Genomic DNA, 71,227 nt, shown 5'->3' on the forward strand with positions numbered 1-71,227 from the left:
GTGACTAGTTGAGACTGGAAAGAGGCATCACAGTGGGCTTTATGCAATGGTGAAGACAAAGGAAGGGTATGGGTTCTGAGCGGAGAATCGAGCTGAGGCTTACAATAACCACAAGATGATGATGATCTGCGTGGTGGTATCGGTGGGTACTGTGTGGAAGTAGGGTCTAAAGGTGTCTATTTCAACTATTTTGATAGGTCTCTTCGATCACACGAAGCTCTCCCTGTAGTCTCTCTGTTCAAGCTTCTTCTTCTTCTTCCTATCCATTGATCAGACCATCTAGAGATTTCCTCAGCCTCTCCCTCACTGGCGCTGATGGGGTCCCCGCAAGTTCTCCATATCTTGTTACATATAAAGCAAAACGTTGCTTCGTGCTGTGGCACTGACGAAAATTTTTAAAACTAGGAAATTGAAAACAAAGGTTTATGAAACTATCTAACCTGCTGAGAGAAAGCATGAGCCAGAACCTCTTCCTTTTTTTGAGGCAACTTCTGTCGTTTTCTTTAGAGCTGCTCGAATCCTGTCAACTTTTTGGGTTTCATCATCTCTAGACTGCAGAAGTCAAACAGAAAACATATCATTCATATGTAGAGGGCCAGGCATCCTTTAGAAACACAATATTGAAAGATGAAACTAACATACGGTGATATTAGAGGAATCACTTAGTCTGGAATCAGCTTCCTCCGTGATTAGAAATCCTCTTTGCTCTCTGTTCACACAGCCGTGATTGAACTCGAACAAGGGCTTGCATGCACTGAAGATTGAATTTTGCTCTTTTGCGGACATTATGACCTCTCACTAATGCCTGCAGCTTCACTAACCCCTTAAGTGCCCTTAGTGCTCTTCTCGCCTTTCATGTTCAAATTAAACCACACAACAATGAGCTTCATTCTCAAAGATACATAGCAATCAGTGAACAAATCAACTTCGCTATTTACCAGATAACCTCTGAAGGCCGCTTGAATAGTCGTGGCAGCATGATGGCGTCTGACAAAGATGGACGGCTTTGCAAGCCGAACAGCCTCCACGGCTGCCTGAGCAGATGCTACGGCTGCCTGAGCAGCTGCCGTAGTTGCCATGGCTACTGCAATGGCGTGTCTTTGCGGATCATCATCAGCTGCCTCAGAAACATTACTACTTGTTGCTGTAATATCAGCGATGGTGGTTGTAGTTCTCTCCTCAAAAACCTGAGAGACTTCTGGTTCTTGACTAAAAGGCTTCCTAAAAATCCATCGTCGCTTTCCCCCTCTTCTGCAATATTACACAGAGACGTAAACGAAATCATCCTATTTGGTTCTTAGTCAGTTATTACACTGTATGCAGGAAGTATAGAAAGGGAAGAACAGAAGGGTCTTTGAGATTGTACTTTTCCTCCTCCTCCTGCTGTTCGTGTTCTTCTCTTCTCCTGCTACTGCTCTTCTCTTATCGTTTTCTTTCGTTGGAGACCTGAAAGCCCTTTTCACTGCAGTCAGCCAAGAGCTTGCTCCTGCCTCCCCATGAAAAATAAAACAGCTTCTGCACCAAAATCTATGTCTGCATATAAATAAGGCAGATCCAATTCTTTTCTTTGTAGCTCCTCTGGGTCTGAGTGGTTGGTATGTTTAAATGCAACATGCATGGAAAGATCAGAATGATGAGGTAAAAACAAAATCATATTAGTCATTGCTTTTGATAACTGAAATCATGTCAGTCTGCCGCATGTGGGTTATAGGCCAGTCCTTGCATTTGGGAACAGCGGCGCCATGCATTATTATGTATGCACATAAACTATGATTTATTACTTTGCAGTAAATAATGCTCAGGACTTTGGTGTTTTCTGTGGCGTGTTTGATGCTGCTTACTGCCAGTGTTTCGAGACAAGCTTCAAAGAGAAAGCACTCTCGATAATGCAAAAAGCTGAAATGCTCACAGAAGGAAAGAGAGGGAGGTGTTTATTCTATTCTGCTTCCAGGCATCTTTGGTTTGTCATTATTTAAGTATAGTCATCTCATTAGAGATCCAAGTAACCTGAAATGCTCTCTTTCTCTGTGAGCCACTCATAAAATCATTCTAGAGTATTCAAGACATATGCATATAAAACGTTTACGTTCATTACGCATAATATGTAAAAATATATTTATAAATAAATGAAAGTGCGTAAGTTTTCGAAAATATAATACCGAAGATCGCCGACGGCGAACGAAGAACTTAATGTTGTGGAAGTGATCCAAGTGGAAGAGTTTGAGGTTACATGATAATTGCATGAGATCCCCACAAGCTTTTCAATTACAACAAAGAAACTGACAGTCAATGTGTCCTCTTCCAAATAGGAAACTTCATTTTTGATTCGTAATAATTGGAAGATACGGCAAAGTTGTGGACCAGTCAAACTTCATTGGATTCTAATCTCAGGTCAGGTGTTCTGCAGTTTATTTTTTTTTTCCCCCTTTCTCTGCTTGTCTCACTTGCTCGGATCCGAATCTGAGTCGTGCTCAGCTGATCACTCTGCATTTATATGAGCTTTGCACTCATATGTGGCCGCCAAGTAGCAGTAGGCAAGCTTTTACACTTATTTGCTATTACTAGCGAATTCATGAAAAGTGATAGAGCTCCGAGTGAAATATCAACGTACGTACAAACGAAACACAAAAGCCAATGCGTTGTACAAGAAAAACTACAGCAATGATTGAACACAGAGCCATATGTGTTTTAATTTTTAACTTTTACATGTGTTTGTAAAATTCATATAGCCAGCAGAGTCTGCCTGATTCCTTGTAATTGTTTTGAGGCCTGTCTCATGGTCAAGCGATTTGTGGCCACTTCAGCTGCACAAGACAAGCCAGTTCTAATCACTGCAGCTGCACACTCCTCTGATTTGCTCTGGCGCAACGTGAGACCACTATTAAAGTTGTCACTAGTGCCTTCACTAGGATAGCCAGTGCTTGAGCTTTGTGTTGGCCATTCAAAATCGTTAAAAGGCTTTGGATCAACTGCATTCACTAATTGATTCTCATCCATTGCCGATGCAAATTTTTCAAGGCTTAATCCTTCCTTGAACATCTCATCAGTTGGCTTTTTTGCTATGAACATCTCGAGAAGTAAAATCCCAAAGCTGTACACATCTCCCAAGGTTGAAGCTTTGCCACCTAGGCCATATTCTGAAACAAAATTACAAGGACGTTAGAAAATTTGTACGGGTATTAGGTTATTGTTTTTCGACAAATAATAAGGATGGTAGTTTCCTCTACGTGCCTGGGGGAATGTAGCCGATGGTACCCTTCAGTCCTAGGGTGACGGACTCTAATAAATCCTGGGAAAGAAGCCTTGCCAGGCCAAAATCTCCTACATGGCCCACCATATTTTCATCTAACAAGACATTACCAGGTTTTAGATCGCAATGGACTACTGGTGGGTTACAGTCATGGTGTAAGTAGTCCATTGCGTTAGCAATGTCTATAGCAATATTCAATCTCTGCAAGAAGCTCAAGGAGGACCCTGATTCTTCGTCCACTGGATACAGCCATGTGTCCAAATTACCGTTGGTCATGAATTGCATAACCAAGGCTTTGAAGTCATCACCTTTATAATCAATACTAGAGCAAGAAGTGACGAGCTTCACGAGGTTCCTGTGCCTAACGTTCTTCAAGGCTTCACACTCTGCACTGAAACTTTGAGAAGCCTTGCTTTGTTTCAAGTCGAGCACTTTCACGGCGAGAGTAGTTTCACATTGGTCGATGCTGAACACACCCTTGTAGACAAAGCCAAATCCACCACATTTCCTATCAAGTTTTCGGATGCGAAATTTTTTGTGGCAGCTCGAATATCAGAGAACGATATATTTTGAGGAGCTCCCTTGAGAGGAGAAATCGACAAACTTGTTTTATCATTCTTCTTTTCCTTCTTTCGGAACCATTTCACCCACACTAAGCAGATGGAAATGCAAAAATAGAAGCAACTGTTACTGCAAGTATGAGAGGGAGTAAGAATCTGTGCCTTTTACCTTTGACACATGCAATGATTCTTAATCTTTCCGCAACTTCTTTGTTAGGACTGCAAAGGTTGCTGTTTTCTAGGAGAGTAACCTGGGTAAGGTTGGTAAAAACACCTTCCACGGGAACTTCCCCTTCCAAATGGTTGAAAGACAAATTCAACTTCACCATATACCGAAGCTTTTCCAAAGTTGAAGGGATGGGACCTGAGAGGTTGTTTGAAGATAAATCCAACATTTCCAATGACGTTAGATTCCCCAAAGTACTTGGTACTGGACCACTAAATTTGTTTCTTGCCATTGAAGCATCCGCAAGCTTGTGCAGCCATCTATTTCTTCGGGAATATATCCGGTCATTAGATTATTAGACATGTCCAAGAACTGAAGTTGCTCCATGGAGCTCACTTTAGAAGGGAGGAACCCATGCAGGGTATTCCCAGCTAAGGACAATGTGGTTAAACTAGAAAGCCTAAAAATACCCTCTGGTATGGTCCCATGAAGGTTATTCATTTGAAGGTTCAAATAGTTCAACCTTTCGCATTGTCCAATGCTGGAGGGAATTCTGCCAAACAACTTGTTATTATGCAATGCAAGCATTGATAGTTGAGTGAAATTCCCAACATGTCTGGGATTTCTCCTGAAAACTTGTTTTTGTATGCAAGAAGTTGCACCAGTTTATTCAATGCTCCTATGTCTCTTGGTATCTCCCCAGTGAAATGATTATTTTCAAAAGATAGGGACACGAGGTTTTGAAATTTTCCTATACCTTGAGGGATACTTCCACTGAAAAAGTTATTAGATACACAAAATTGTTCTAGAGTGGTTGAAAGATTTGCTATAGATCTTGGAAGCTCCCCTGCTAACTGATTAGAGTCGATCATCAGAATTTTCAACTTTGGGCTATGTATAAGGAATCAAAGAAATCAGAATTATTTGATGTTCTGGAAGAGAGATGGTTGTTGCTGAAATTAGCCAGGTGAGATTTCTCATGTTGCTGAACAGGGGAAGGTATCCATGGAATTGATTGTGAGAAAGATCGAGGTCTTGGATATGTGAAGCATTGGATATGGAATCAGGAATCACACCACCAAACATATTGTCAGCCAAATAGAGACTTCGGAGATTAGGGAGAGAATCGCCAATATCTTGTGGTAATTTTCCTGAAAAGTGATTTTGTGTTACAGATAAAAAGGTTAACGAAGAGATGTTGAAGATAGTAATGGGAAAGTCCCCAGAGAAATAGTTCTGAGAGAGTTGAAGATGAGAAAGATTACGAAGATTTCCTAAATCACTGGGAATCTCCCCAGAAAGATGGTTTCTTGCCAAGGAAAGGTTTTTGAGAGAAGAAAGTTTCCAAATTCAGGAGGGATTTGACCAGTGAAATTATTCGAAGAGAAGTCCAGAACTTGAAGCTGGTTTAGAAGGGATAATTGCCAAGGAAGGGTACCAATGAGATTGTTGGCAGCTAAATTGATGGTATTAAGAAAGAGATTCGAGAGCTCCAAAGGAAGACGGCCCTGGAATGCATTACTGGAAAGATCAAGTGATTGTAAATGAGTAAGATTGGAGAGGGAAGAGGGTAGATTACCAGAAAGGCCTAATCCTGGTAGACTGAGAGATTGAACTCTGTTAGTGTTTCTGGTGCAGGAGAGTCCATACCAAGAGCAGATGGAGGAATTAGAATTCCAGCCAGAGAGAGAATCTCTTTGGATCAGTGACTTGGGATTTGAATGAAAGGAGGGCATCTTTGTCATCACAGAGGATGCCTTGAAAGTGAAGTTGGAGAAACAGCAGGACGAAAGCGAGAAGCCTATATAATGTCATGAGTACAACAAGAAGCTAAGTTGCAGATTCTGCATGGCCCATCAATGGCGGCGAGAATGCAGATATTTATACATGAAACAAGAATCTATTTTGTCAGGGAAATTGTACAAGTTGGGATATGTAATAATCAATGGTACAGTAAAAGTTGGAAACTTGGAATAGAAAATGCAAGTCTGCGACTTGGTGGCTGCATCAGCGACGATGCAGACTATTACGCCAGTCAAGACTCACGAGATATACGGTTAGGTCTCTACGTATATATACATTATACAGTAGTTATGCTGTGGAAAAAGCTGTATTTGTTTTCATAGCTTAGATGAGACGTTTGACCTGATACATAACACGCACAAGTGTTTGACTTTAGTATTTGTTCAATGACAATTAATAAGGGGCAGAAAGTGTACGTTTCCTGCGAAGAAAAAGCAAACAAGCGCAAGCATCTTTTTTCTGGAAAGTTCTGCCCTCTGACAAAAATTTACCCTTATCTTCAACAAGGTGATTATATATTTTTAAATTTATTTTTATTAAATACTTCTAATAAGTATAAAATCGTTATTAATGATAATATTTTTAAAAATAAAAAATAATAATTATATTTTAAAAGATTAAAAATATTTTATATTCATTAAATTTAATTCTTCAAAAAATATTTTATATTTTTTAACAGAAAAATATAATATTTATACTCTTCCATCCATTTATAAAAGAAAAAGAGTGTATTTTATTATTTTTTTAGATTAAATATTCTTTTATTTTTATTAGGTATAGACGTGAAAACTTATTAAATTTTTAATTTTAAAATAAAATTAATAAATTTAAAATTATTCTTGAAATGAAAGATACTAAAAATTATTTATAAATAGAATCAGGATCAGTTTGTAATAAATTAATAATATCAATGAAAAGTCTATGAAATCATTTTCTAAATGTAAACTGCTTGTATCTTGGCATTTTTTTTCTTACAAAACTTAATATGAAAATATTTTGAAATAGATTGAAATCAATTATGGTCCAATCAGGAATGGGTTCTAAGTAAGATACGGCCAATGTATTTTTCTTTTAAATAATAACTATGTTAAAAATATTTTTTTCATTTGTTAACTACTCAGAACCAGAGGAATTCTCAAAATTTAATATCTAATTATAATAATTATAGGTATCATGGCTTTTTGTGGTTTTGTGGTTGCCCTGTGGTTAATTAATGTATTATTGTTTAAGTGGATGTTTTGTTTTTAGTTTATCAAAAATTCATTTATTAAAAGTCAATTTAATAAAAATTAAGTATTGTAATCAGATTTATGTTTAGCTATATTTTTTTAAAAAATAATTTTTAAAAGTGAAAGTTGTTTGAAAAGTAATTAATTCAACCCAACTTTTATCATTGGAAAGCAATTATTGAAAATTTTTTTTAATTACTAAAATTTAATATATGGTCAGGTATAAATGTAAACATTTCTCTCAAATAAATTTAAAATTTAATTTGTCACATTGTGATTGAAGAATTAATATTTTTTATTAGACTCAACTCCATTAATAAGACTAAATAAAAATTGTTTAAGAGTCAAGAGCAATCAATTTTAGAAATTAACTTCTGTTAAATAGATTTTTTAAAATAAAAAAAATATCTAGACTTTTCCTAAACGCGAGTTGACGAGTAAAAAGACAGTATTCAACGGTGTCAATAACTTTCTAAGTTCATAATCAAAGGAACTTTCCGAGAGGAGGCTGTACATGGAAAGTGATCGAATTTAAAAACCCATAATCAAATTCAATATAAATACTTATAATTAGAAACAATGCAGTTTACATTTTGTTTGACATGGAAGATTCAAGTCGAGGAAGCTGAAAATGAGTGTACGTGGACTTGTAAGCAATGACAGAACGTTGTAGAAAAAAAAACATCATTAATAACGTAGAATTTGGGTTAAATACTCGGTCAAATTGGTTGCCTTTGGCAAGGGATTTCATCATAGAATTAGAATCCACGCCATAAGCTCAAAATAAAAATACTTTTCAGTTGAATCAGCACGGGGATCCCGGTGTTATGGAACTGGTCCGCCAGCGAATATAATAATAAGTATAATTCTCAAATTACTAGTAATCAAATATTAATTTAAGGTAAGATTAAGCATACCAATAAAGCTCAATAATGAATTTATAAATTTATTTTTTATGAAAATTATAAATTTTAAAAATGCTCTTATATACTTAATAATAATTTACTCCCTCCATCTTAGATATATATATATATATAAAAGATATTTTTAACTGAATTGCATAAATTAATAAAAGTTAGTTATCTATTTAAAATCACAATAATATTTTGAGTTTGCCCCTAATTATTGTAAATAAAAAATATTTTTTTCCAAGTAAATTAACGAGTACTTATATTTTTTCCTTTTCAATGTAATAAGGGTCTAATAGTTCATTTATTAAAAAATATGCTAATAACCTCTTATATTTAAAAATAAAAAAGATTTTAAAAAATTTTTATATATAAGGATAGAGGGAGTACATTACAATATCATTTTAATTTTCTCTCTACTTGAAGGGTAATATTAAAAAAATATCATTCATGAAACTTTATTTTTTTTTAAATTGTCTTATATTTTGAGACAATAGAATAATTTTAAATTATTTTTTTATAATTTGAGACGAAGGCACTAAATATTTATTGTCACTTGACTCAGCCTCTACAAGATAATTACATTAAGCTATGTTTGTATATATGTGGATTTGAATTTAGATTTGAATTTAAACTAAATTCATTATTTGAGTAATTAAAAATGTTGAATTTGGACTTGACCCAAAATCCAAATTAAAATTCTACCTCAATCTTTTTAAACTTATTTCAAATTTCAATGCAAGCTTCTCTCTTCTTTTGCATTTGTTGTATTACTTCACTACTTCTTAACTTTGACGTCGTTGTTTTTGGTCGACATCCCTTGAGATTGGGCCGTTGCTGCGACACAAGACTAGAATGCTAGTGCTAACCAGGATTGGAGGACGATCAATTTTGATCAAGATAGCATAAATGACACCAACCAAGATAGGACCTCTGGTTATGACCAGGACCAAATAGCCAACGTCGATTGGGACCAGAGGTCGAAGCCAACTACGACTAATCGATGGCTATGATCATGATCAGATGGCTGACATTGACTAAGATAAGAAGGCTGAAGCTGACTAAGACTAGAGGGCGAAAGTCAACCTAAGCTTGATCACCAATTGTGACTAGGATTGAAGGGCTATCTTTGATTGGTATTGGAAGGGGCTAGAGTTGATCGGGAATGGATTGCCTGCACGACCAGCTTTAACCAGGACCAAACTACTAATGTTAGCCAGGACTAAACCGCCGATATTGGTTAGAACCACATGTAACATCCCAATTTAAATTTTAATAGTTAATGTGGGTTAATAAAAATTTTGAAAAATATTTAGAGTTAAAAAAATTAGTAAAAAATATTATTAAATCTAGAATATAATTCTAAATTAAAATTTTAAAAAATTAAAAAAATTAAATTAATTAATTAATTAAAAAATATATTATTAAATTATTATTATTATTATAAAAAAGAAAAGGTCTGAATAAAAAAAAAAGGGAAGAAGAAGTGAACTTTCAGCGCTCTCCCGGTGCAATGATTATGTTTATATAAATAATAAAAGAAAAAAAATAAGAGAGAGGAAAGAAGAAATAATAAAAAGTATGGGACCCACATTCATTTTAAAAAACCATCGTTCTCTTCTCTTTTTCCTTCATTTCCTTCCTCTTTCGTGTGCGATCAGAGAAAGCGTCTGTGAGCGTGAGTCGTCGGTGCGGAAGATCTGAATTTTTAAGGTAAGAGTTTTTAATAGGATATTTAGGGTGTAATTTCAAGCTTTTCAAGATTAAGTATGTGTTCTAAAAAAATTTTTAGTATATCCTCCTCTTTGGTTTCTGAGTTTGTGGTAGTAGAAAATTAAGATTTGGAAGAGGGATGGATGAATTTATTAATAAATATAGTTTTTAAGGTTGTTAGTAGTATAATAAATGTTTAAAGTATAAATTTGTTGATGATCTTTAAATTTGTGACTTATAAATCAAATTCTAGACAGATTTTTATTAAATCTGAAAATATATGTTAATTTATTGAGGTTTAGATATTTATTTGGGATGAGAAATGATTATTATGGCTATAGGATTATGATTCTAAGCTTGAGAATCAATTTTCAATTTTACGTATTTTAGGTGCGAATTTATGAAATAAAAAGAAATTTTGATAATAGAAATTACTTTAGAAGTTGATTTTAGATTATTAATGTTTATTGATGAGTAAAAGAGGAGTTAAAAATTTTACTTAATAATATTAATTCTAGATTGTATTAAGATTGAGATTAGGAATTATGTTATATTTTTAATTCTATTATTAAAATTATTTTATTAGTTTTAAAAATTGAAACTAATATTTATAATAATATGTTAATTGTAGATTGTATTATTGGTGAAAATTGTGGTGGGAGAGAAATTGTAAGAAATAATTTATTGAAAAAGCCATGAGGTAACCATGCTTTTAATTTGTGATTAGTGTTATTTCATGTTAATTGGGTGATTATTGAGAAAATTATAAATTTTATAATATTGTATAATTGTGTAATATTGTTATGGCTTTTGTTGATTATTGTGAGAGGTGTTGGGAGATTTGCTTTATTGTTGTATTTATGTGCCACATGGTACGTCCCTATTGGAGCTCATAGGTGGCTTGTAAGGGCTCGGGCTAATTTACCTTTGGTCGGGTATTTAACATCGAGTGAGGGTTACAGCTCGAGGTTAATAGAGGGATATAAGATGGTTATTATGTGTATTGTAATATTTCTTATATTTGTTGAAATTATATTATTTTTTGTTCCCACTTAGTAAGCACATACTTAACTGTTTACACAACTATCATAAATTGGCTTTGGTTACTGGGACTTTTGAGTCTCATTATGTGGATAACAATTTTTAGGAGAAAAGCCACGAGTGACACGTGAAGGAGTCCCAGAGGCTTAGTGGCATAGATCTACTGTCTCTTTTGGGTATTTAATTTATGATTTATAATGTGTTATATTATCAATATTAGGGCTTTTTGTTTATTGACAATTATATGAATATATAAATGTAATCATGCCTTTCAAACATTTTTTTTTGGTACACTTTGGATGACTGTAATTTTAATATTTGGTTTACTTTGGATTGGTTAAAATGTGCATGATTATGATGCCAAATAACTGGCTTGTTTTGAAAATTGACTAAATTATTTATTTTATTTGTTGGAAGTATAAGATGGACAAATGTGATTTAATTTACTTGTTGGGAGCATAAGGATGAATAAATGTGATTTGCCTAATGGCATGTGGGAGGTAAAAATTTATCTGAAATGTTGTATTGTGCGAGTTGAAGCCAATTATAAAATATTTTATATTGAAATTATTGATATAAAAAATGTGTTGGGTAGCTGTAACCCAACTATGGTTGAGTTAAATTATTTAAAAAAAATTTGGTATATTACACCACATGGCAGGTGTTGATCAAGACTAGATGGCTGGATTTGATAAGGACTTGACCATCGTCATAGTTTGGGATTGATCTATGATCACTGTCTTTGATTCATTCGCCTTTGTCGTCCAATGCTAAACATTGTTGTTAACAAGGAATGAGCTAGTGTCATCATTGAGGTCCAATTTGCTATCCTCCAATTGCTATAATTGTCCCATGCTAATTCATAAGCAATGATTAGGATTAAGCCGTTAATGTTGACTGGGACTAAGCTGTTGATTGTCGTTCAATACTAGATCACTGATGTTGTTTAAGTCTAAATAGTTGGAGTCGACCAAGACTAGATTGCCACCCTTAATTTGGACCAGACTATCGACATCATTCAAGTTGTCTTTAAGTTTAAATATAGAATTTAAAATTTAAAATTTTATTTAAGATTCAAACAAATGATTTTAATATTATAATTTAAAATTTTTTATACCATCCAAATAGAGAATTTAGAATTTGTGAATTTTAAATTTGAGATTTCAAATCCAAACTTTCAACCCAAATTTAATCATCTAAATGCAACCTTATATTATGAATGCTTATTTAATATCTAACAACTATTAATCCTTTTAAACCTACTAAATTAATACTTATATACTTAATATCTTTTTTGATTGCACACACATGTCTTCCTATTTAAGACAATTATGTTTGAGGGGTTTGCTGTGTTATGAAGGACTAGTTATTTATGCTAGACTTGACCTCCCGTTGATAATATCTAATATCTAACTACTACTACTGTTTTTTTAATGGAGAAAGAATTCATTAATTATTAATCCTTCTAAACCTACTAAATTTAAACTTATATGCTTAATATCTTTTTTTATTTATTGCGCACAAATGTCTTTCCATTTAAGATAATCATGTTTGAGAAGTTTGTTATATTATAAGAAACTAACTCTTTTTACTAGACTTGATCTTTTATGGGTAATGATTAATATCTAATTATTGCCACTATTACTTCTTTTTTTCTTTTAGTGGAGAAAGAATTCATTAATTAAATTAATTGTACAAGGGATGAGGACACATGGTTTACAAAAAGGGAATGGATTTGGTGATGTGAAATTTATAAAGTGGCTGGGAAGTGAGGTAATATTTACATTGTGATTTATACAATGGTTAGAAAGAGAGGGGTGCATCAAAAGACTTATAATTTGCAAAGCACAGAAAATACTTTTATATACCTTTTAAAATCTTTTTTCCCCCAATTGCCTCTAGCCTTCTACAAAACACCCAATATTTTTTATAACTGGAATAATAGATGAAAATATTTTAAAAAGATTTTAAAAGGTATATAAAAATATTTTTTATAAAAAAAAATTTGGGTGCTTTACAGATTATAAGTCTAATGATGTACCTTTGTCTTTCCAACCATTAGATAGAACATAAGGTGAAGATCACCCCACTTCCCAATCACTGTACAGAATTTACTACACCAAACCCATTCTCTTAAAAAAGACCACATGATACCATGTAACATTACAATATTTTTTTTATCTTTAGACAACAATTTTGATTGCAACACTTTAAAAGTGTTGCCTAATTTGGATATAAGTAATATTTTTGTGCATTGCTATTGACCCTACTTTAAGTAATAAATATTTGGCAATGCTTAAAAATTATTTCTTGAAATAGAATAGGTAATAATTTTTAAGTGTTGTAATATCATTTTTAAAAGCATAAAAACCTATTGCCTATAGTGGAACTTTTATTGTAATATTTTGAAATTATTCTCTATTCTAATAGGCAACAAAAAAAGAAATGTTGCCTATAAATCTTCTTTTTGGTAACATTTAAAAACTATTGCCAATTATTTTTCTAGTAATAATTTATTTTCAGTTTTTGATAACTTATCTAGATCCTTTTTTTGTTTTATTTATTTTATTTTATTAGTTTCTGATTTATTAATTAGAAAAATTTAAAATTTAGTATAACAATTATCTATATATAAATAATATTTTGCATTATAATAACTAAAAGTAATTTTGTAAAAGTAGTTAAAGTTATCTCATCACTTCAAGTGGATTAGGTTTTAAATCTTAAGTGAAAAAGAAAATATTAAATTTTGACTATTTAATATTTTTGCAATAATTTTTAAATGTTGCCTATACCTTATATAGAAAGTAGGCAAAAACCATTGCTTATTTCAGCACCTCAAAACCATTGTTTAATGTCTTACTAATGGTTTTATGATTTGTGGCCTAAAATATGAAAAATCATTACTTTAGACTATTAAGTAATGGGGGCAAACTGGAAACCCAAAAACCCTTGACTATACCTAAATGCAATGGTTTTGTAGCTTATTGTAATAGTTCGTAACTGTTGCCATAGTTAAAAAATGTTGTAGTGTAACATGAGAAAATGTTGAAACTTTGCGAGATCATGATGCATGTGATGAATGTAAAGTGATGCAACTGAAAATCAATATTCAAATTCAATATACTTATAAACAAATAAAACTGAATTGTTTAGACTAAGGGAAACAAATGGTCTTTTAGAGAACGCGTTGCCAATCTAACTACTTCCAACCAAGTAGGGCCATTAAAACGAAAGTCGTAACTGGCCAGGGGTTGCTAATTATGTTGAATAACCTGTACATCTAATTTGGCCAGGGGTTCATCAAGTCAACGTATAGTTTGGTGTGGAATTGGTCTACTTTTGACAAATATTAATCAAATATACAAATTCAAAGCCCAACAAAAGGCATGGAGGAATGAGTCAGCAGGGTTATTGAAGTCGTGATCTTGATGGATCGAGATATATATGTATGTATTGGGAGTCCATAAATAGCATTCATTGTCGAAGGCCAGCAGTGTGGATATAACATCCTTCAAGTAAAAGCAATGAAGAGGAGGAACATGTCGTCCTCACTTCCTGCTATTCTGGCCATAATGTTCTTGACACTCATCGTCTTCTGCAACCACCTGGTTTCCGCAAATCTCAAACTTGGTACGTAGTCAAATATGACAAATATATGTAGTTAAATAACAGTGAAGAACTGATAGTGTGATGATTGATGAATGAATATGAATGATTATGGTGCAGGACGAAAGCTTGCACAAGTTCCAGATCCAGTAACGTACCCTGCTTACCCAGGTGGAGGAGGATACAGTACTCCAACACCGCCATAGCCATGCTTCGCTCCTTCATTAAGCCTCGCAGATTACTCTTTCATTTATCCCTAATTAAACATTATACTCTTGTATTCCAGTAATAATGGCATCCCTGTGATCCGTTTGCGCTTGTACTCATGAACGTTATATATATATATATATATATATATAATGATATATATATAATGATGCTTTTAAATGCAATACAAATTAACCTTGACCTAATGGTTTGACCATATTGACCATTAACTTTTGATTTTAACTATTAAATACTTAGTTGACATGCCACATGAAAGTCTATGTGCGGAAGTGGAGCTCATTTTTTTTTTTTTAATTCTCTTTTCACCCTCCTTCCTTCCTCCATTAAATGAAACCAATCTATGCCTGAAGCAGTTAAACATATTAATCTATTGTTTGAAACAATCAAACAAATCAACAACAATAAAATAAACCTAGAAAAAAATGAGATTTGATTTTGCTACAAACCAAGAACAATCAAATAAACCAAAAAAAAAAAAAATGAGATTTGACTTTGCCGGAAACCAAGAATCATAAAGATTTGCGGTTAGCCAGAGCCGTTGCTTCTCAGCGACAAACTCGAGGAGCCTGAAATTTCAAAGCAAAAAGTTGCTTCATGGTGAAGAACACCAATATGAAATTGAAATCGAATCTAAAATTGATTTTCACCAATAGCTTGACTAAACTTCTCGAGTTTTTCATCAAATTTTTTTGTCCATTTTATTAATCACTAAAAAATTAAAATACACACAGTAATAACTGAACAAATAAAAAAAACAGTTAAAAACCTACAAATACAACTTAACACACAAAAACTCACCAAGAAAAAAAAAACAAACAATAACCAGTTCAAACACAAAAACCAAAAAAAAAAAACCAAAATCAAGTGTTCAAGGGCTCGATCCTATTTTCCTGCTTCTTTTTCTTTTCTGAAATGTTTTTTAAAAAAAGCACAGGTTCAAAAATTTTCCCAAAAAAAAAAAACTAGATCGAGCGGGAAAATCATCTAGAAAAAGCCCATCCATATTATACGAAAAATCATGCCAAAAACAAAAAAACCCAGATCGAATGGAAAATCATCTAGAAAAACCCATATTCAATGGGAAAGAACAAGAACCTGGAGCACGAACTTGGAGCTCGTAAAGACAAGCTCGAACCCGGAAGCGAGAATCACACGTGAGGATGATTTCCCAAGATCATCTTTCGTGCAATCCAGAAGCTTCTTGCAATCTTCATAACCTCGATGGCAAGCTTGGTTTTATATCTTTTGGCCTTTTACTTTGTCATCATTCCACTTATGAACACCATCGAGAACTGAGTCAAATCTGATCCCTCTCCTTGTTCGTCGAAACCTATCCCAAGATAGCAATCTGATCCCTCTCCTTGTTCGTCGAAACCTATCCCAAGATAGCAATCTGATTCTTCTCCCTCTCCATCAAAACCGATACTAAGAAATCCAAATCAAACCATCAAAACCCTTCCCCTTCCTCTGTCCCTCTCCCACCCTCTCTGAAACCCTCGAAATCACAGGCAACCACGACCAAGCAGACGACTTTGCTTCCTAATGTTGGGCTTGTTAATCTTGAGGATGGTGATCGGACACCAAGGTTTGCTGAGAAGAAGTCGAAGAGTAGGGGTGAAAGATAAAGAATTTCCAGCTAAGAAAATGATTTAACCCAAAAAAACGAGGTGGAAGTACCACACATACATAATTAGCCTACCAAGGGAGTGTGACACTCAAGTCTTAATGGAATTATTTTATTTTAATAAATTTTTATAAATATTTTATATTTTTTAATGAGTGAAGTTTTATCTTTCTTTATTTACTGTTTTTCTAGAGATTTAGTAGCATATGTACAACGAAGTGATCACCGCTTCATAAAAATAAAATAAAATGATATAGACAGGGACTTAGGGAGTATGACACTTAAGTTTTAATGAGACTATTTTATTTAATAAAATCTCAACAAATTTCAAAGTATAAAGGAAATCACATGAATGCGATATTTAATGATCTTTTGACAAAACTTTAAACTTATAAATTTACAATTTATTTTTTAAATTTTACAACTTCCTCTATTTTCATTCACAACTTAATTTCCTAATTTAATTTAAGAACACAAATTATTTTTATAAAAAACAGAAAGTTTTAACATTATAATATTATTTGTTCAGTCCAGGAATTTGCATATTGCTCTCTTGAATTTGCAACTTTATCTAGTGCATATAATTTGCAACTCTATATTTCAATTTTATTTATGAATATAATCTCAACGTTTATTTTTTTTCTCATGACCAAATATTCCGTCAATTCCAAAAATTTGCAATTCCATTTGCCTTATAGTTTACAACTTGAGTTCCAAATATTTTTTAGAAATTCATAAAGAAAATTAATATTGAGATTTTGTGTTCATAAATAGAAGTGGGATATATAGCTGCAAATCAAGATGACAAAGTTGCAAATACCAATAGCTAACAAAATAACATTATAAAGTTCAATGTTGAAATTTCTAGTTTGTAAATAAAATTTGGATCGAACTCAACTTGCAAACTAAGGTGAGTAGGATTATAAACTATGGAGAGTAAGTTGAAAATTCTTGGAATTGAATAAGTAATTGATCATGAGAAAAATGAATTTTTAGATTGTGTTCATAAATAAAATTGGAATATAGAATTATAAATTATAGTAGATGAAGTTGTAAATCTAAGAGAGTAAGTTGTAAGAAATTGAATAAATAATATCATGAAATTCAATGTTAAAATTTTGTATTTTTTTATTAACATAATTGTTTTCTCAAATTAAATTGGGAAACTGAGTTGTGAATCAAAATAGAGGGATTTGCAAATTTTAAAAAATAGATTATAAATTTGTAAATTTAAAATTTTGTCAAAAAATCAATTAAGGACCCTATAGACTTTCTTTACATTTTGAAATTGACAAGCATAAAATAGTCCCTTTGGACTTAAGTGTCTTTCTCCGTGATGTTATAGGGTTCATTAATATGTAACCATTAATGTTTAGAATTTCATATATGCAAGGTTTGTTATCTTCACTGGTAAATCACAACCAAATTCTAAGTTAGCGATTCAGCATTGGATAGTCCTAATTCTACGGATTAACTAAGCATAAAAAATTTCAAAAAGAAAGAATGTATTGATGTTTCAATTTCATCATGGTGAATTGATGACAGCGCGATGAACGTGAAATTGGGAGTTTAAGGCCCTATTTGTTTTTTTTTTGTTTTTTTTTAAATTATTTGGTAATAAAGTTTTTAAAATTATTTTAAAAAAATAAAATAAAAATTTGTTTGGTTATATTAATTTAAAAACAGTTTTAAAATTTAAAAATAAAATGATGGTGATGATTATAGGGGGTTAATAATGGTGATCTATGATAAAAATTGATCAACATAATTATAATTTTCAATAATTAAATATAGTGTATTTCAAAAATAAGAAAAATAAAATGAAAAAAACTTTAAAGTTGTTTTTATTTTTTTGTTTTTAAAAATAAAAAAATATAAAAAGTTTTGCAAAAAAGTAAATAGAAAACGCTTACCCAAACAAGTTTTTACTTTTTCTGTTTAATCAAATAAAAAATAGTTTTTAAAAATAAAAAACAAACAGGTTCTAAATATCAGTTAATCTAATTACTTAAAACATCGAACGTGCAAGTGTGCGATTTAATACCCCCAGGCTGCTGCTTCAATAATCAATGCTTTCTTAGTAATTGTTCTTCACAAAACAATAAAACTGAGGCCATAGACTTTGAATCTCAAAGATAACCATAGGATTTTCAAGCTTCTTTACTTTAATTTATTCGGATGTGAAGATGCAAAGAGATTAAAATAAAAAGTATTTTTTATTAATAAAATATAAAGTACAGAGTTGTGTTGATTATAGCTTAAAAACTAAAAATAAACCTAAGCTTAAATTGAGAATATAAGATAAATAATTTTAAAAGGAAAATAAGTTTTGGTGTATTATTTCTTTGGTAATGATAGTGATGATGATGGTGTCCTTGATGGTTTGTTTGAACTCCTTTCAAAAGCACTCGTTTGAGGCTGTTATGCCTGAAAAATTTGGAGGCAGTGTGTAAAATATCTTTGATTACTTAGCACAACCTCGTGAGATTTGTGGTACATTAGATAATGCTCTCATGCTCACTCAACAATCTCCTCTATCCAATTACTCTGAGTCTTAAGAGTCACATTGAGTAAGTGTGTGGTATAACTCTTTCTGATAATGAATCAAGCTTTTATTGTTATTTGGACTTGTCATTTCAATTTCCCTCCCTTTCTGTGATTTTAGACTCAAAGAGTAATCAATGGCAAAAGAAAGATAATGATTATTCATTATTGAATTAAAATTTAAAAATATATATTCTTATATATATATATATATATATTGAGAAAATCCTTACAAACATTTTAATTATTCTAAAGTCTCACTAAAGTACAACGATAATTTAAGTCAAATTCAAAAAAAAAATTTAGGACAAGGTTTAGTAAAATAAAGTTTTTTGTGATGTTCGAGGCTGAAATAGGCTAAAAAAGAATTCCCTTAAAAAAATCTTAAATATCATTCTCCTATTTCAATATTTCAATATTTGAAAAATTAGACCAAATCACCCAATTCGACTAATTGGACCAATGACCTTATTGTGCTTAAGGAAATTTGAACAATTTTTATTGGGATAATCTAATATAAGGCCTTAAAAAAATAATTGCTCTTAAGGTTCAATAGATTCTAAAAATGTTTTGTAAGCCTAAAAGTCTCATTTGTAATTGATTTTGAAGGCCAAAAGACTAAATTAGCCTTGATCAGGAAAACAAAACACATCATGTGAGAATCTGCTTCATGAGCTCACAAAAATTTTCTCCATCATTTAATCTCCTCTTGATCTTGCCAGATCTCAGTCTGGAAAGTTTCTTCATGTACTTTTACAGTTGCCATGGGTTATGATTCCCGGACAGATGATTACAAGGTTTTAAGGATGTGGACGACGACGGAATATGGTGATTGACGCGATATAAATGGTGTGGAGGAGTATTCTTGGAGCACTACTTCTTGGACACGACTATTCGTTCACAGCTTCTTCTTGGACTCATACAATCACAGCCTATTATAACAAAAATAGGGGTTACTATTTTGGGAACAACTTGACGATGGATGATAGAGTAAAGCCATAATTTAGTGAGGCTTCATGGATTGCGTTAATTAGAAGCCAATTCAAGCTTTGTTGGGCGAAAAATGCAGTTTGCCTTCTTTGCTTTCTAGACTCTGGTTCGCAGCATTTTGAGCAAAGAGAGGCAATGAGATCAAGTACAGGCCGTAACAATACGAGTCAATTTTTTTTTTTTTTTTACCGGCAACAATACGAGTCTAATTAGTCACAGTAAAATGTCCATGTATTCACAAGAGCCTGCAAAAGTTTATGCTTGAATAGAAAAAAAAAAACAAGTTAATCAAAGAAAATTAACAACATAAAGTCCATAAATAACAAAAAAATTCCAATTATTTACAACAAAAAATCCATGCAAGTAATGCATTTTTGAAAATAATATCTATAAATTTTGTATAAAAGTATAAATTAGTTTATGCAAAATTTATACAAAATGTAATTGGCTATGATCACATGTTCTGACTACAGGAAAATGACATTGCCATGAAAAATTGGATTACATGTTGTGCAAACAGTGATGTTGTCGTGTTAAAATTAAATATTTAGTTGTAAACTCTGAAAATTTACTATGACTTGGTATTTGATACGATCTAGTTTGTTTTTTGAACTTTAAGTTGATAATGAATGTTTTGAAGTGGATTATCTATTGAACTTTAAGTTGATAGTAGATGTTTTGAGGTGGATTATTTATAGTAAAATCATGATGATTTTCTTATTCATATTGGATATTTACATATAAATTGAAAAATTCATGACCTATCTATTATCATGCTAATGCCTTATCAGAAACATTAGATTATGTATTGTGAAAATATAAACGTTGGCTTATTTATATTAAATGTTCAGTTGTAGAAAATAAAATGTTGGGTTTTTATATGTAGATGTTTTCTTAAATTAACTTGTTTGTTGCAAATTCATATAAGAGATAGATTATTTTGATAATCGTTTCCCTAGTTTGAACCTTGCTAACACGAACTTGTCAATTTCAAACCTTTACTTGTAAATATATAGACTTTTTCTTGTTAATATAAATCTAGACTTGTCAATATGTGAACTTGTAACTGGCATAATCTGAGTAATTATAACAGAACATCTGTAAATAAAATGATAAGGTCTATATATTAATAATATCAGATCTATACTTTATATATTACTATGTAGTTTATTAGTTCAAGAATAATTTACAATTTACGCGAGTGAAATTTACAACAAAATATTCATAAATAACATTAAAATGTTCATATATTAACAATACAATGTTGCTAATAGTATGGATTAGTAGGACTAGATTATACAAATTATTGTGGTGAAATTTATAATAGAACATTTGTAAATGACATGACAAATTTTATATATTAATAATACAAAGTTTGTCTATATGAAATTTTTGAACATATGAATAAATTAAGTGCAAAATTTGTATAACATAATAAATTTCATAAATAATAACATGCTTTCGTTGAATTAACAAGAGCATGCACATCAAATCTAACAAATTTCATGTTGTTACTGGATTTTCTACTAAAAAAAGTACCAACATAAAATTTAAAATCACATTCTACTGTTCGAGAGGAAACCTTGTGTACCCTTGAAAAAAAGTTTTCAATTTTTTCATTTCACTAACTGCAGAAAGCCATTCAAATAGAATTTCCATGGTCACATAGTCACATCTGCAAGCATCTTCAATCATTTGACTACATCTCCAACCTTGTCAAAAGGGTGTTGCATGAGGTGGCTTCAACTACAGCATCCAATTTCATTACATCATGTAAATAATTCCAAGTAAGCTGAGTCTTTTGTTTCCCGTGTAGCTTGGTTATGTGATTGTGTGCAGGTGGCAAAGCATGGTAGTGGTGGAAAATAGCAGGGGATGAAGCTGATTAGAATTTCACTCATTTTCAGGTACCAAATTTTTTGTTACAATAACAAAACCAATTCATGAATCAAGTTTAAGTTATAATATAGAATAGATAACCAAGCTTAATGCTCAATGTTGATAAATTCCACGAGGATCAAGCCTTCGTGTCACAAGGTCTCATAATCATAGACTAGAAAAAATGGAAGAGTCAGAGAGAAAGTGAGCAGGAGGTAACTTACCAATGAAGGTACGGTGGATGATATAGCCGCAACAAATGTTAATGATGACCTTTTTACAAGGCAACTCCGAGGATATTCATAATGAATTTGGACGGATATGTGACAGCGCAAGCAGCAGTAACTTGATAGGCAACACATGCACGACTTTGGCTAAGACATCAACCCATAAAAGGATGCAGCACGAAATGGAGACTTGATGGCTAGAGTCGCAACAACTTGAACAACGCCTTCCAGAATGGCTGGAGAGATGGGAACTAAACATCTGGAATGGCTGGAGGCTCGAAATGAAGAGTGAAGTTGAACTGGAGTCGACCTCTCTCTATAGCATACCCCACTGACTCTCTGATAGCACGTTCTTCTCCTCCTCCTTTCACGCTCGGCGATTTCTATTTTTTAGAACAAGGGTACTTTAGTCATTTGATGTTCACAATTAAATTATAGTTCAATCCTTTGGACTTGTAGGAAAAAAAAAAATCAGATTTAATTGAGCCTTGTATGTAATTTAGTTGCTTCAGAGTGCCTCGATTGAGATTCTTAACTTTTATTTTCACGAAGATTGGCACCCTAGGTCATGATTTTTTTTCGTGAAATTACATCTCAGCGCCAACGTGGGTCACCAGCTTTAGCTTTCTCAAAACCAATACCAATACTACGAATATGGCATGCCAACTTCCAAATCATACAGAGGCCACGCGGCCTTATTCATGATGTGGACTTGTACTGTATGTGGCTTCGCTTCACTGTTTGAGCTTGTCCATAATATGCTTCCCTTTCACTGATTTTTTATTATATTTCTCTGCTATTTATCTGTATCTTTTAAAAAGTTTGATCTCCTCAATTTAACTTAAATATGCCTTAAAACATTGCCCTATATTTAATAGTTTGTAAATTTAATAATATTCGGTTTTTACGGTCCGACCGTTAAGGGAGAAATCCTATCAAAATTGAAATAAACCCTTCGTATCTATCGGAAGTTACTCAACCCCCAGATATTCGAGAGAGACTATTCCGGAAACAAGCTGTAAAGTCCAGTCTAGAACTTTCGCACTTTCTCTAAAATCCTTCGGATCCTTCTCCACTCTTCGCCTTCTTCTCGCTTCTTCTTTCTATAAATTCGAATTCTCATCTTTCTTTCTCTCATCAGACTGAGAACCCTAGCAATTCAATCTTCATTGAATCGCTTCTCAATGGCTGCTCAATCAGTGTCTTTGTCATCTTGTTCACCTCTTGTATCCCACAGGGCAGGGCCGTCTTTCATTAAGCCCCTTTTGGCAAACTTCCCTTCGACAGCGAAGAAGCCTTTGCCTCGCTTGGGAACGGTGAGGGTTCAGGCCTCTCATGATAACAAAGACACTTCTGTGGACGTTCACTTTAACAAGGACAATCAAGGTCAACAACAAACCTCTGTGGAGAGGAGGCCTCGCAGAATGGCCATGGATATTTCTCCCTTTGGTACGTCTCTTTCTCCTTCCTTAATTGTTCATGTCTTGTTTTGTTTCGAAGTTTATTCTCATGTATGCCGTAGCGCTGGTGCATCCTTCCACAGAAACTTCGCCTCATTTGTTGTAGAATGGTTTGGATATTTAAGTACCTATGATCCTTGTCCACCGTGATTATAAACTATAAATTGTTCAATCGCTCGAAGTAATACATTGATAAGATTATTCTCTGATAAGGGTGCCATTCTTCCACTCGTGTGGAACTTCAAATGAATTGCTGACACTGACTGCTACTGTTACCCTGCCCCCTTTGCTCTACTATTTTTTGTTGCAATTTTATTTAGTTTAAAAAATATTGCTTCGCTCAAGCCATGAGTTTCCTTAGAAACCAAGTTTGGAATCAATAAAGAAAAGAAGAATGGAAAGAATATATAATACGAGTTAAAAAGTTGTTGATTTTTTGCTATGCTATTGTCTGTTAAATTCCTATGGACGCGTTTACCTTTAACTTGAGAATCAAGTAGCGCCCACTTTAGTCTGATTTTTCATTATCTATTCTTGGGGTACTCTTAAGTGGATAAAATGATCAATCGGAGATGCGTGAGTTCTCTGGGTGAAATAATAGAAAAACTTAACTATGTCAATTTGAATCCTCCCAAACATAAAACCTAATTCAGAAAACGAACTAAAATTTTTTAACTTTTCCGGAGAACCTAACTAAAGCCATTAGTTCTCACTGTTTTAACTGAAAACTGAAGCTTTTTGTTTTTCCGATCCTTGCTTTCTAAATTAAGTCGAATTGTTGTGCAGAGCATCTTATTGGTTTTGGTTCTTGACCCACGACAGGTTTATTGGATCCATGGTCACCCATGAGAAGCATGCGCCAGATGATGGACACTATGGACAGAATATTCGAAGACGCCATGACAATCCCAGGAAGAAGCAGGGGAGGTGAAGTACGATCCCCATGGGACATCAAAGAGGAAGAAAACGAGATCAAGATGAGGTTCGACATGCCTGGTCTTTCCAAGGAGGATGTTAAGGTTTCAGTGGAAGACGATGTTCTTGTCATCAAAGGTGGTCATAAAAAGGAAGAAGGAGGAGATGATTCCTGGTCCTCCCGGAGTTATAGCTCCTACGATACTCGCCTCCAGCTTCCTGATAACTGCGAGAAGGACAAGGTTAAGGCAGAGTTGAAGGATGGTGTGCTTTACATTACCGTCCCTAAGACCAAAGTTGAACGCAAGGTCATCGACGTGCAAATTGAGTGAGATCTAAATCTGTAGTATTTTGCAGTGTTTTTGAGTGTGTGTGTGTGTCCCCCCCCCCCCCCTTCAATTTCCAATATGCATGTCATGTAATATAATGATATAACATTGTCTCTTTCTTAAAAACTCCTAGTCAACTACGCTGGAAGAGGTCAAGCTTAGCTTATGCAAGAAGTGTTATAGAGCAACAATCATAATCATTAAAAATCGAAGGATGCCGTATCGAATGAATGACAGGCATAAATTCATAATCATCAACGATCGAAGGATGCCGTATCAAGTGGGACGACATTTTCCTGAGCTCAACATTGTCTTTGCTCTTTAGAACATCAAAATGATGATAAATTTTCATGAGATGTGAATAACTATCCTATTTTTCAACTGTTTTTTCTCTTTTTGCCAAGGAGCAATTACCATTCATCTCTTGAATCTTGATGGCTGAAAACTTCGACACGGATAAATTGCATGTGAAAGTAGCTAGTACAAATCTATGAAAGCCGACCTTATCTGAACTCCTTATTTATAGTTTATGGAAATTTTTTGTCTGTTTTTTCCTTCCTTCCTTCCCTTGTTTTTCCATTTAAATTACATCAACGGCCATGGAAGCTTAGAGGGTACAACCCAAAATTACAGATAAAAAGGAAGAGGAAATTAACAAAAAGGTTAAAAGAGGAAAAGAAAGTATATTATATGGGGTTCATTTAAGGCCTCGAAGTTACTCGTTTCTTTCATATGTGGAGTGCATTTTAGGCTGCAGTTATTTGGCAGACCAAAAGTACTGTCATACACTTGGGATAGTACATCCTCAAGGATATCTACTTTGACACAAGGATTTCAAGCTGCTTCCATGTTATAGCAAGTTCGAACGTCAATTCCCTGTCTCTAGGAAGAAACATTTGGAGGGGGGCTAGACTAAGAGCCAGGCAAGTAATACGATCTTCCAGCTCTCAATTCATAGTCGGTTCTCTGTTATTGTATTGTTCAGAGTTTGTGGCCGAGTTTTTAATTTTAAACATCCATTTAACGAAGAAGTAAGTCTGCATGTAATGGAAATAGCGGAGTTTAATATAACTGGGTTCCGAATTTGCCATTTTCTTTTTCTTCTGAGCATTTTATTCAGCCAGTTAGAAGATATAAAACGCAACTCAGAACGAAACGAGAAGGATAAAACAGAGCAGCAGGTATAGCGTATTAATTGGGACATGAAATGAAAATTCTCCCTTCCCATCATCTGTTATCGTTAAAAACAACAACGCACAACTACATATGAAAACCGCCAGTACAAAACGAGTGGCAAAATGAAAATCGACCTTAGCTTCCTATTTATCATAGAGTTTATGCTAAGGCTTACGTTTTCCTTATCCTTCTTTCTTTTCCTCCTTTTAACTACAACGACGACCATGTCAGCTCGGGAGAACAGACCAAAATCACAGAAACAGAGAAAGGAAGAAAGAAAAGAAAACGTTAAGCAGCAAGAAGAGAAAACACAAGAAAAGACATATTTATACATGTTACTCGTTCACTTCAGGAATGGAGTCCAGTTTGGGCTTCCAATTGCTTGGCAGGTTAAAAGTCTTATCATGCACCTGGGACAGTACATCCTGTAAGGAGATCTGCTTGGACACTAGCATTTCTAGTTGTTTCTTTGTTATAACAACTTTGACCCTCTTACCCCCACTAGTCGGCTCTCTGTTTCCGGTGGAAGAAACACTCGGAGGAGGACGAGACGGAGAGCTAAGCAAGTAATACAATCGACCAGCTCTCAATTCATAGTCTCGACAAAGATGCTCTGACTCCGACGCTTCCTTAGATGCCCCAAGATGAAACTCCGGAAAGTTGTTCAACACTTCCTTGACGAGAACTGGTGAGCTAAACTCCAGTATCTTCCCATCCAACTTCGCTACCCTTACTACTTTACTCTGCTTCGCCAACGCACCCACTATGGCTAGTCCTGAGTTGAATTCACAACGACCACAACAATTACCCATTTTTGAGTAATTAGATAGACAGGGTTAAGGGCAGAAAATGGACTGGCATAAGATGTGTTTATTGAGTGTGAGAGAAACAGAGAAAGCAGGGGAAACAGAGGAAGGCTGAGTTTTGAAGGGAGAGCGAGAGAGGTATGTAAGGAAACGAGAGCGTTGAATAATTTAAGAGGGGTTTGTTTTCGTGTGGAGTGCAGTAGAAAGCAGTCATTTCATTGTGTAGAAAGAGGAAGGGAATGAAACACACACACATATAAAGAAACAAATTTGTGGGGTTGGGGTATGAAAAAAGAACTGAAAGATTTGTCAACACGCATGCTACAGGGTTGGCTAGTGGAAGCAGCGCAACTGCAATAGCTTATAAATCTAAACGTATAGTTGTATCGTCATAGGCATCTTTTGAACTTCGTTGTGGGACATGTGTCTTTGTTTCGAAGGGTAGGCTCTGAGGCGTATCTTTTGGGCCACACAACCTTGTTCCATTTTCTGGGACGTAGGGAATATCAGCTTCCTCTTGGTAAATGTTAGAGAGATATTTTTGTACCTTGCTTCCTTTCATGTATGAAATATCTTGTGGATTTTATTTTAAGGTTTGTCTGATGCATATGATATGGTTCTGGCGAATTGTGGTATCTAATCTGAGGTGCGACTTCCATTTATGATTTTTCATATACTTTTGTCAGTTTAGAACATATTAGTTAGGCATTGTCAAGTGTCAACTGCTATTTGGTTGGTTCCACACAAAGTTTATGCTTGCATGTCATCAAGTTAATAGTGGAATAGATGGATCATAAATTTAAAGGAAAATAATTATAACAAGACTCTTCCAAATTTCCAATCTGCAAATATAAACGAGTGTAATTCCTAGCACTGCAATATTTGGAGTGTCATTAGGAAAAATCAAGATCAAAATATTGTAACAAGTCAGATATTTCAATCCTTTTCTTCTCCTGAGATTCAACCTATCGTAAAGTGTACGTATGATAGATTTATATGGACAGAAAAAAATAAAATAAATAAACAAAGACGTTTCACTATCGTTCACTGGTAAATGGTCATATAGTAATAGTTAATAAACCAAGAAGCAAGTCTATTTGCTTCCAAATGCTTTAAGGTAAGACTTGGGGTCCAAGCTAAGAATGCAATTATCACACTTGGAAAAAAAGATCAGACAAGGATCTTCAAAATCCACAAAGGCTCCTTTTGGTTATATGTTTAATCATCTTGTTGACCTATAGGTCGTCTTTTTCTATATATATATATATATATATATATAAATTTCACATCAAAACGGACCTAACCCTCAACTAGTTTTAAAGTACTGATTTATACTTGTGGCCCGGATTAAATTTCAATACTCTATGGGGTTTAGAATGCTTGTCTGCTTTTCCACAATGAACTAGGTGCAAGAACAGTTTTTTAAATCTTCCATAGTCATCTAGTGAGTGTCCCAATTAACTTACGTCCTTTTTTTAGTTCTAAGTAAAAATGATTTAATGAGTCATAAATAAAGCTATCAACTTTGGATTTAAGAGTCATCTGGGAAAAAACTTTGCAAAGGAGTTAAATGTTATACTATCTGAGAATGAAAAGGCATAGAGACTGGAGAGAATCATTTAAAAAGTAAAAAAAGAAAAAAAAAAAAAGAAAAGGATAACATGTTTGAAATTGATGATAAGAGAAAAGGAAAAAACATATTTACTCAGTTACAGTTATAAGGACAATGTGTAGTGAAAGGGGGCCAGACATGTCCATTAAAATAAGTAACAGTTGTGCCTGTCTGAGTCAAAACACAACAGCCTCTTTTGTTTTGATGTGAGGAAAAAAGAACAATAGAAATGGAGAATTTGGATTTGGTACAGAAGTTTTAAATTTACTGCACCAAACTTAGATGCTTCTCCAACTTAGCATCGACTATTGTACAGGATATTAAATTGTTATTAAAAAAGTCTGAAGGGCTAAAGGCCTTTGTGAGGAACAATTCAACAAGGTAGCTTCTGTTATATTTCCTTGCTGTCGTTTGCAGAGACAGGGTCATTAGATTAGAGTGACATTTGATTACAATGCTAATGGCCCAAATGAAAAAATCTCTTTACAGTGGCTTGCCATTTGCTAACTGACGGGCTGGGGTAGGCTTATCACTATCAATTGGGATGTTTTGGAAAAACATTTCCCAAAAACAAATCTCGGTTGTATCAGAGCCTAACTACAACAAACATCGAATGATATAAAACGACAAAGAAAAAAAAAAAGGAATATGCAGATTAAAAGCTCTTTGGTCTTGTTACGGAAGTTAGACAAGCCATCTGCTTTTTCTTCCCAAAATCACATATATTTCTCAAAGAGTAAATTACAATATAAGAGAATTTTTATCCAACCAACCGGTATAATTTCTAGTAAAAGGAGTTATATCTATTTAAATATCCGGTTTTAGGTTCAGGTTCGTGTGCATACAAAACATATCTTTGAAAGGGTCACTTTTGATAAAACTTGACAATGTTCGAATTTAATGCAGTCAAATAGCCATATAAAATCACAAAAATTCTCCTTTTTACATAAGCCTTGTCTAGATTTCTCCTGAAACAAAAAGAAATCATTCAAATATTTTTAAAGAGAAAATTATTACTTCTTTCATTACATGAGGAGAGTTACCACACAACTGCCTTCGCCACCTAACATGTGCTTCTTTTAGTTTCATCAAAGTAACACAACTAACCTCTATATTTTTGTTTCATATTCGTAAAATTCATACGATTTTAAAATAGAGATAGATCTAAATAAAAATAAAACGTTCCTGAAAATTTTTGTGGGTTAAAATGGATTTTTTCTTGTATTTTCTTTCCAAGAACTCTAGGCACTCTATAATAATAAGTGATTTTTTTAATTATTTTTTAGATAAAGCAAAAATTCTCCTCAATTCTCAATCCATTAACTCTACCATTTTTTTTGTTAATATGGCATGTCATTTGGTGCTAGTTTATTCCTAATCTCTTTTTTTAAAAGTGTTGGACACTTTAAAATTTTGTTAAAATAAAATTTAATAAATATTATTAAAATATTTAATATTTATTAAAAATCATCTTTTAAAAAATTAAAATTGATTAAGTCTCTTAAATTTTTTAAGTCATTTTTGTAGTTTTTTTAATCAACTAACAGTTGAAATAATGAATATTTAAAATTGAAGTGTCACTTATTTTCAGTTGATATTTTCATGTAGTACAATATGCTTTCAATGTTGAAGGAGAAAAATGAGTTGCAAATTCAACAAAACAATATTAATTTTATTCATTTATTTGGACATTAATTCCCTCATTTTTAATATAAAGTTGAAAAATATTAAAATCTTAAATTTAGGTGGTGCAATATTTTGGAGAAAGCCTGTTAATTGATTAAAAAAATTACAAAGAATGACCTAAGATGTTTAAAGGACTTAATCATTATTAATTTTCTTATAAGATCATTTTTTATAATTTATTTACAAATATTATTTTTATTATTATTAGAGTTAAAGTACATTTTATCACCTGCACTTTTTTCAAGAAATACTAGGTACTCTATATTAATAAATGATGCATTTTTTTCTTAAATTATTTCTAGAAGGGCAAAAATCCTCTCATTAGTGGATTGTTAATGAAGGGGAATTTTTCTCCTTCAGAAAGCTCTTTAAAAAAAATACTTTATTTATTAATACATAATGTTCAATACTTGTCGAAACAAAGTATAAGATAAAAAAGCACTTTAATTTGTTTTTTTTTTTTTTCGTGGTGGAATGAAGTTCTTTGAATTGAACAATTTCTCAGACCCAAAAGAAGGTATAAAGCAGCTTTGATTTGTGGATAATGGATTGATGCTTGTTGGCCCAAACGAAAAGGATCAAGGCACGAGGCTCTATTTATAGTATGGGCCCATCATATTCATATCCAACACAACCGAATCATCCACTTCCATTTAGATTGTAATTTGGGTCTAACAACGCAAACCCTGCTTTCATAACATTCAAGTGAAAAAAATAATAAGTTAAATTTTCCAAAGATATTATTGTCAGCGTGGCGACATGATGCACGACACAAGTTGTTCATATCGATGATTGTGCTTCACCGTCTAAACAAAGAAAAAGATCTAAATCCCACACCTTGGCTTTTTTGGAATGCTCCAGTCACCATCTTTTCATTTATTTCGTATTTTCTTAATATTTGTTGATGCTGTGTTGAATGTGTTTCTCACATATAAATATAATGATGTTTAGGCAGAAAAGAAAACATTAGTCCCCACGATTGAATCAAACTGTAGTAAACTTTATCATAGGAATTGAGACATGCAGTACTCATTTGTCTCTTTTCATCTCTAAAAAGTAGTTCCCAACACCGTCCCTATACGCATTATTGCTTCTGCCACATTCCCCATACTTCAATATATTAGATTTCCTTCGATTATACTTCCAAGTTTATCATTTTGGATTTCTAAAATAAGGGAAAACAAGATAGCACTTCAAATTTTACTAATAAACCACCATTTATAGCATAGAAATATTAGACCTGTATCAATAACACGGACAAAAGTCGCAAAACAATTGATGATTATCGAATCACGCATTGAATTTAAGACCCTATTTATCAGATATTGATTCTAGTAAATAAGGCTATAACTATTTAAATATAAAGTTTTGAGTTTGAGTTTATTTAAATTCAGAAAATATTTTTGAAAAATTTATTTCTGATTAAATTTAACAATGTAAAAAAAAAATCTAAGACCCTTCCTCAGGACTCCTAAGTTCCAACCACAAAATTTAAGAAGAAAAATTTATTATGTGAATAGATGTCTCAACAAAGCTTTAGTTTATTTCATAGAGACCCATTCCATCCATCTTCGTGTATTTTTTGACCATACACAGAATCTTACCTATTTTGTTCCTTCTTCTTCCCTCCCCTCTCTCTTTCGACATTGTTTTCCCTTGACAAATTGTCCAACTATTTTATGTTTCTTTTTTCTTTTTTAAATCCATGTTAAGATCATTGTACGATGATGTTTTTGCCCCCTCTCCGTCGGCATCTATTTATTCAAAGAAAATCGAACTGAATATCTGAGAACCTCTAAAAAGAGACAAAGACACGGACACATAACTAACTAGTGTGAGTAAGCAACAACTAGATTGCCCCCACGTTCTCGTGTTTTATAACATGGAAGATTCAGATTTAAGATTACGATGAACATGTCGGTCGCAAAAGCCGGAAACGGGGTGGTCAATGGATTTAAGATTTTTTTTTTTTTTTGGGGGTCCAAAGAAACGTCCCGAATTGTGTCTAAATCAATGTTGGACACGCTAAAGCATACCAAATTTCCATATAATAATGGAATGGAAAACGAAGTGAAAATATTTGATGAATTAAAAAATTAATAATTGATGCAACAGAGGAAGGAAGGCAGAAAGTTGAATACAGCGAGGCACCTACATTTGGACCCATTCATACTTTGGAAAGTTTTGATATGGGCTCTGATAAAAAAGGCAACGCGGATAATCAAGATTTTCCTTCATTTTTTAATTCATTTTTCAATTATTTTCATTTATGTTTTCCTTACTTGCTCTTGTCCTTTTGCCTTCTTGCAAAGTTGCTCTTCTGCATCGTGCTACGCGTAAATAATTGGGTTTTTAATGATATTTATTTTTTCTGTTAACCCTTTTCTTTCTCTTTCTCTGTTTCACTGCTTTTCGCCTCTTATATTTTTTTCCCCCTACCCTTTACTGTTGATTATCAGGTTTTCTAGTCAAGGGAATCTTTTTTGCAGAATCTGGGGAATTATCAAAACTGAAATCGAGTGGTTTTCTTTGGCAGAAAAGACCTAGATGCACAAGAGCAAGATTGCATGTTGATGGCAGATAGAGAAACCTTGTGGGGTTGATTTGGATTGGTCCCTTCCCTATTCATATGCCTTAGAGCCAACCAAAAGCTTCTGACTTTCCATTTGTTACTCTTGTTGCTCTGTGTTTTCTGGATCCTATCAGGTTGTTTCCAGGGTTCTGTGAATCGAAACCACATGTCACAGCAGAGGCAAACTAGGATGATGAGTTCAAGCAATGCAAAAGGAGCTGGCGACACCACGTACACCAAGATCTTCGTGGGAGGGTTGGCTTGGGAGACTAAGAGAGACTCTCTGAAACGCTATTTTGAGCAGTTTGGAGAGATCTCAGAGGCTGTTGTTATCACTGACAGAAACACCGGAGCATCAAAAGGCTATGGCTTTGTAAGCCTATTGGCTATTATAACTTTCTCTGCCTCTTTATGATCATCTTTCATTCAATTTTTCCGCGTGTTTCTGTTGCTCTTTCAGGTGACTTTTAAGGAGCCTGACTCTGCAATAAGAGCTTGTCAGAATCCCTACCCTTTGATTGATGGAAGGAGGGCTAATTGTAATCTTGCAGCTCTTGGTGCACGGAAATTCAACCCATCTACCACAGGTTCACTTCACTTGTTGCTTTCTCTTTCAATTATATATAGTTCTGTGATATTGACATGTTTTCTTCTACAGCAAAACATGTTTATTAATGGCTGATAAGCTTGCTTCTCCAATCTCAAAAGTTGCAGGAGCTGAGAAATTCAACAACAATTCATGGGCCATGGTGCCAATCCCATTTCAAGGCACCTCTTCATATTACAACCAGCACGTGCCTCATCACACTTTTCCCTTTCCACCACCCTACAGGTATACACAATTTATACATGCCATTCAAAGTTCAAGCTGTTATTTTTCCCGAAGTTGTCTGCTCCTTACTATATCTGTATACTTTGTATCAACTTTTTCTTCAACATTATTCAGGTATCCTGGTTATCCTCCCTCACAAGAAATCTATGCAATGGTTAGTTAGCTCCAAATACATAAATAGTTAAAAATTTATCTTATCCCCTGAATTGCCAAAGCTAATCTCAATCCACAGGCGTCCTTTCCATCCCCCATTCTTGAATCACTTGACAGCCTGCTGATCTGATTTCTTTTTTTTGTGCAGAACTACTACAACGTTTATGGAGGGCAACAGCTTCCATTTCGATGGCGTCCGGCAATGTACCAACCATATTATGGGCTAAGTAATTCAATGCGATTGCCAGCAGAAGCAATGGGGAAAAAGACACAGTACTCTGATATGCCACCCCAGGAAATGTTGGCAGTTGTTGGAGTGCCACCACCAGAACCTATCTCAGTTTCTCCTTCAATACCCACCTCTGGTTCTGTATCTGGTTAATGAAGTCCCCTTCTGTTTGTTGTCATGATTATGTTTTGCCTAATCTGCATGAATGAAATGATGATGCAGGATTAGTCACCGGCACAGCACCAGTTTCTGGTTCTGCAGCAGCCGCCAAAATAGGAGCCTCCCCTGAACACAAGTCTTCAGCTTAGACCAGTGAGAACAGGTTCCATCAAATCATATAGCTTGAGACGCGCTTTTTTTCATCTTTTCTCTCCATTGCCTTGATATTTTCTTGTTTTAAGAATCTGGATTCGCAGGGATCATTCTTCAATTTTATATTTTCTCGTATAGGATTAGCTTACTGTTAGGTTACACCGTTACAGTTCGAAAAATATTGCATCTTTTACCTTTTTTTGGGTTCCTATATCTGTTTTGCATTTTATAGGTTACTTATTCTAGATCCAATTTTGAGTTTAGTAATTTTCTGTATCCAACAATTACGTCAGGACTGAAAATAATATATTTCTATTAACAGTTTGGGCCATTTTTGCTATGGGTTTATCAGAGCTCAATTTTCTTGTGTTTGATTTTAAAGTTTTAGTTTTTTTTCCCCTATAGAATCGCAGTATTTATAAACTAATTATTGAAAATTATCTTAATTGTACATTCTTGTTCTGTTAAAATAAAATAAATTCTAATATGGGCAGTTGAAATTCACATTTGAACGATTCATAGGCCCAAAAACAAAATGAACAATACATACGACACGACTGTATGATACTTATTTCTTGAATCCTATTTTAAATTTCAGAGATTATGGTTGAAATAGTGAATACTAGAGAATTTCGTTTCTTTGATCAATTTTTTTTAAAAAAAAAAAACAGCATAAAATGGTGGCTTGTTTGGCAACCGGTTGTAGGAACAACTTTCTATTCTCCAAAAAAAGAAAATCTATTTGGTAAAACCAAAAAAATATTATTCTAGAAAAAAAATAAAATCTTTTAGGTATTTTAGGATCATTATTCTAAAAAATAACAATAAGAGAGTGTGAAAACACATATTTTCATTGTTTTTTTTCCTTATAGCATGTTTTACAGAAAATTAGTTCTCAAAAAAGTTTCAAACAAGCCTCTATATTGCCCGAATTTGGTTATAAAAATTTTGATTAGCACCTTATAGTTTATATGTGTAAATAATATTGATTTTATCCCAGATCTGTATGTTTTTTTTAAAGATTTGTGCATTACATATTTATATGTAATTTAAACATTGCTACGGAAGGTTTAAAGAATCTAGATAATGTTAGGCAGCATTTGAAATGGTGGGCTTGCATCTGGATTTAAATTTTAGATTATATGTTTGGAAGATTAAAAAATTCTCAAATGCAAAAAAGAGATAAACCAAGATTCAAAATGAAAATAAAAAATAAAAAATAATGAGCTTATTTTTATTTTTGAATCGATAAGAGATAAATAGATATATTAATAGTAAAAATGCAAGGAGAATAAAATACTTAAAGTGATTAGAAATTTAAATGATTAGGATATAAAAAAATTTTAAAATTATAAAAAATAATTTAAAATAAATTTAAATTCATAAATTTTTGTGTTTCTAAATGAGGAATTTGGTTCAAATCTAAATCCTTATTAATTCAAATACACCATTAATATATGTTGTAATTTTATCTAAAAAGATTTATTATAACTCAGTTTTGATTTTTGAAATGATATTTTAAAATTTTTAAATAAAGAAATACAAGTTTGCAAGGTAATTAGTTTAGATTTGATACAAGATTGAAGGAGAGAAAATTCAAGGGTGGCATTATCAAAGAATCATATATTGATTATAATAGAACCGGAAAACTCGAATTAAACATGGAAAATAAATGGAAGAAGACATGTTTAGTGGTTTTTACTTTTTATTGATGGAAGATGAAATGATAAGAAAAATGTTGACATGTAAAAGAGACTAAATTAGAAAGGGTACATGATACAAGATGACATTGAAATAGCTGAACAACCAAATAAGTTTACATGAAAGGGATTGTTCAAGTAAGACCAACTTTCATTATGGTGCTAACTACTTGTCAACTCAATATCGAGTTCAACTAATCCACACCCTTTTTGGGCAATGAAGAAACAAGAATCCCATATTCCCATTACTAACAACACTGTTGTGCAATCATGTAAACACCAAAATTGGACCATTTTAAAAAAGCAAATACTCCATCCATTTTTAATTCATAAGACACTTGTTAATAGATTATGTATATTGATAAACTAATTAAATATATTTTACAATTTTATTTTTTAAAAAACACAAATATAAATTTTAAAAAATAATCTCTATTTGAAAAATTCTTAGATAGATTAGGTATATTACATTATTTTTTATCTGTCCAATCAGAATATCCCAATTTATGTAAATAAAATCTTATGTGATATGATTTCAATTAATTTTATTCTCATAACAAAATTTATATTTAATTTTTTATCTTTTTTCTGACTCTACTATCATTGATATCATAATTAATTTATATTTAATATTGTCTAAATGTCATATTTTTATTGAATAGACTATAAATAATATGACGCATTCAATCTACTTAAGAATTTATCTTGTCCAAGAATATAATCTTATTTGTAAACCATTAGAGAGAGAGAGAGAGAGAGAGTAATAAAAGAAGAGAAATATTGAAAGAAGTATAATTAATTAAACTTTATTTTTCTTAAATTGTTTTAGATTTTAAGACACGGAATCACTTTTAAAAATGTCATATGAACTAAAACGAAAGAAGTGCAACAAAATAACGCCACAGACAAATAAATTAACCATTATCCCAAAATAATCTTCTTTTTAGTAAAGTAGTTTGAAACTGCAATCCACTTGACACAACTCCCCTAATAAAGTTTTGGCCGTCCAATTAGAAACTAAGTTTGGTTTGTTGAGAATGCAATAAACTTGATAATTATAAATCCAGACCTTAATAATACTCTTAACCCCAATTATTACGCACTTACTTGTTATTACCCTCTCTCTACCATCCTTTTCTACGTATTATTCAATCTGTAATTTTGTTGAGTAGCGATGCTACAAATACTTGAATGCGAAGCGCAGCACTGCAACCACGTCAGATTTGGATTCATTACTCACTCACTTTTTCAACGATTTTTTTTAATATTAATAACAATAATAATAACAACAATATTAATAGCACAGCGACAAATGTTAGAGGCAGATGATCATAACCTGCTACCTACCTGTCCCCTCTCTACACGCTTCCTCACCTTCCATTTTCAAATATTAAACTCCTCCACCTCTCCCACTCTGTTATTTCTTATATCACATTTTTCAAAATACAAAGTAGAAATACATTAAAGTCTCAAATAAAAAAATTTAATTATTATAAGGTTCTGTAATAATTGAATTAAAGAGATTGATAATTGATTGTATTGTAAATCTCTTTAATTCAGTTGTCAATAAATATTATAATAATTACTTTTTTTATGTGGGAGTTAAATGTAATTCTCTCAAAATATAATGATAACATTTTTATCCTTGTCAATTCTTTTAACGTATCATACCAATATCTTGTATGAATTTAAGAGATTTAAATTGCATTAATCAATCTTGATTAAGCTGACTAAAATTATTCAATAGCTTTTGCATAAAATTTTAGTTCAAATGCGCGAATGAAACAATATTCAAATTAACGGCTATACCAATTATACCAATTGGAAGTCCACTTCTACACCCTAAACCCAATCCCAAAGGCTATCCCTTATCATATAACCTTGACTTTAATTTGTTGACTTTGTACGCCGCTCTCTTCATTAAAATAATCCTAACACTTCTTTCCTTTTATCATTTCAATATTCTCCACTAATATTATCTTTGGATTTATGATTAACAAATGTACACTTTAGTCCATAAATTAGTCAAGTTTAAAGGAAAAAAAAAAATCTGCGTCACAGACTCACTTCAACCGTTAAATTAAAGGTTACTTCTTTCAAGAAAAAAACTAATATTTTCGAAGACACTATACCGCGTTTATTTGGACCTAACATTCAGTAAGATGCCAGAAATTCAGAATTTCGTGGCGTCCTCTAATTTATCAATCGCTCGGCAGGTCAACTCATCATCATTCATCAACTTTCAATTCAATTTCCTTTTAATTTCGGATAAGATTGACTCGAGGACAGCAAAGTGTTGCTTAGCATCTAAATGAAGCTTCCCCAAGTGTCAATACCGTGTTTTTAGAACCAGAACTGTACTTTTCCCCCTGATTTAGACATGCACATGCCAAAGCCAAAACGTTTCGTTTGGATTCGCTATTAATCCATAATACCACCCCAGTACTAGCAACGCAGGAATCTTCCCCATTCAGCATCTTACTAATCCAAACAAGTTTCAGAGATCTGATACATATATACCAAGCATGTTATTCATTCAAAATCCAAATGAGGTGGCTTCCTCATTTTAAGTAAAACCAGTTTCACTACACGAGTACCAACGCATTAGTGAAGCAAACAAGTTCTGAGAGGCAATGCAATAACTATAGATGGAAACAGGGGAACCCCTCCCACCATCTGAGACACTCACTCATCCACGTTTTGATCAGCTCAATCAATAGCTAACTGATACTATATAATATGTACTAAGAAATTTTTTATGAGGACGATGGTTTGGTGATAGGGTCGTACAAAATAGGACAAATTTTTAAGGCTGACTCGATCTAAAAAGAATAAACAGAGATCAGGATCAGATCATTTACCTTGTGCAGACTAGATCGATTAAAACTAGATTTCACAAGCAGCCATTACCAATACCACATTACCACAAGTCACCAAAGGTTAAGCTATGCTATGGGCAAATAGGGAGCAAGCCACTGCTTCAAATGTGGCATAGAAGAGCAAAAGAAATGTCCACGCAATTCTTTTAGACAACGATGTGCACAAAGTTTAGCTCAGGAGGACCAAAGGTTTGTTACAGCTACCAAGTTTCTTACAAGAAATTTCAGATGCTAGAAACATCCAACCATTGCTCAATACATTGTGCATCATAACTTAATCCATCTAGATTCTCGAAGTGCTGTCCAACTCTACAAGCTAAACAAATAACCCATAACCCCACGAAGGTACGGTAGATACCTTACTGCAAGACTCCAAGGACAAAAGTATCAACAGAACACCAGCAGTCCCTTAGGATATATCTCTTTCTACGTATATATAGATGTAAATACTTCTCTCAGCAGCAATCAACCCCAGCATTAAGGATGACTCAGTGCATATGAGGACGAGGTGTGCGTGACCGGACAGGTGTCTTCGATGGACTTACCCTGCATGAAAAAAAAAAAATTGCAGAGATAAAATAAAAGATGCTTTCTCTCTTTCTTTTTTAATAAAAAATAATACAACAGTTGAAATCAAAGAGAAATATGTCAATCTGACCTTATAGGCAACGATCCCAAAATTACACCACTACAGTTCAGAGCTGCAATTGCACTTTCAGCCTGCAATATTGAGGCAAAGAACTTGAGACAACTACAAAGGAAAGGGGAAAATCAAAACTATAGTAACCCAAAATTAACCAAGAGGATAATTATGAATTTAGACATAAGCACACATTAATAAATAAAAAGCATTATGGTTTTAAAATTTCAAGATATTTTAACCAACTGAATTCTCCTTGCACTACTAAATTTCATGTTACTATTTTAACCAGTCCAGGACCACAGGCATATAACTAAACCAATGTTTCAAATGCATCGCTAAATATGAGAAACCCAAATTTGAAGCTAAGTAACGCAAGAAACACCTTAATGTGTGACAGCTATATTGAATTTTATTAAAAAAAAAAAATCGGGGATAAAAAGACGTTGTAACAAAATGTGTTAAACTGAAACAACCCAAATGTACAAGCAAGTAAAGGCAAGCTCTAGTAATGCTCAAAGCACATGACTTAATGCTCAAAGCACATGAGTAAGTATCGGCCCCATCAAGGCACGGTTATATAGATGATATTAGGGTAGGAGGGAAAAGCATATTTGAATTGCAAATCTCAGTTCTATGAAAATCAATCCCTACAAATAGAATAAAAAATAAAGAACTACATTAAGTTCAAATTAAGCTCAAGTAAGCTTTTTTAGAAGACCCAATTCAAATTAAGCTGAAACCAAGAACAGTTAATCATAAAAGGATACAAAATAACGCAATTGAACCAAGAGTTATCACCACTAGATTCTTTAATTCGAATTTGTACATTATCAACGAAGCCCAATTTTCACTGTGCTTTCAATGCCAAAAATAAACTTCCACCTTACTAGAAATTTGCAAATGGACAAAGCATTGCCAAGGCATCATACTAAAACGCACTATATATTAACACTAATTAATCATCAAGCATCAACAACTGAATTCATCTATTTGGATTCCAAGTTAGAAGGGCATGGTTTGTTATCAGATCAAAATCCATCAACTGCCTCAACCTTCCTCCTCAAGTTGTTCTCATTACACCTTATGTGCCTGCCGCACTATGTCCAGCACATTCCACATTATTAACGTTTCTCTCCCATCTGCTCCTTATGGCAAGTAATTAACAAGGTAATCAAAAAAATAAATTCCCATACAATGCCCAGGTTACAGTGATCACCATGTAGTCAAACTCCATGAAATCAGATGCAAAATGAACGATTTATCAGGTTAGAAAAAACAAACAAACAAACAATTTTTAGTTTGTAGGAAAAACTTATCATCAGAACTCAGGCTCACAGATTGGCTCCAATAACCAAATGATATTCCTTGATCAACATGGTTCATAATAGTTCGACTAGAAAATAAAATTACATGCAAGCAAATAAACATGACGGCATTTGGCTGCAACACAACTAAGGAACTCAGGTTAGATGTTTGGAACCCAAAAGAATTCAAGAAAGACACTATATTACTTAGATATAACTCAAGAAATGCGGTGCATAGGGAAAGAACACAAAAAAACAGAATAAAATGCACAGAAACAACCTTAAAAATTGGAGTAGCAAGGAAATCTCCCAAACAACTCTTAACACTGTCCAACCCCTCCTACTCTAATGATCCCCCAACAATTTCTTCTGGGCACTTGCTCTCACCCTGCCACCTGGCCCAGGAGGATATGCAACCTGATTCATGCTAAGCCAGCATCAACCCTTAACTTCCTCAAGTGCAAGAACTTTCATCATTTCTAAGGCAATCCCTCACATTAAGGGTTATGTCAGAAAAAAACTATGCAATCTAAAACTTCCAACCCTTCTACCTTGGTGGTCCTATCTTTTATATCAGTATTTGTGATGTATCAAACTGGATCATCAAATGAACTATAGAGATCCATAGTATAATAATTTGTGCCATCGAGATGCCGTGCTATGAGGATTTATTTGGGCTGTTTTCTCTTCTTCAGGAAAGAGAAGGGCTGTCATGAAGCTTCTTTCATAGTCAATGAAGAGTTAATATTTCCCATGAGGCACCAAAATACTACCCAAAGAAAAAAAACAAGAAGAAGAAGAAGAAAAGAAACAAAACAAATACCAGCAAGATGCAATAAAAGAAACAATCTAGCGAACATTGAGATGTTAATTTAAACAAGTGAGAAGAATAGTTTTCCTATTCTGTTTTCAAATGGGGAGGCTGACGGGGAGCTGATATCAGTAGTATAAACCAGAACAGCTATGAACAACAAAAATCTGATGTTTTTGGATAAGAATGCCATGAAGCGAGAGACTTATAACAGGACTTCAGTGCACCATAGTTGATTCAGCTGAACAATAAAGATCATGAGTTGGCGAGCAATTACCATCATGAACTCAACAAACGCAATTCGAGTTGAATGATGATAATCACCAAGAAGCCTCAAGCGATGGACCTAGATAAACAAAATCATAGAAAAGGTCTCATAAAAAAAGTCAGTTAAAAAACAAAGAAGCTATCTTGTTTCCATGAGAAGCTACAAACCTCTCCGCAGAGAGATTCAAAGAAGTGTTTGACATCTGCCTGAGCAACCTGCACCAAGGACAATGAAGAGAAAAAAGCAAGTCATGGACCAAGAATTTGATGCAAAAAGAACCAATCAAGGGATCCAGTAGTAGTCCTTTGCAAAATTCTATCCCAAGACTAAACCCAAAACTACCTTTTTGTCAATATTTGTGCAATAAATGGTTCTTGAACACATCTCCCGTTCATCTTCAGACTGAGAAATATAGCAACATTAGAAAGCCAAGACAGGGAAAACTCCATTAGCCCACACCGGTCAATCATACTCCCAAGTGACTATCAGAAAAGTGCTATAGAATAATAGAAGTACACATGCTAAGAAATGATAAAACCATTACCCTGGGCAAAAATGTTGGATTAACTGGTGCAATGGCAGTTTTTGAAGGCAGCACTCTCACTGGATAATATCCAAGCATAGTGCCAGATAGATTCAAAGCAGCCCTAGCACCTTCTGCAGGCACAACACCATACAATGAAATTCTAAGTCTACATCATATGTAGCGACCAAATTGGGGATGTTACCTTCATCTGTGAACTCAATGAAGGCAAAACGAAGAATGGAATTTGGATCCCCACATACTCGACAATCAACAACCTTTGTCCCAGACAAAAGGAGTCAATTCAGTAATGTTGCCAATTATTTTAAAAGAAGAAAAACACACAGTAAGCTAAACAGAAGCATTTATACCTGGCCACAGTTAAGAAAGAGAGCTGCCAGCTGCTCTTCAGTAACCTAGATGCCATCAGAGAAAAATGATCCTAAAAATGAGTGCACAGAGAAAACAGAGCAAGCTAGTTGGAATCAGAATTCAAAAGCCAGATATGATCTGTACCTGCTGATCAATATCAGACACATAAACAGTCCTTCTTATCATCTCTTCTCTTTTTTCCACATCCATTTTATGATTCACTCTTCGCTTGCCCTGATTATAGCCGTTCTTCCTCTGCAACAAGTTACAATTATATCAAGTAAAGTGATACTTTCAGGCAAAAATGAAATGTGTATGCCAGTAACATGATGCTGGGAAGTGGGAAAAAGTAGGGCAGTACTGTGAACAGTACTCAACAAATTCAAGAAAACACTTATCCTTAATTTAACCTTAAAAGTAAAATCTCTCAGGAATAGAAATTTGCTTCGTTTGGCTATGAAAATAAACTAAAACAAATGAGAAATATTCATACCCTTCTGTTAATTTGACCATTGGCATTGCCATAGTTAGCCTGTAATAGAAAATTGTTAGTGTAGCCAAATCCTCCACCACCACCTAAGATCCCATGATTCTTAGTAAGCGATGGGGGCACAAATTCTTCAGCCATAGGGTTCAACTTCGATAATAGTTCTGCCAAATCCCTCATATCCCGCTTGAAACTTTCACCATTGTCGTCTTCACCATTTCTCACCCCATTAGAAATCTGGTTAATGCCATAGCCACCATTGTTCATCACCATCTGTTGAGTCTGGACCCCATTTTCTTCAAATCCATTTCGAATCTGAGCCATCTGAGCCTTATAGTTGTTATTGGGGACTGATATGGTAGTCGAAACGATGTCTTTGTTGCTGAAGACAGCGTTCAGATTCTGATCACCATTGACGGGCTGAACATTAGTTTCTATACCATTTCCCATGGAACCAGGTTTGAGCTTCGATTTCTCCAGTTCATTAGGTACAGTTGAGTCAGAGGATACTACACGGTTTTCCAAATTGTCACCGGAAGAGCCGATTATGGCCCCAACATTCTCAGCAACAGCCATAACCGAAGAGATACTTGCAGGAAATAAAATTTTTTTTTTTTTGGGCGAAAACTCCTATAAAATTGATCAGAAAATCATCGTCAAGTGAATCAGTAAGTAGGGTCAAAACAGAAACGCAGACAAATACCCAAAACCCAAATTTCGAAAAGGAAGACATACCTGGTCTTATCTAAAAGATTTACAGTGACGCGAGATCAAACTGATCCTGAAGATCGTCTGCACACTTTAGAAACCGAATAAAAATATGTAATACAAAATGCAAAAAAAGGCGTGCAAATTGATGAGGAATGAGTAAAATAAAGGAAAAGTTTTTATCGTACTAGTTTAGTGAAGAAGACGATGATTATTCTAGAGAGCGAGGGCAGAGAGAAAAAGGAAAAGGGTATTCTTCGGATCGTCCGTTGCAGCTGCACTGCCTTTTTGGACCTTCCTCAGGACGTCCCTATTTGACGATGAACGTAGCGAAAGGCAATAACAAGTAAAAGACCCAATTTCCATCGACCCATTCTTTCAACAATTTCCGCAAATGCCCATACTTACCATACATGCATTCATTACACACCCACACATCATCCATGTAGAATCCATTCAAAATTAAGATACATTAATTTAATGATGATGAAAACGCAGGATTTTGTATTAAATGAAGTTACATGCGTGCATTTCAGGAAGGCCGATTTTAATATTTTAAATTTTATTTTTTTAAAAAAAATCTTAGATATACTGATTGTGGTAGCCTGGAAGGTATTAAATCTTAACACTTGTCAGAAAGGCTTGATCGAAAAATGGAAATTATATATGTGTGTTAAAATTGTGATTATGTTAATTAAAATAAAACTCTTTTAATAAATGAAGGTAAGTATAATTAAGATTTAAACATGGCCATGAATGATTGGCCAAAAAATGAAATATATGGTCATGAATGTATGGATATAACTGGGAACCGAACGGGGCAACTTGAGCCATTTTCTATGGGTGTTTTTTTACCCTTGCCACTTGGAAACGTTCAAACGTAAGCTCATTTTGACAAAGACTGCATATTGCACAAGGGTTTTTTAGGTTGTCACGTTGTTTATGAAAACTTTTTTTTTTTTTTACCAACAGAAAACAATTATTATGTTTTTCGAAGCCACAGAAAACAATTATTAAATTAGTAAATGTTGGGGAATTTATTGTATCGGCAATAAAATAATTTAAGGCAGAATTGTATTTATGTGACTACGAGTTCGTATATGCCTGTTTAAAATTTATGTTTATCTATACTCATTTCGTTTAAAAAATATAAGATATTTTTAAGGGGATTGAATATTCAAAAATATAAAATATTTTTAATTTTTTAAAGAATAATTATTACCTTTTTTTCAAGAGTATCTTATTGAACAAATCACTTTATATTTTTTTTGAAGTAAAACACCTTATTTAATAAATATGAAAAAATGAGATTAGTTTAATAATAAATAATTATTTTACTGAAAAATAAAATTTAATAAAAAATATTTTAAATTTTTAAATGGAGGGAGTATGCTGTTTTTAAAACGTGAAATGGCCAGTTGATGGAGACAGTCATGACCATTACTATTAATAAAGAATATAATTGAGGATGGCTTTCCAATACCGTCACCATTTGTCCAAAAAGAAAAATACTGTCACCATTGAATTTAGATGTAGTCATTATTATGATATTAAAAACTGGATTTGTTATTAAAAGCACAGATTGAAGAGTTAATAGTTAAAATAGTAGTTAAATCATAATTAAATTAAATTAATCATAATTAAATCTATCAATGTACTAATTTAATGATTTACTGGTTCAACTAAGAGGGTTGGTCCAAATTTCAATATCACAAGTCATTATAATTATAATTATTATAATTATTTTTTTATTTTAAGTTATTTCTAATATATTTTATCAGTCAAAGGAGATTTTAAAATTCATTAATTTTATTTAAAAATTGAATAAGTTTTAAATTTTTTGTATTACTCATAAGTTTTTAACTTTATTCCCGGGGAAATTGTGTGATAAAAATTTAAAAATGTAATCCTTTGTCTTTTGTTGTTCCTTTGATTATAAACAAAAAAAATTAAAAATATAACTTATAAATAAAACAAAAATTCTCATCTCTTTACTATATAAATAGGATTAGAGAGGAAGAAGTATTTAATAGAAAATCGTAGACACTTTATTGGCAGGTCATTGTTTTTTATTAACAAGCTTTGCACGAGGGGGCAGTAATTTAAATACCGATCATGCGCCCTGCCTCCCCAACGCGTTGATAAAGGGATCAATATCACATCTAAGGACTTAAATATTTAAAATTTAAAAATATTATCAAATCTAACAAGAGCTTTGTTAAATTTTGATAAACTTTCTCAAAATTCAACCATAACTTTGGTCATTTCTTTGTTAAAAATGTTTTTATATTAAAATTTGCGAAATATAAACTTTTAGAAGCAATTTCCTGAAAAAGGAAAGGCCATTGGTAGGAGAAATTGGCAACAAAATCACAAAAAATTAATAATCACATTAATAGTTTGAAGATCTTCCTGCAGCAGTTCCCAATTTAAGTTTTTGTTCGCAGAAAAATGATACGCTGGTTAATGATTCGGGGCCTCTGCGTGAGTAACTTTCAAAAACACATTTAAACCGTTTTTAAAATATGCTTTTACTAAATTTAATAAATAGTTGCATTTTTAAATGTGCTTTTATTAGATGTAAATTGAAAAATAAACACACACTTGCTCTACCTACCAAGTACCAACATGACACCATGAATTTTCCTATATTATTTTGTATTCCCTCAAGCCAAAAACAAAATTAATGTTCTCTCATATCTCAACCCGTAATATAAACTGCATGGTCTAAGGACTATGAAATATCGCTAGCAATGTAAATATATCTTTTTAATTTAACCTACAAAACAAACATAAAGCGTATAATGTCCCATAATTCATCTACTAGGAGAAGGAGGGGACGTATTTTAGAATTTTACTATTTTTACATCGATTCTATACTTTTTTTTTAATTTAGTAATCGACCTCTGTTTTTACTGTATACCAACCATCATCTCAAATCAAATCATGCTTCTTTCCACCCCACCAATTAATTCCGTTGAAACATAATCTTTCAAAACAAGCCCCAATTAGTTAGGTTATATAATACTAAATGGGTGAACAGATTTATTATTATTTTTTACAATTTCTATAATTTGTTATTTTAGAAAAATTTAAAAAAACATTAAATTGAGCCGATTCAGATTTCACATTTCCTCAGCAAAAGTGAGAAGAATGGGTTTTCCCATGAGAGGAAAGCCAACTCCTAAGCCAAGCTAGAGAAAGGGATGAGCTAAGGTACAACGTGGTCCTCGAACTCTGCTTTTGTTGGGCTCTGCGAGTCGTCTGAGGCTTGTTGTGGACACGGCCTCTTATGGTTGTCTCTGTCTCTTTCCATAATTAAACCAACCTCGCACAAACCCATTTCCCTAACAAATGAAATCACCGGTGCTGTATCTCCTACTCTAATGTAGGAGATACAGCAGAGAGGGCACAAGCCCAAATAATAAAACGGGCCCACCGACCTGATTTTAGGTGCTGCTTGGTGATGTCTCAGCCATGACCTCCGGTGGTGGACCCCAACACCTGCTAATTGCTATCCAAAATATATCATGCATTTACCTTTACAAATTATAATTATAAATAAATAGACTGCTTGTCGAGGATTCAAAGTATTGGAATAAATACACAACCATTATTACCAATTCAATAGGTTTAAATGGTACAGACCCAAAACTCGTATTGTTAAGAGGTGTGGGGGTTATAATTTTATTACGAAAAAAATTAATGTTTCATCATTTTTTTAGGTTGAGAAAATAGGACATATTTTAATTATCTCTCCAAATCCCCTCACTTTCATTTAACCAAATAAGTTAAGGGGAGGGATTTCTCCTCCTTTTCTAAACCCCTCGGAGATTTCGAGGCATGAGACCTTCTTACCCCCCGCGCGCGCGCGCGCGCTCGAGAGAGAGAGAGAGAGAGAGAGAGAGAGAGAGAGAGTTAGCAGTTCAAATGTAAATTCATAATTGATATAGGTAGTGGCAAGAAAATAGAAATGGAAGTGGAAAGAATCTGTATCCGCTCCAACGTGTCTGCTTTGTATTTTGACCAAACTCTGTGTCCTCATTTTATTAATTAATAATCTCCAAGGCAATAGAATTGCATATTTTACTAGAATGGACATACATGGAATAAAGAATAATAAAAAAATCGAGACAAAAGACAAAATATTACAAACTGTACAACGCACTCCAGGCAACTTTTTTCTTTTTTCCCTTATGGGTTTAAGCATGCATTGTTCACCTGACATCAATTTAGACCCTTGTCGTGAAATTAAAAGGCACACAACAGACAAGGCAGTGTTGGGATAATTTTGGTTCCAGATTTGATTTGACCTCATGATTCTCCTCATGCACTGCTCTAGGTGTTTAGGTCAAAATATGTGCCTCTTCATTTTTATTTTAAATATTGGAGGATGAAGATGTAAATTTGGAAGGCAAATGGCCATGGAAGCGTTGTTAAAATAGGATTTGATTTCTACCCTACAAGGCCTCCACCATGAGTCTAAACTATTTGGATAAGATTTCGATGATATAGATTAGTAAGTCGCACTTCTAAAAATTATAAAATATAAATAATCAAATCAAATAGGACGGTTCAGATTTGCGGTATTCTCTTGATTAGCGGAGAAAAGCCCCCTCTGATAAAATAAGAAGCAAGAGCCATCCATGAATCATTTCACTTTCTGTTGTGGGTGGGCGGGGGAACAAATTCTGTAAAACAACGCAAATAAAGGCGACCGTGGCTGGGTCTCACGATCTCAGTCACCCAAAATGGTTGGGGGCCATGCTACCATCCACCGCAGTCATAAAGCCGCTCATCAGCTCCAGTTAATACGTCCCTCAGCATCACTCTCACCAGTTAAATTTCCGCACTCCACAGTAGTCATCAAGCCGCCTAGATCCTATAGACCCCACAAACATGTTTCCTGAGTTTTGGTGCATACATTAACATCTCTCCAGATTCAACACATCCTTCATCTGAGGGGGGAAGAAAAAGGGGGTGGGAGAAGGAGGAGCAGAACAATCTAACCCAAAGAGCAGAGCACCGCACTATATTTCAAGGGCAGGCTACATAAAAGCTTTCAAGGTTATGAATATGTGACCTGATCGTCTTTGCAGGGCCCCAGTGGATTGATAGACTGATACTTGGCCGCAGTTTCATTTTTCTTTATTCAACAATTACGGTGTCAATCTTACTTTTCAGCGTTTCCGAAGATATCCGTGCGTTCAGATTTCACAGTAATTTCCTCCAACAACAGAAAGGGGGAAGGCCAATCGTTCATAAATAACCCCTCCAACAAGGTAAACATGAATCTGACAGCCACACTAGTACATCAATTGTCTCAAATAAGGCAAACATAAATCTCTAGAATGATTGTATGCTCATCAAACAGCCAAACTGATCTATGACAATTGACCACAACACAATTCCAGTGCTTTTTTTTTAAGGGACTAAACTCGAGTGCATCGTTAATTTCCAACAAAACAACTTAATCCAACTGCATCATCTAAACCTCGGTCCGCATTGCAACAAAATAACTAGCACTAGATATGATCCTGCTGCATCGGTGAGTTAATCAACCACTGGCTGACCGAGCCTGCAAAAAGTCACATGCTCCCTTCATAAGAAAAACGTTTGAAATAATGAAATACATGCAAAAGCAATAACTAAAGCGTCAATGAACAACTAACATTCATGGCCAACATATTCAATCGTCTTGAATTCCCTCTAACAGTGAGCTATTAGTTCAGAACAGAAAAGGAGGCCTAGAAAATAGCAGGCTTCATCTCTGATCTATCCTCTTATGAAAGCCAAAATTCACATATTCAGATTTATCTTTTACATGAGCCCCACAGTTGCATCACATTCCATACTTGAATAAAAGATTATAAACATGTGCGCTCTATTCTACAAATATTCAAATACCTGGCGTGGTGATCCAGATTGTGATCGAGACCGAGACCGTGACAGTGACCTAGGCCTAAATAATTAGAAGAATAGATCAACCACATCATAAAGTTTGATTTACAAGGCGCCACACGTAACAACCATAACTTGTATGCATTGTATACTGTACCTAGATTTGATTGGTGATGCTGATCTAGACCTAGATGGTGACCTAGAAACAGATCGCTCCAATGACCTGCTGCAGGATAAAAAGGAAAAAATTACAATAAGACAATCAACATCTGTATCACAATAGTGAGGAACAACAAAATGTGATAACTTTACCTTCTAATCCTTTTAGGACTTCTGCTTCTTCCAGGGCTTCTGCTCCGGCTTCTACTGCGGCTCCTTGCGGGACTGGCCTCATATTTCTTCACCTGCATAAAAAAGACAATTGCTTCTGTTAAAAGTTTTAACTTCATTCTAGCTATGAATGAAAACATCACACAAGCTACATGATAATTTGGATGCACAAGCACCATAAACAAATGAGAAATCATTCATATATAAGTAGAAATGTTACCCGAATAAAAGCTCTTGCCCAAGGATTTCTAAATTCAGTGTCATCAAGTTTACGAATCTGTGAAGCAGAGGGTTAGGAAGACAAATAACAGCACTCAGGGCAGCACTGAACCAAATACTATTTAATTATACATTCACTTACAGCATATTTCATGTCGTCATAATTAGTGTAGTCAACAATGCCAAATGTACCTACAAGAAAAACAACATTAAGAGTGTCAGATATACAGCACATATTATAGAATTGAATCATAACGAACTTGAATGACACAGAGAACTAAAAAAAAAAACCAATGACAACTCAATATAAAAACAAGCCATACCATAAAAAGTTAGATTTCTATTCAGGCATTTTGTTAAGATTCAGAGACATAAGAAGGGACTTTGTACTGTGCTGTTAAAAAAGCATTGAACAGCATCTTAAGTTTCATGAACTACCATTTTATAATGACCAGATAGTCGCAGAATGAATTAGCACACATACAAATTTACTCCAGCCAGTATACTAATCACTTTTGCCAACAAACTAACAGGGACTGCCAAGAATAAGAGACAAACAAGGAAAGGAAAAGGAATGTGGAGAATGACATCGTACAAACACAAATTACTATGAAGTTGTACCTTCACTATCACGTGAAACCTCAGCAAAACATACATCACCAGCTTTCCGCATATGATCCTGAAAAATGGTGTTCAACAAATAGGTAATAAGGTGATAGAAATTTGAATTTTAACTTCAGATGAGTTTGCTTGCCAAAAGACAAGTGATAAGTTTGAGAATGCAAATACCTTTAAATCCTGCCAAGATGCAGATGATGGGAGTCCACGAACAATAACTGTGATCAAACAAAAAACAGAAAACTTTTACTCCAAAGAAGGACCTTCAACCATTACACCACTTAGTGTTTTATATAAAAACAGGTATAATTGCTGTTAGACATGAAATTAAAAGGCAAAGAAAATGCATGCCAAACAATTTCTTTGAAACTGAAATACTAAATGACATGCAGAGACAATAATTTCAAAATGTTAAGCATTAAGGGGTATATTATTTCAGCAACTCCCAAATGACAGCTCTTTTTTGAAAATTGCATGACAAGTATATAACAAATTAGCATGGCACACCTCGATATTCAGAATGACGTGAGATGCCAAAACGGCTCCCACCACTGCCACCATGACCACGCCGATCACTTGATGATGGCCCCCTACCACCATGCGCAAGCTCCACCTAGAACACAAATAGATGAGAAACACATCAAGGCAAAGTACTGACCTGGAAGAGAAAGCATAGGAACAGCTCAATACCCTTAACCGACAACCATCAAAATTGTAGCCATCACGACCACGAATTGCATCTTCTGCATCTCGAGCATTGTCAAACTAGCAACCCAGCAACAAGATGATAAGAAAATGAAGATTAAAATATACATTCCGTTAATAAAGTAAAAGAGCCAAGGGAAGGCAGATACCTCAACAAAACAATAACATGGAGGTCGAGGTGGAATCTTCAACTCAATATCCAATATACGGCCATACTGTAGAAAGAATACAATGTTGACAAAACTACTTTAGTGCAGCTATCATACAAACATTTATACATAATAACAATAACAAGAATGGTTGCAGATCCATCAAAGGGAAATAAATTTATTCTCAATTTACACAAAGCAAATTAATCCCAACCCCATTCAATTAAAACAACACTGAGCAAGAAAGAAAAAAATTACATGAAATTACTAGAGAAATCAACAAGTCACAAGTTATAGTAGCATTAAGATACGTTCCAACTTCCAATTGATGAGCAAGTTGGAGAAGAAATAAAATAAAAGGAATATAATGAACATGCTCTCAAATTATATACAAGGAAAATACACATCAAACCTTGTAGAATAGATCCTCAATTTCTGACTCTCTTATATCTGAGGGCAGGTTGCCAACATAGATGGTGCGAGAAAAGCGACCACTCATATCTGATAAAATAATTTCTCCAATTCCTCTACAAGCAAGAATCGGAAACTCATAAACAAAGGGAATATAACTCACTTTCTTTAGTCATGCCTGATAATGAAATGCCTACTTATTATGATCATTACTCTAATGATTACACAAATGTAAAGGAATCCAAAACTATGAAGCAAACCAAGAGAGCAATCCTCGAGGTGAGCCGTGCTCCACAAGCTCCATTGCTCATTTGCTCCAAAGATGCTCCAAAGCTATAACAATATTGAAATAAAATTTGATCTCCCCATCCTTTCCAGAATATTAGCAGGTATAGATCTTCTGAGAGTGAGCAAGAATCTCCAATTTTTTAAAAAAATAACCAAAACTCCACCCTGAATCTCCCACTCCCTCTCTATATCCCTATGTTTGATTGCAAAGCTCATATTGGTCCAAGCGCTTGTCATCTAACATAAACAAAGCATTGGTGTCATGGGATAAGGTAATATTGACATATACTGAAGCAATTACCTTACTCAGCTCTCTTTTAACAACATTTAAAAATTAACCCACGGAAAAAGGTAATACAACCCCTACTTTGATTAGACTTTGTTAATGCAACAGAATTGTCCGGGGAAGTAGTAAGACTGCATTTCTTTCTCTAGCGTCCCTAACTGATACATTTATATAACACATCACATGCTATTAAGGTCAACAATTAGCCAAATCTACATGGAGATTCCGATTTTGATTATCTGTTGCAGCTCCGCAAAAGCCACAAATTACAAAGGAATGTCATTTGATTTAGCCATATCAAAAACATAGATTTCTGTAGATGACAGGCAACCAGATTGCTCAACCTCTACGAATTCGAAGAAATGCAAATATATAGCAGATTATTTGGAGGTTGCTCGGACAAGCGACCATATACCCGTCGCCTTTTTTCTTTATTGAACAAAAACACACTTCAAATATGGTGCAGGCAACGAAGAACTGACAACGAGTTTTAAGGCCTACGAACTACCACATGAAAGTCACAGCCTTCAGCAACTGCCAACAATAACCAATCTTTCGGACACAAATTCCACGTTAATAATTATAAAGGAGAATAACAATTCGAAACTGCCAATTCCCTTAACCCTAAGGCGACAATGGGTCATAAAAAATCAGACAAAGACGCAAGATTACGGACGAAGTGAAATAACTAGAAGAAAGCTATACCAAAGATGAAAGATTGAGTAGTTGGCCAACGAACCGAACACGTTCCTCCCCGTAGCGAACTCCGGCGGAAGATAACGTTCCCGAAGAGGACCAAGCAGAGGCAGCAAGGGTTAGGCACTCGCTAGGGTTCAACCTTCACAGTACGCGATATGGGCCTCAACTTGCTTCAAACACCTCCCAAGCCCTACCCGACGCCTTTTGCTCCAAAAATGTCCTACCCCACGTCTGGCCGCCTTTTATCCTACGCCACAACGCGACCATGAGTCCCGACAACTTTTTAGTTTTTTGCGGCAAGACCAAGAGGCCGGACAATATATGATTTTTTTTTTTAACATAATACAAATTTTAATCCTTCATAAAAATTATCAATTTAATTCTTTAAATTTAATTTTTATTATTTCAATCATTAATATTTTTTTCGGTGATCATATTAGTTTTTAAAGTTTTATGAAATAAATTAGCCGTAAGGAAAAACTAACATGTAAAAGTTAGACTGCGTGTGTGGAATATACACATGGATAAATTACTACGCATAACTGAAAACTTGATGTCCTCTTTATCGATGTGTAATTAATTTTATCTTCTAATTCTTAATTTTCCATTCTAATTTTGAATTAGGGATTTTAAAAAGTTTCGGACGCTGTACAACTTGTGTGAGAGCTTGAGAAGGTGAATTGAGGTGAGATTGTTGCATGCCACGGTGACAAAAAACTGAGGCGAGTGAACAAAAATTTAAGGCAACTCCTGGATGATATATTCCAAACACGTTGAGTTATTGCTAAACCTGGGGTGTAACTAATGTATTGGGCAAATTATCTTCCTTTTGTGAAAAAGATCCTCAAATTGAAGATCAACTTTGGAATCCTATTCAGCTTACTCTGGGAGGTCTTGAAATTTCTCACTTATTCAATGGCTCAAGTAGATGCAACTCTTCTCTGCCTTGATCACTTTTGTGAAACTTTTGGACAAACAAATGGAGAAAGAAGTTGAAAACGGCAACTCTATAAGCTTTTAGTTTGACAATTGGTCATATGAATGTTCTCCTTATTGAATTGGTTAATGAGTGGGAAGGTCTTGTGGATAAAGATGAGAAAGTTTCAAATTATATAGATCATGGTAGTAATTATGATATCTAAAAGTTTCACTCATGGTTCCAACCAAATATAGCAACTTACTTGACCATGCTTGCCCGCCCAGTGAGGAGAGAAAAGAGAATAAAAACTTTTTAAAACTATATATCAATAATTGTTTTGCTTTTAAATCTACTTATTTTTTTCCATTTGTAGGTATAAGAAGGAATACAGATAGTATATCGAAAATGATTTGAAGATGGCTAATAATGGAGAAAATCAAGTCCTTTTATGTGGTTGTTTGCTCATGGAAGAATCCACATTACGAATTGAGGCAGAGGAGAGGTATTGTGTAATGTCCACTTTGACATTACCAAAATTCATCACACAATCACAACAAACAAACGTAACTCACATTATCTATATAAGAGTTAAAACTAATAATTTTTTAAAATTAATTTTTTAAAATTTAGGATCCCATAAAAACCCTTCAAATTTATAATTTGAGCTCAAACTTAATGATTTATAAAGGTATTGAAAGTATATAAAAGTTTTATGAAGCAAAATACTTCAAAACAGGGTCAAAAAATGTTATTTTTGAGTATTTTGGTTCATGCGCCACGTCTTGTGGTCCATGCGCAGCGGCATGTGGCACGGAAAGGCAAGTTTGCTACCTATATCGTGCGCCGCGATGCACGTGTCCATGATAGCAATGCTGTCATGACAACTTTTCTAGATGAATTTTGAATGTGCGTCATTTTTGCATCCGATGTTCGATTTGATTGATTCAAGAGCCCACATGAAGCTTATTAAATAAGCTAACTAATAATATAAGTTTCAGTATGATCTGACACCGTATGAGAATTTTAGACATTCAGATGTAAAAGTCAGTTTTTAAAGCGATTTTCAAACATCAAAATACCCAAAACTCAAAACTCATACTATTAACCCATTTCGAGACTTGAACCAAGTCCAATGGACTAAAATACACTTGATTGAACACTCAAACATACAAAAACATACCAAACACAATATTTAGCCACTTAATGCCCATTTCATCTAATATGGCCAAAATACAAAATCAACACCATATACACTATTTGACCTTTATTGTCATATAATACACTACATATACATTATCACCATATAGATAAAATATTTCCTGCACTTGTATTAATATTTTAGCCCATCACCACAAAAATTGTCACATATTCACATTATATACAATATTGGGTTAAAATACATAATAACATAGTATGAAGCAAGTGCAACCAATCAAAATGATATACATTTCTAATTGACAATATATAATATCATATAACAAGTTTATGTACACCACTCAAATTAAAATTAGGCATTACTATTCGTGATGTAGCAAATTTGCTAATCCTTGCCTAATTCTTTCTCTTGCTCAGTCTCAACGGTAGAACCTATAAAATGATAACCACAGGGGGAGATAAAAATTTTAATAACTAAGATAATCTACATTATTGACTAACATGTCAAGTTATAAACAAGCATTAAAATGAATAAAATAACTACACCATATAAAATCACCACAAGTTACATGCATGATCCCTAACTATCCGATCTTCCAATACTCTCAACTGAATCGATATGTTATTTTACAGAACCAAACCACATGTACGATCCCCAAGCTCACCATCCATAGTGGGACTATCCGGTCAAGGTGTCCTAAACTACTTTTGAACTACTAGTTCCCCTAATTACGCCGCATCCTATGAATGCTAAGGAATATGTTCTCTAACTCTACACTCTTTTAGGTACTAAAGAGAATAAGTCTCTAACACCACACTCATTTTCGAGCACTGAGGAGAGTAAGTACTGCACCTAGTGTCCCGAGGTGCCAGTAATGTTATATGGACTTAATTTTCACTAACTCTACCAAGGTGATCTCTCACCCTCTAATATGCCACATTTCACTATATATCTCCACTTGACCATGCATAAAACACTTTCTAAACTAATATAATGAATATTATTACTTACTTTAAAAACTTGACATTTTACAAATCAATACTCCACTCATTTTCTAAAATAGTTAACTTTTACAAATTCATACATATATACATAATAAATCATGCAAGAACAACTTAAGAATAACTTATACAAGGTAATAAATAATGTAAATTATCTAGTTACCTCAACCTTTTTGTTACTAAAAGGGTTACTCATAGTATTAAATCTCTTATTGTATTAAGGCAAATCTCCCCACACTATAATCTACATCAACAAGTACTATATCTTAATTCTCAATTAACACAAGTACTATTAGCTACTAATAACCTCCCGATTCTCCCATTTCTTACTCATATTCTCAACAAAGAGGCTTGTTAAGATTACAATTTGTTCACGTAATCCCTTCAAGCCTCCCCCTAACTCTATTACAACATAACACTTAATATCTCAACTAATCACACTTCAAAACCGCATGCTCAAGTTAGAGCTTGATCCAACTTTCACCAAAACAATAAAGTAGCTTCATATTACCACATATTCAAGATTAATAGACTTAAATCAAACCTTTAGAGTTAATAGAACTTTCAAAACATAGATTCATGACTTAATCCATTCAAAGCAAATTCTCCCACTTTCAAATCCTATGAAAAATGAGATGAAAAGGTAGAGGAGAAGGGTAGGAAACTTACTCAAGAGTTTAAAGGCTCAATTTATCTTCAAAATCCTCCCAAAATGATGCCTTAGCAGTGCCCAAAGCTCACCCCTTCATGTTATAGGTTTCTCACCATAAAAACTGTCATTTTCTAATGATTTTCAAAAATTTAAGTTGCCCGTTGTGTCGTGCGCCCTAGCGCACGCCACACAAGCCATGGCTTACAACACGACGAGCAAAATGTCAGTTTTATTTCCCCGATGCCTCGTAACTTGATCTAACTTCTATCCTAACTCAATTTAGAGTCAAATATGACCCAAAAAGCAAATTAGCAACCCAAAAACATAATTAAATAAATTAATTATATTTTTTAACTAATTTATCCCTTAATTAGTCAATTTTTCTAAATTTAAAGTTTTTGAATATTACATATTGTAACCAAAGGGAATTGCCCTTTTGGGTGTGAGGCTATTGAAGATTTAATGCATCTTATTCGGGACTATTTGAATGCCTTGTATAGATGGAAGGTAATGGTCAAAGAAGAGAACTATAACACCTTTATTATCTTGAATGGGGTGGGATTGGCTAAAATAAAATCTTAATCATGAAGCGGGTGCAACTTTTATTAAGAAAGTAGACTAGGCATCCCTCTTTGGTTACATTTGTTGGAATCTTCAAGCTGATAGATGTAAAAAAGTGTTTAATATAACAAATGTAATTGAATACCAATCTGTGAGCTCTAGTATCTTTAGAACTTGTACGGATCTAGATCTATATAAGCTCATACCTTTGTTGATTTACAAGAGGCAGTGCACCAAAGGTAGAGCTATAGGTAGAAGTGTTGTTGCCAGACTCGAAGTAGATAGGTCGGTGCTGTCGAATGGTAGTAATGGATGTGGTGGAAGCATCTAGGACCCTTAAAGTAATTGGGTCAAAGAATTCAACTGCAAACTTATTATTGTTCTACTTGTCACTGTGTAACTGCTTGCTATCATTCATTTTTTGCTTATTTGTTAGGATATTGGTTTGCGTGATGTTGATATTTTCTGTGATTGCACTAATGCTATTAGCCCAATTGCCAAAGGCTATGCGGAATCACGCCCTTTTAAAATGTAATTAAACATGTTCATTTTTTGTTTCACAGGAATTGAAGTCTATTTATCTATCATATTTGTAGAGACTTCAATACTTATGCTGATTATTTTATTAAGATTGCTCATAAGTTTGATATTAGTTTTTATACCTTTGATTATCCCTCACTTTTATCCCATAAGATGGTGGACGATGAGAGTGTTCCTGAAAGATAATTTTTTTGTATGTAATCTTTTTTATTTTTAATATAAGCCTTTTAGTTAAAAAAAGGGGGTGTCTTCCTTCTTGAGTTAGGAGAAGACATGATGATGTGTTAGGAAGGATACTTGCAAGCGACAAAGATAAAGGATGCTGGGTTGCAGAAAGTATCACCGACAGCAGCAAACGGAAGGAGAATGTAGAGATGTCACTCTTCCTTTTGTTTGCACGCTGCTTTTAATTTCCTTTTCATTTTCCTAATATGTTTTTTCCTAATTATCCAAGCAAGCATTTTTTTTCCACACTATTAATCTCCATGGCTATCACCTCATCATTCCATTAGCACGTCAACATAAACTTAACAATGTTAATTTTTGTTAGGAGATTAAGGCTACTTGGATAAATTATGAAACATTAAGAATTTAAATGATAAAAATTAAACTTGAGAGACTAAATTAATAACTCCCCTAAACAGTTGCATTATCCCAAATTAAAATTATTATTTTTAATAAGATACTTCTTATGGTCCTATTTGTAAATCACTTTCAATATATTTTAATAGAACCAAGTAAAATATTAAACATCATCAACTCTATCTTAAAATTTAATAATTTTTCACCTTTACCCTTAATAAGAATAAAAAGAATTATTTTTAATAATTTTTCTAGCATTTAATATGGGCATAAAGGCAAAAATGAACTTAAAAAATAACTAATTGCATATAAATAGGATTAAAATTAATCTTCTCTTTCTACCCTATAAATAAAACTAGATGAGTAATTGATTGATGAAATGAAATTGTTAATTTTAATATTTAATGATGAAATATCATATACTCTTATGACGAGTTCACTTCAATTTTTTTTCTGGCCAAAATAGTTCACTTCAATTTGGTCACTTGAACATGTAGGGTCTATTTGTACTAGATTAAAAAAATGAGTTATTGCTAGATAACTTTGAGATTTTATAAAAGATGTTTATTTTATAGAGATTTGATAAAAAGCATCGGTTGCAATAATAAAAATAATAATTATATTTACTTAGTTATTTTTAAATTTTATAATATTTTCATAAATTTCTATTTGTAAAAATAATTTCTTAGTTTTTAAATTTTTATGATACAATCATAAATCTTCGCATTGTTTTAACACATGGCCACGGTCCATGAAAAACCTCAAGTCATATGAGAGTACATAACATGTTTACCCTTAGGTCAATAAAAAAAAAACTATCTTTTTACCCTTAGCGAGTAGCTCAAAAAGCATTTAGTCAGGATCATTGCTAGATACCTAAATGGTACATAAATCATTATATTAATTTCATTCTTATAAAATATCTACAAAATTTGGTCAAACAAAATAAAATATATATAAAATAAATCTCTTTTTATTAAAATCTCTAAATTATTTAAAAAATAACTTGTTTTTAATCTCATTTCAAAGATGAACATGAAAATAATAGATCTTGGTTACCAAGTTTTGAGCCAAAAAAAAAAAAACAGGGCAATTCAGCAAATGGGAAAAAAATCAAAATAAAAGGAAAATAAAAGAAAACTTAGAGCATCCATGGCTAGCTAGCTGCTATCGAAGAAAAAAAATAGAAATTACAAGAGATGATGAGCAACAAATACGAAGATTAGACACTAGAGATTGAACAAGAAATGTAATATCCTGAATTCTTCATCCTAAGTTTAGAGGTTAATCAAGGATGAAGAGGAAATTAAAGTGGGATTAGAGATTCGAATGATTAATTAGTATTTTAACTTGTTTTGTGTTGTATGAATAGATATAAGTGATAGGAATGCGTTTTGTGTTGAACCAAGTGCGCGTGGTGAAAATAAATTTTACTGTGCCATACGCCACAGCACATGGACCAGAAATTCACTTTATAAATTGTGAAATTTTAAAAATTTTAAATGAAAGAATTTGAGAAACACACAAAACAGAGAGAGGAGAAGAGCTGAGGAGCTAGGTTAAGTCATTTTGGAGCGGTGGAAGTGATTCGAATCAGTAACTTGCCAAGTAAGCTACGTATAAGCAGTATAACTCTTACCTTCCACTCTACACAAATTTTTTTAAAAATAAGTTATAGGAAAATTAAATCTGTGGCATTTGAGGAGTTTGATTATTGCCCAATAGTAATAAAAAGATTCTTGAAAATTAAATTAGAGTTTTGTGATTGATTTAGAGCTGAACGATAGAGCTTTAAAACCATAGGCTCAATTTTGGCCTTTAGAGAGAGAAAATTAGGGCAAAATTATTTTGAGTAAAATATGACCAATCGAGATAATATAGAGTAGTAATTGGGTAGTTATGGATTTAAAATGGATAAATGAAAAAGAATATATGGATGAATATAGCCCTAAATAGTAAAAATAAGTTTTTGGTCAAAATGAACTAAGTGACTAAAATGTGCAAATATGTTCAGATTGACATAGTAGACGCGTGAGTAGAGAAAGGAAGCTTGTGATAAGCTTGTGGGATAGCGAAAATCTACGGGTAACCTTTCTAATGATAGAAGGGTTGAGATAACCGAATAATTTTCTTTACTTGATTGTTTATTGTAACTGTATGCTATGTAATATATGAAATGATTTCAAATTGAGCATGTTTTATAGTATTGAGTGATTGTTGTGTGTGAAACGGCTTTTGATTGAAATAAGTATGGAAATGTATTTTGTAATGAAATATATTATATTTTATGTATGAGAAAGTGTTAAATGGTAAAAAGGGAACCTTAAAATGGTTTGAGAAAGTATGATCTGAGAAGCGAGAGTCTACTCGAGTGTAGGAGATGATAAAAACTATATGGTAAGGTTTCCTTAATACCCTGTAAGGGTGCGGTGTTGGAAACAATTTTCCTTAATGCCTTAAAAGGTGTGATATTGGAGAAGATCTTTTTAATGCCTATTAAGGTATAGTGTTAGAGATGAGAGACTCCTTAGTGTCCTTGTGATATGGGTTGGAATCAACGACACCCCATTGTGTGTATTGGGGAAAAATCATAATTTGTATTATGCGTTAGAACATCTTTGACCGGGTAATTCTACTACTGCAGGTGAGCTCAAAACTAATGAAAGTGTATATTAGTCTGAAATGAGCCTATGGTTTCGTGTCAGGGTTATTTGGAGGCTTGGTTGGTAGAGATCATGCTAGTATTTTATGCAATGTGATGAAAACTTGAAAATGAAATGAGATATGTGATGTGAATACTACTTTATGAGATTTTAATGATATACTATACTTACTTTCATATTGTTGCATGTGATAATCAATAGGAATGAGTTATTCTGTTACTGAAATTTTTATCTCACCCCCGTGGTTACATGTTTACAGGACCGAGAAGTGATCAGGCTAAGGGAAGAAAGTCTAGACCGGCTTTAGTTGTGAAGCCATGTACTCTAAGGTTGTGTAATGAACTAAACTAAAAGATTGTATATATACACACAAGTGTGTATGAGTTGTCATAGGTTGCATGCATGTATTAAACTGAGTTTTTGTGAAATCAAGTGTGTGTTGTGTGAGACAAAAAGGCTTTGATTTGAATATATTTGAGTTGAAATGATTGTATGTGTTGGTGATCTTAAACGAAAGGATAAATTATGATGAAATGAGTAATTTAGTGGCTAAGATTGTATTGTGAATATGATTACATTTGTATGAGTTGAGAAATAGCCAAGTAAGCTAAGTTATGCCGAGAAATGGCATAGTATGTCAAATTAGTAAATTGTAAAGATTGATCATAGAAGAGTCAAATTTTGATATATGAGTATGATTATGATTAATTGTGATCAATCAGGTATATTAAATCCTTTTCGACTTAGTTTGAAACTTAGTATGGTTTAATGAGAGTAAGGAATCGATTTGAGTGATTGGATGCGCAAAATTTTTAAAAAAAGTAACTTTTTACACCCAGATGTCTAAATTTTGATCGGACCGTTAGATCATGTCCAAATGTCTCATTAGTTAGTATACGAGCTAAGCTTCGTGTGGACACTTGAATCACTCCGATCGAATGTCGTATAAAAAATTGGCGCATGTCAGAAGTTTATCATTTTTGTTGTCAAAATGATAGCAGAAACTTGCACAGGCGCACTGTGGCGCGTGGTGACACATGCCACGGCGCACGACACAGATAGGGTGAGCGTGTGGCTCTATGCCACATGCTGCGGTGCACTGACTATCCGCCACAGCACATGAACCAAAACCTTAGTTCTATTTGTGTGCTAAATTGCATGCAATTGAGATAGGAATACTAATGGGTTATGTCCACTATGCAATTGAGATATGTATGATTTACTTTCGCTTTGTTTTTCTCTAATTGTGTTGTGAACTAATCAATTTTATAAAATAAGTTTTTGGCCAAAGTTTTTGAAATAAAATTTGATTATTATGAATGATGTGAGAATGGTAATAGTGTAATCTTTTTCTATCTTAAGTAAATATAGAAGGAGATTACAAAAAACAGTTATTTTCAAAGTGAAAGCCCAATTAATGAGATGTATTTCAACGTGCCTTATTTTATATCGCATTACTCATTTCCTCCCCTCCTCCCCTCAAATGGGAAAAAGATCAAAATAAAAGGAAAATTAAAAAAAACTTAGAGCATCCATTCCAAGCTAGCTGCTATTGAAGAAAAAAATAAAAATTACAAGAAATGATGAGCAACAAATACGAAGACTAAATACTAGAGATTGATCGAGAAATAGTTATTTCCAAAGTGAAAGCCTAATTAATGAGGCATATTTCAACGTGCCTTGTTTTATATTGCATTGCTCATTCCCCCCCCCCCCCCCAAATATTTCAATACTTTACATCTCTTAATTCAAATATTTTTCACTCCTTAGTTCAATTTTTAAAAAATTTAGGTCTCAGAAAATTTATGTTCTCTTAAAATTAATAATAATATTACCAATTGCCACATTTATAAAAAAATCTTTTCAATTATGAAACTTATAAAAAATTAGTTGCGGAGTTGTTTGAAAAATTCAGTGATAAATACTTGCCTAATGACTTATATTAAAAAAAAAATATCTTCCTTCCCATCAACAATAAAATAATTGTTTAACAATTTCATAACATGAAGTCAAGTAGGATACAATATTTTTTTTAAAATTATTAAATTATTTTAAATTATTAATTTCTAAAATGCTACACTCCACGGCCCAATGTGCTGGCACGTTGTTATATGTTTTGTTCTTCCTCATTCTAGATGTGATTTCAATTCTGTCTTCCTAGTTTGACATAATAGGTAGTAACTTGTATACTTTGTAAAATGTCTGGCATATAAAGTATTTTTTTAAAGAAAGAAATGTACATCTATCTTATTTTCCTTTTAGATGCATGCCTCACCTTTTTGTTTAGAAAACATTTTTGCCCGTATAACAAACATAGCTTCAATGTATAACGAAAAAAATCGTTAGCTTGCTTTCTGTTTCTTTTTTCCCCCTTGCAACCAAAAACAATGTATATTGCTAAAATCAGTAAGTTGAGAAATTAAACGGCAAACTTTTGATTGATAAGGCACTGGGCTAATGCTCAACTGATTGCTAAGTTCTCTCGAATGGAAATTGAAAAAATGAAAAATGAAAATGAAATAAAAATCTTTCAATTGGTCACGAGACAAATAACAATAGGTCCTAGATTGGCTGACGAGCAAAGAGCATGAACTGAAGGGAAGACCTAGTCAAATAAGCCGAACCCCATGTCATCATCGCTCTCTTCCTTTGCTTCTTCCCGCAGATACAGTTTCAGAATCACTTTTTCAGACACAATGCAAATCAATCTTGTACGGACAAGCAACTAAACAAATGAGCTGTTTGATTAATGGGATGAAATTAAAAAAAAAAAAGAAAGAAAGAAAGAACAAAAAATGAACTAAATTATCCAATCCATTATGATATAAAACTCAATATTGCATACCAAATGTAGAAATCATGGCATCCACCACAAATATCAGAAATCATGGCCATCAATTTCATAAACTAAATTATTCTTCTCCCTTTATAAACATGGTTAACTTATATTTTCTCCATATCTTGATTGATTATCATACTTTTATCTTTTTTTTTTTTAATTCATTACATTTCATTCTTTTTAACAAGCAAACAGGCCCTAAAGTCCATCATGTAGACCAACAGGGAGCATTGCAAGCTACGGTCGCTGAAAAAGAAGGGGCAATCATCTGTTACAGGAAACAAGGAAATCAGGAAACACAAGCTCCTAAGTAACACAACAACCTCAGTGAGGAGTGCGAATAATTAACGAGAAAGGGGTTCAAATATCTGATTAACATGATTACAGGGTAAAAATACATCAATATACTCAATACCGCAAGCTATGGCATTTTACTGGCAAACTGGTGATGTAAGCATTTCCATAATCATACTTGATGGTAGGGTAGGACTACCCTGTGAACATATTAGATTTTCAGCTTCTTTATGGACGTGATCCCTGGGTAGTCATGTCTCCTGTCTTTTGACTCCATGGTTGAATTAGCCATGTATTAACCTCTGCTAGTATCAGAATCATCCATTGGAAGGGCATGATTCTCAATTTAAAAGGTACTGAACTAAAGAAGACAAAGCTACCCAGGGTAATGCTGAACCTTACTTCAGTCCTTGGGGATTTTCTTCCCCTCTTCTATCTCAGATAGAGAGAGACACTTTATTTAGGCCCTATTAGTAGAAAAATCATGTTTCTATTTTAATTTCTTCATTCATCAAATAAGCATGGCAGATGATAAACAAAGATCAAGAACGCAGGTGTTTCAATGGATTTGATTGCACAGAGTCCTCTACATGTAAATAGAGTGCCCACAATCATGCACAATAAATAGTCTCCCATGCATTAATTTAGTCGTATGCCATCTATAAATACGCATAATATTCCGCCGGGGGGGATTATCTTAAATTTGTAAATTTTGAAATTACAAATGTCTTTGGTTTGAATTTTCAAACAAAAATATTACCTTCTTCTCCTCGGCGGTGGGGGCTGCAGCGGCATCACCTCCAGCGGCGGCACCGGCAGCAGAAGCAGTGACAGCTACAGCAGAAGAGCCGCCTGAACCAGCATTCAAAATGAGATCCTCAACGTTCTTCTTCTCCGCGAGTGTCGCAAATAGGCTCGGCCAGTACGATTCCACGGACACATTCGCCGCCTTAACTAAATTATTAATTATTAATCTTCTCCGCCTGCCCGTCGTTACACAGAGAAGAATTCAAATGGAACGATAATTAACTTTGAAGTTCATAGACTATGGACTGGCTTGGCTCTAAAGAGGACCTCCGCCTACATCACTTTTAAGAGAATGTGGATTAAATCATGAAATTTCAAGAAGATATAGCCTTACAGTAATTGCTATTCCATTATCATGGAGAATCGGGGACGCGTGTGTGCAAGCCAACTCGCCGGCAGCCATGGCCGCACCTTCGAAAGCAATGTGACCAGAAATTCTTCCGTGGCACAGAGCGAACTGGGGATTAAGAAGCCAACCGCTTGTTCCACAGCGCTCGAGAGAGCTAGGGTTGCCTGGGGAAAATTAGTCAAATAATAATAATAATAATAGTGATAATAATTAGATAATGATAAAAAAACTTATTGTGAACTAAACCTGAACATGAATCTAAAATAATAAACGCATTAATAATGATTTATGAATAATTGAACTTTCTAAAATTTTATGATATATATTCAAAAGAATTTTGATAACGGGGCGCTCAATTTAATTCGGAGAAGAAATTGAATCAACTTACGTTATCTTTTAAAATATATGATCACTTTAAATAAAAATATTAAAAATATTGCAAGATACATTTTGCTTTATTTAAGATAAAAAATGAAGAAATAGCAACAACTGCATGAAGAAAGAAAGAAGATAACACTTTGCATTCATCTTTGATCCTCCTAATAACTTCTTGATCAAGGTTTTTTTTTTTTTTGTCATTTAAGGTATCTTCACAGTTTGCAACCATAAAATCAATCCTTCAAAAAATATGAGTATTATTTAAAGAGTTCTCGTCTTTTAAATTATATTTTTTTATACTCCTCTAAAAATCAAATTTTAAAATGACACTTAAAAATTCAAATCGTTATCACCTATGCCACGTTCACTTGTTGATAACAAGATATCATATTTTGATTACAAACACGAGTTCAAACCTAAGTCTAGGTCTAAGTTCAAAATTGAATAGGGGTGAGCATTTGGTTGGTTCGGTTTTAATTTCTTTAAAACCGATCGATCAAAATATATAAAAAATTTTGGATTGAATCGAATCGAAATGCACAACTGAACCGAATTAAAATCAAACTAAATTTTAATGATTCAATTTAATCGATCTATTCAATTTATGCGCTTTGATTTGGGTCTATAAAATTTAATTGTTCATACATTTTTCTATCCATTTTTTCCCTTAACGTTGAAGGCCCAACAAAAAAATAACAATCTTATACCATAATTCATGAAAAAATTAATAAGACTCAGTATTATTGCACTAGAAACTAAGTTATAGAAATAAAAAATTAGAACATCACATTAAACCAAAAAAAAAAGATTATTGCAAGTAGTAGAAATATATTTCTTTCTCACTTATATGAGAACTTATTTACATTTTTTAAATATGAATAATTCAATCGGTTCAATTTATTTGATTCTTAAATTCTCAAACCAAATTAAAACAATTAACCAAAAATTTTATTAAAAAAATCGAATTGAATCAAAAAATCAAATAAACTAAATTAAATAGATAAAATTTAATTCGATTCAATTTAATTTTTAATTTTAATTCAATTTTGCTTAGATCTGAACGCAAGGACCCATACCTGGTGGCTGGTGCTCTTCTGATATTGGTTAGGAGAGCCAGATTTTATGCATGAGGAAATTAGCATCTAATTGCTATTTCTAATTTTTTTTAAATAAAAATAATGAGGGCAGGACTCCGAAGTCTGCTGATAGGGCTATCCTTTCGCCGCTCTTCCAAGATGAATTCCTACAGGACATAATAAGATCCAGGAAGCCGGTTTTTTTTTTTTGCTTAACTTAAAATGGACAGAATCCAACCATCATCCAGTACGTGACTGAACAGGTGCTCCAATCTTCATACATGAATCAAGCCATCTATTTTATTAGATTCTCCGAGTCATAAATCTACCGGCTGTTTCGTTTTAGAATTTGGCTGTAATTCTCACTCAGAGCATGCACAGTATCAATCCTCAGCATCACTCCTGACAATCCTTGGCAGTGGATCAAATCCTGACTTGGCAGCTCTGATTTGCATTGCGGGGGAAGGGTCAACGACTATCTCCATATCTACCCCTCCTACTTTTCAAGGGACAGTTATTGATCATGTTTGATGCTGGCCAATATCAGATGTCTGACGAAGGGAATATATATGCGTGCGCCTGTGTCGTCAAGCAACGTTACTTTATGTGCAGCCTACAACGAGATCTCTTTCGTCTCCTTTTCCTTCTTCGTTTGCTTGGTTGGTGCCTGTGGGCACTTGTATATACTTCCATGGATTTTCTCTTGGTTGCAATTATTTTTTTTTTTTTGGGGTCAAGTTTAAACAAGCAATTTCGGCTGCTTGTTTGGAGACAAGAGAGGTAGACTCTTGGATAGTTTTTTGAATCCTCGCGCCTTACAATGACATCAATGTCAATGGCAACAAATTTCTATTTCCAGATTGCCAAAAAAAAAAAGAGGAGTAATTTTTTCCAGCGAACTTGTTCTCAATGGCTCTTTCGTGTTTTTTTGAGCTGTTCTTAGCATGCCGGCTACTCTTTTTTTTTGGCTGAACATGCATTTAATTGTTCCTGGGCTTTACATTTATTTTTCATTATTTTAATGAAAGTATCATCCTCCCTTCCCCGGTGAAAGAAAAAAAAGAGCTCCTACATGCAACATAAATCTACATCTCCATACATCTACTTACAAGTATAACGTGATGTAAAATTGCATCATTTGGGTAAAAGAAAACCCGTAAGTCACGTTTTTTTATTAAAATATAATGAAATGAAATAGATTAAAAAATCAAAATAAAAATAAATTCAATCACTTGTTCTCTAATGGTAGATATAATAAAATTCATTAATATATACCACAAATATGAGAATCATCACACCCTCAAAAAATCTCATGAATCATAATTTTCAACTCTATTTAAATTATTCTTCTCTTTATAAATGTGTTTACCTATCTCCTTTAATCATTTTATTTTTTTTATTTTTTCAATCCATTTTATTTTAGTAAACAAACGTGACCTTTGAATTGAAAAAATTAAAATAAAAATAAGATAATTAAAGAAGATAGGTAAACGCATTTATAAAAAAAATAATTTTAATTTTAATATTTTTAATTCATTCTATTTTATTATATTTGAATAAACAGACTTGACTCAGTCTGATATTTGTTGAAATTCTCGGTGCTCCGAATGGATGACAAGAGCATCCCATTTGCATATATAGTCATGTGTTCAAGTTCAGCACAATTGAGCATTTGGCCATATCTGAGTTCATCAATTTATTATTCGTATCTTGTGGGTGTTACTGTTGCAGCCTCAAAAGTCAGCAACGTGGGATTTTATTTTGATGACATGTTGGTTTAAAACAAAATGCAAATATTCTAATCTAAGTCCACATGAAATGAACCACTGCTTCCGTGATTGGCTTCGTCCCCTCCACCTCCACTGCTGACGCTGACTCAGCCATCATCATCATCAATAATTGCCCTCTAAATCTAATCACACGTTTCCCAGTTTTCACCTTTTTTCCCTTCCAAAATTACCCCATTAGAAAAAGAACAAAAAAATAATTAAAAAAGGTTCGAAGATTGCATCTTTTGAGGCTTGGCTAAACTTTTTGTGAAAAGTACTCGTGAAAGTTTTAATTACCAAAAAGTCCTTTAAAATATATAAAATGTTCTTGTATTTCACATCTTATTTAACTATAACTTGACAAAAAAATGATAACTTGAGTATGATTTTAATATTAAGTTGTTATTTTTCTTTAACAAATTATCATTTTTTTTCTTGTCAAATTATAATTGTATAAAATTTGAATTTGTGAGCATTTTATTCATTCAACGATATCCCTTGATAATTAAAATTATTGTGCGGGACGTTCCAGTGATTTTTCCAAACTTTTTCAAGCCTGTCCTTTAATCCTTTTGTCCCTTAATTTTTTTTTTTAAAAAAAACCAGTCATTTTAATCTACGTATGTTGTCGATGCTTCTCAACAAGACATCGAGCAACCTCGAGTTGAATTCTAATCATCCAAACCAGTTGTACTCACGTACCCACATTGTTGGTGATTTTTCCTTTTTATGACTTAATTATTCGGTACATGTTTTTAAAAAAATAAATCATCACATTTCGCACTAAAATGCTTGGATTTCAAAAATTATTTTATCTTTGGAAAAATAATATTAAGATGATTTGTAATGTTGCTGATAACGAGATTTTTAAAATCAAGGCTGTTTGTTTTAATTTATTTCTTAAAAAAATCACCTACTTTTAAAAAATATTTTTTTGAGTTTTTATGGTGTTTATTTAAACTTTTAAAAATAATTTAAATTCAAAAAAACATATTTTTAATTATTTTAAGAAGTTACTTTGAGCAGCTTTTGAAAATATCTAATGCGATAGACAAAAGAGAACGTTTTAAAGAGGCGAGAAACATGAAAATATAATAAAATTTTAAAATAATAGAACAATAAATTATTTTTATAAAAAAATAAGAAAGATATCATAAAATTTAAAAATAACTAACTAATAATTACTTTTTTATTATTTCAACTAAACATAAAATAATAACTGTTTTTTATAAAATCTCTATAAAATAAATTTCTTTTTATATAATCTTTAAATTAATTAAAACTTACTTATTTGTGAATCTTAAATAAATGGGCATAAAAATCACTCTGGAACTTTAAGGATATCAATTTTGACTTGCTAACTCAAAAATTTCCACCTATTACAATTAAATGAAGGGATAATATACTCGTGTGATGGATGGAAGATTGTACACAGAAACCGACGGTGGATGGGTGAAGCCAGAACAGAACTTCAAATCATGTACATTTAAATATGCCCTTCGGTCTTCACTGTGAGAGTCGGTTAACTAATTTTAATTTTCTCAAAGTTTTCCTTTTTTTATCATTTACATTGAACTATTATCAACGCAACTTATAAACCATTTAATAATTTAATTATATGGATATTTTAGAAAAAATAATAAATACTCTACTCAGTAAATAAAAGATATCAAGATTGTACACATAGAAAAGCAAATCACGCGTTCTTATACATTTACGATGGCAGGAGTGACTCACAAGTTATGTTGTCATTTTTTTAAGAAAAATTAATCATTTAATTTTTATAATTTTGACTCATTTATGATTCAGTCCCTAAATTTAATTATTGTAACTCAATATTTATAATTTTAACTCAATTGTGATTCAATTTTTAAAATTTTTCACTTGTAATTTTGTTCTTATAATTTCAATCACTTAAATATTATTTCTATATTTAAAAAAATTATAAAAATTAAAAGAGTTTAATAATTTAAAAAGCAGTAATGAATTTTAACATAATTTTAATCTTTATGATTTTATTACTAATATTATAGATATTATAAATATTACAAGTTTAAAATATTATAAATTTTAAAATTTTAAAACTTTAATCTTTTAATCTTTATATATTATAAACATTAAAGGTTAAAAATATTTTTAATTTTTTAATTTTATTTTTTAAAATATAAAGTATATAAATAGTTAAAATTACAGGAACTAAATTGTAATTATTAAAATTTAAGAATTGAGTTAAAATTATAAAAATTATGTTTATAAGTTAAAATTCAGGAATTAACTTAAAACTAAATTATTACTACAATCATTAAATAATTATTTTTTTATAATTTTGTTAAAATTACAAGACTGACTTTTTTCCTGGTATTTTATATTGAAATTGAAATTACCATTTAATCCTCCTATATTTACCGCTATCGTTTTAGGCACTGTTCATGATTTCTTTTAGTTATATTATAGCTTCAAGATTTTTTTTTTTTTTTGCAATTATCGA

At 33.1% G+C, this 71,227-nt stretch overlaps 6 protein-coding genes, 2 long non-coding RNA genes and 1 pseudogene across 15 annotated transcripts; 3 read left to right on the forward strand and 6 right to left on the reverse strand.

The window, feature by feature from the left end:
* Window positions 1-673: 673 nt before the first annotated feature.
* LOC129302531 (protein IQ-DOMAIN 17-like) lies at window positions 674-2,490 on the reverse strand. Its single transcript, XM_054941470.1, has 4 exons — window positions 2,445-2,490; window positions 1,345-1,486; window positions 939-1,251; window positions 674-850 (listed from the first exon to the last, which is right to left on the reverse strand). Exons 1-4 carry the CDS (start codon window positions 2,488-2,490, stop codon window positions 674-676), a joined length of 678 nt encoding a protein of 225 aa, XP_054797445.1.
* On the reverse strand, window positions 2,087-5,791 carry LOC129299425 (putative receptor-like protein kinase At3g47110; annotated as a pseudogene).
* An 8,368-nt stretch (window positions 5,792-14,159) lies between these two features.
* Window positions 14,160-14,598, forward strand: LOC129304228 (uncharacterized). The gene is made up of 2 exons (XR_008591630.1): window positions 14,160-14,303; window positions 14,400-14,598. It is a non-coding gene; the product is annotated as an uncharacterized LOC129304228 (long non-coding RNA).
* An 8,136-nt stretch (window positions 14,599-22,734) lies between these two features.
* LOC129304261 (small heat shock protein, chloroplastic-like) lies at window positions 22,735-24,986 on the forward strand. The gene is made up of 3 exons (XM_054943959.1): window positions 22,735-23,219; window positions 24,053-24,473; window positions 24,608-24,986. Exons 1-3 carry the CDS (start codon window positions 22,955-22,957, stop codon window positions 24,669-24,671), a joined length of 750 nt encoding a protein of 249 aa, XP_054799934.1. The 5' UTR covers window positions 22,735-22,954; the 3' UTR covers window positions 24,672-24,986.
* Window positions 24,987-25,677: 691 nt separating this feature from the next.
* Window positions 25,678-26,694, reverse strand: LOC129304262 (uncharacterized). The gene has a single exon (XM_054943961.1). The coding sequence runs from the start codon at window positions 26,460-26,462 to the stop codon at window positions 25,986-25,988; it is 477 nt and encodes a 158-aa protein (XP_054799936.1). The 5' UTR covers window positions 26,463-26,694; the 3' UTR covers window positions 25,678-25,985.
* Window positions 26,695-32,019: 5,325 nt separating this feature from the next.
* On the forward strand, window positions 32,020-34,176 carry LOC129303523 (uncharacterized). Its single transcript, XM_054942898.1, has 6 exons — window positions 32,020-32,699; window positions 32,787-32,913; window positions 33,035-33,158; window positions 33,273-33,312; window positions 33,460-33,676; window positions 33,763-34,176. Exons 1-6 carry the CDS (start codon window positions 32,493-32,495, stop codon window positions 33,846-33,848), a joined length of 801 nt encoding a protein of 266 aa, XP_054798873.1. The 5' UTR covers window positions 32,020-32,492; the 3' UTR covers window positions 33,849-34,176.
* A 4,396-nt stretch (window positions 34,177-38,572) lies between these two features.
* LOC129303146 (polyadenylate-binding protein-interacting protein 12-like) lies at window positions 38,573-43,895 on the reverse strand. Of its 4 annotated transcripts, none has more exons than XM_054942248.1 (12): window positions 43,736-43,895; window positions 43,575-43,631; window positions 42,846-43,469; window positions 42,497-42,607; window positions 42,352-42,396; window positions 42,186-42,258; window positions 42,002-42,114; window positions 41,800-41,859; window positions 41,625-41,672; window positions 41,467-41,535; window positions 39,090-39,151; window positions 38,573-38,977 (listed from the first exon to the last, which is right to left on the reverse strand). In XM_054942248.1, the coding sequence occupies exons 3-12, from the start codon at window positions 43,413-43,415 to the stop codon at window positions 38,920-38,922; spliced, it is 1,209 nt and encodes a 402-aa protein (XP_054798223.1). In that variant the 5' UTR covers window positions 43,416-43,469; window positions 43,575-43,631; window positions 43,736-43,895; the 3' UTR covers window positions 38,573-38,919. The 4 variants fall into 4 exon arrangements, with proteins under 4 accessions (XP_054798223.1, XP_054798224.1, XP_054798225.1 ...); XM_054942249.1 differs by having other exon boundaries at window positions 43,575-43,638; window positions 43,736-43,891; XM_054942250.1 differs by having other exon boundaries at window positions 43,575-43,620; window positions 43,736-43,876.
* Window positions 43,896-48,789: 4,894 nt separating this feature from the next.
* On the reverse strand, window positions 48,790-53,379 carry LOC129303033 (serine/arginine-rich splicing factor SR34A). 4 transcript variants are annotated; one of them, XM_054942031.1, is made up of 14 exons: window positions 53,160-53,379; window positions 52,141-52,213; window positions 51,882-51,996; window positions 51,470-51,535; window positions 51,306-51,380; window positions 51,123-51,228; window positions 50,787-50,833; window positions 50,619-50,676; window positions 50,140-50,189; window positions 49,999-50,055; window positions 49,761-49,852; window positions 49,606-49,674; window positions 49,455-49,509; window positions 48,790-49,125 (listed from the first exon to the last, which is right to left on the reverse strand). In XM_054942031.1, exons 3-14 carry the CDS (start codon window positions 51,966-51,968, stop codon window positions 49,105-49,107), a joined length of 783 nt encoding a protein of 260 aa, XP_054798006.1. In that variant the 5' UTR covers window positions 51,969-51,996; window positions 52,141-52,213; window positions 53,160-53,379; the 3' UTR covers window positions 48,790-49,104. The 4 variants fall into 4 exon arrangements, with proteins under 4 accessions (XP_054798006.1, XP_054798007.1, XP_054798004.1 ...); XM_054942032.1 differs by having other exon boundaries at window positions 49,606-49,671; window positions 52,141-52,405; XM_054942029.1 differs by having other exon boundaries at window positions 52,141-52,405.
* A 10,259-nt stretch (window positions 53,380-63,638) lies between these two features.
* On the reverse strand, window positions 63,639-65,714 carry LOC129303371 (uncharacterized). Of its 2 annotated transcripts, none has more exons than XR_008591462.1 (3): window positions 65,502-65,714; window positions 65,121-65,343; window positions 63,639-64,334 (listed from the first exon to the last, which is right to left on the reverse strand). It is a non-coding gene; the product is annotated as an uncharacterized LOC129303371 (long non-coding RNA). The 2 variants fall into 2 exon arrangements; XR_008591461.1 differs by having other exon boundaries at window positions 63,639-64,827; window positions 65,502-65,712.
* Between the last annotated feature and the right edge of the window lie 5,513 nt (window positions 65,715-71,227).

This window comes from Prosopis cineraria, unplaced genomic scaffold (genome assembly GCF_029017545.1).
Source record: "Prosopis cineraria cultivar Desert tree isolate PC_DT_omini unplaced genomic scaffold, ASM2901754v1 PC2, whole genome shotgun sequence".
Lineage (NCBI taxonomy): Eukaryota > Viridiplantae > Streptophyta > Magnoliopsida > Fabales > Fabaceae > Prosopis > Prosopis cineraria.

Excerpts from the sequence above, each read along its gene's own strand:
- LOC129302531 (XM_054941470.1), bottom strand. The coding sequence starts at position 2,490 with ATGCAGAGTGATCAGCTGAGCACGACTCAGATTCGGATCCGAGCAA. Across the intron at positions 1,487-2,444 it reads TCAGATTCGGATCCGAGCAA|GAGCAAGCTCTTGGCTGACT; the intron begins GTGAGACAAGCA and ends ATGGGGAGGCAG. Across the intron at positions 851-938 it reads CGGCCTTCAGAGGTTATCTG|GCGAGAAGAGCACTAAGGGC; the intron begins GTAAATAGCGAA and ends TGAACATGAAAG.
- LOC129304261 (XM_054943959.1), top strand. The coding sequence starts at position 22,955 with ATGGCTGCTCAATCAGTGTCTTTGTCATCTTGTTCACCTCTTGTATCC. Across the intron at positions 23,220-24,052 it reads CATGGATATTTCTCCCTTTG|GTTTATTGGATCCATGGTCA; the intron begins GTACGTCTCTTT and ends GACCCACGACAG. Across the intron at positions 24,474-24,607 it reads GTCATCGACGTGCAAATTGA|TCAACTACGCTGGAAGAGGT; the intron begins GTGAGATCTAAA and ends AAAAACTCCTAG.
- LOC129304262 (XM_054943961.1), bottom strand. The coding sequence starts at position 26,462 with ATGGGTAATTGTTGTGGTCGTTGTGAATTCAACTCAGGACTAGCCATA.
- LOC129303523 (XM_054942898.1), top strand. The coding sequence starts at position 32,493 with ATGTCACAGCAGAGGCAAACTAGGATGATGAGTTCAAGCAATGCAAAA. Across the intron at positions 33,313-33,459 it reads CACAAGAAATCTATGCAATG|AACTACTACAACGTTTATGG; the intron begins GTTAGTTAGCTC and ends TTTTTTGTGCAG. Across the intron at positions 33,677-33,762 it reads TCCTTCAATACCCACCTCTG|GATTAGTCACCGGCACAGCA; the intron begins GTTCTGTATCTG and ends ATGATGATGCAG.
- LOC129303146 (XM_054942248.1), bottom strand. The coding sequence starts at position 43,415 with ATGGCTGTTGCTGAGAATGTTGGGGCCATAATCGGCTCTTCCGGTGAC. Across the intron at positions 41,673-41,799 it reads GCACAAATATTGACAAAAAG|GTTGCTCAGGCAGATGTCAA; the intron begins GTAGTTTTGGGT and ends TCCTTGGTGCAG. Across the intron at positions 39,152-41,466 it reads CGTTTGTTGAGTTCATGATG|GCTGAAAGTGCAATTGCAGC; the intron begins GTAATTGCTCGC and ends TCAATATTGCAG.
- LOC129303033 (XM_054942030.1), bottom strand. The coding sequence starts at position 51,968 with ATGAGTGGTCGCTTTTCTCGCACCATCTATGTTGGCAACCTGCCCTCA. Across the intron at positions 51,381-51,469 it reads CATGTTATTGTTTTGTTGAG|TTTGACAATGCTCGAGATGC; the intron begins GTATCTGCCTTC and ends CTGGGTTGCTAG. Across the intron at positions 49,126-49,454 it reads AATCTGGATCACCACGCCAG|GCTCGGTCAGCCAGTGGTTG; the intron begins GTATTTGAATAT and ends GACTTTTTGCAG.